Genomic DNA, 72089 nt, shown 5'->3' on the forward strand with positions numbered 1-72089 from the left:
CACTCTCTCATTAACATTCTGTCTTATTCTAAAAGATTCAAACTCTCTTTTTGACTTGAGCATTGGAGAGTCTTTTGTTGGTGGATCTTCCATTGTGTTCCAACCTATAAGAGCATACATCATGATTCTCCAATCCACTATGATCTTGTTACCTGTTCAAAGGTCCACACACCAGATCCCGGTACAAATATTTGGCACCCATCTTGGAGTCCCAAGTAAAACTTTATCCTACCTCCACATTTTATACAATCCTGACATGATGAGATAACTCTATTAAGATTAACGATGAAGATTGTCCATAACTATTCACAATTAGCTTCCATGAATATTTATGGTTAGAATTTTGCAATGTCTTGTAAGAATGCTATCTTGACACTCTATTTCTTTCATTAAATATGTTTTATTCAAATTTTATGAATAATTATTGTAAAAAAAAAGATTTTTCCCATTGCTTTGATAACACCTAACTCAACAAGCACTCCAAATTACAATGGAGGTCTCGTGAGATAAAAACAGAAAATAACATTTGATTTGCATAAAATGTTTTCTTGGATATTCTAATGTTTGTTGATGCAACTGATGTTACCTTAATCTCATATAAGATGTGAAAATAAAAAAATTACTAAACACCTTCAAAGTAAGACCAAATTCCAACGATGACCTTTTTTAAAGATAAAAACGCATCAAAAATAGCATTTGCGTTGCATAAAATATTTTCTTGGATATTCTAAAGTTTTTTGATATAATTAAAGTGATGTTAATTGAACATCCTAATTTTAGCAACTTAAAAACTAATTAAATAGAATGTTTCTGAAAGACATTAATAGTTATAATCCTAATATTAATTTTAACGATCAATCACAAATATTATCTCATACACATAAACATGTTGTAAATTGAATGCGAAAGCGTACCTGAATTTGGCATAATGATAATACTATTAGAGCACCATTGATCCTCTGATCTTCCTTTTGTAGAGCACATGTATTTCCTTATAGGTTTTCTCTTCTGATGGGGATAGAGAGAAAGGAACATGAATAAAAACTTATGTTATGTGTGTGTGCTCTCAGAAGGGGACCATGACCCTTTAAATAACCTAATTTGATTAATTACTTTAAGATTCAGTATTTGTAATTTGGCCCCTCATCAAATTAGAAATTACTTTATGGTCTCTATACAACTTTTATTTTCATGACATATGCCTTTAGCCAAAACTTTAATTTAGTCAGATGACTTTATTATTTGGCTTAATAAACAATGGCTCCAACACATTTAATTATGTATCATATATATGTATGACCCAAAATTACCAATAATCTCCCATTGGTCACAAATATATATGTTCTAACAACCTTATAAATGTGTTAGACTTTATGAGCTCAAAATTGCCATTATATTCCTTGAGCATACTCCAAAAGTCTCATCCATTGATTACATCAGAATATAGAACCAAATTGGTTTTTCATTGCATCAGTCGCAACTAAAACCAACAATGATCACTAATCCTGAAATAACCAAATGACATGGATTCATCATGAAATTTGTAGCATGAAAAATTACATGAAGGTAATTTGTACACGTCTATTTTCAACTAGCCCAAACTTTAACTTATCGAGATCGATATAATAATCTTAATGTACAAAGTGTATTAATTGAACACAACCATATATTTACAGATAAACAAATATGTCCAAAATCAATGTATGCATACATTAAATTAAACATAGAACATAAAACACATGAAAATGACTATCATGGAGGTTGTTCCTAAGTGTTCTATGGAAATCTGTCCACTATGTACTCTTTCTTGAACAACTAGGAACTTAATGTCGATGTGCTTTGACTTAGTCGAACTCTTATTGTTGTTGGAATATAATACAACTGATTTATTGTCACATTACAAATTGAGTGGTCTTTCGATGCCTTTCACAATATTTAGCCTTGTGACAAAATTTCTCAACCATATTCCATGATTTGATGCCTCACAGCATGCTACAAATTATGCTGCCATAGTGGATGAAGCTATAAGGGTTTGCTTGACACTGTGCCAAGAAACTGCACCACCTGCCAACATGAAAATGTAACCTGAAGTGGATTTCAAACTGTCTTGACATCCCGCAAAATCTGAGTCAGAAAACCCAGCGATCTCCAACTGGTCTAACCTATTGTATGTGAGCATGTAATCTTTTTATTCTCTTTAAATATCTCATGACCCTTTTGGCTGCTTTCCAATGGTCCATACCTGGATTGCTTAAATATCTGCCTAGAACCCCAATTATGTATGTTATGTCAGGACGCGTACACACTTGGGCATACATAAAACTCCATATAGCTGATGCATATGGAATCTTCTGCATTTCTTGAATTTCCAAATTCCCCTTTAGACACTGACTTATACTGAACTTGTCTCCCTTAGCAATTAGAGGAACCACTGCGAGTCGGCCGCTGCAAAATCTTCCCCTACGACTCCACCGTCGACCATTGGAGATCACCACCGCTGCAAAATGCACTTCTACAGACTTGCAGAAAACCAGAAATGGAGGTGCATTCGCAGAAGGGGAAAATATGCCGCTGGTGGAGGAAGAAGTCGCCGCTTGTGGGGGAAGACGAGGGCAGCGCTGAATTTGGGTTTTAAGAAACCCTAAAATTCTTAATTTGGGGTTTTTGTTTTTTTTAATTCCCCAAAATCAAAAATGGGATTAAGGGTTCTCTAAATAATTTGAATCCTTAAAAAATTTCCAAAGACAGATATGAATCAAGTATGGGTGGCTCCAGTGGCGGATCTTGACCAACATTGTTGGGGGAACCCAAATAATACATCCAAAATTTATACATTTCATTATTGTCACTAACACAATAAAAATGAATACATAACTTAGTATAACGATAACTAAAAAAGAAATCACAAATATCTAAAAGATTGCCCTTCGTTCCTTCAGATCCCTGAACTCATCAATAATTGAATCAGAACTAAAATTTTAGTTATTTCTTTTTCAATGTAAATAATCATATTGTCGAGAAGAAATTCATCTTCCATTTTATTTTGCAATCTCGTTTTAATAATCTTCATTGCAGAAAATGATCTTTCTGTTGTAGCTGTAGAGACACGAATAGTTAAAATAAGATGAATTAAACCATCAATCATGTAGAATGTCCTTGACTTTCCTGTTCTTGCCAAAGATTGACATAATTCAAGCATGATTGATAAATTTTTCAAATCTGGATGGTTAGGAGCATCAATAATAAAATGTTGAAGTTGAAATTTTAAACTAATCTTCTCTTGCTCACTAAAATCTAAAGGATAATATTTGTTCACAAGAGTGCATATATCCTCAATGTTAAAAGCTTTATAAGCATCCTTAAGAACTAAAGCATTGCTTAGAGTTAAAAGTTCCATTGTTTGCTCACTAAACCTGTCATTTAATTCTTGCAACTGCTTGTCCCCTGTAACAAGAAATATATTCACCCTAAAATGATGTTCAATAGTGACATGATCTTTTTGATGTCGAGAATGGCCATGACGTGCAACATAAGTAGAATTAAAATCAGGAATATCAATGTCATGTTGTTCACAAAAGAATACCATACCTTTCAATAGATTTTGCCAACCATCCTCCCTTAACTTTTGAATCAATGTCATCAACAATTATGCAAAATTTAGAATCTCCAATTTCTTCTCGAATGTGACTTCTTACTTTTCTAGAGAAAATGTGCAAGATTTCTTTCTGAATACGATGAGAAGTATACTTAGCATTATACGAAGCATTTTCTAACACAACTTGTGCCACTTTATCATTATATGATGCTAGAAGTTTAATCATTTCAAGAAAGTTACCTCTATTACTTGACTCCGGTGTTTCCTCGTGGCCTCTAAATGCACAAGCTTGAAATGCTAGCCAACAAATTGTGTCAATAGAGGTTTTGAGCTGTAAACGATTCTTGCAGACTTGTTTTGAACTTTGAATATTTATAATGTTATTAATGTGCATAGATTGATTCAACAAGTCTTTGTTGGTATCGCGCAGCGGAATGTTTAGGCGTATGGACAAAAACCAAGAGGGGGGTGAATTGGTTTTAAGTAATAAAATTAATACTTTAAAATTTTTCCAAAATTTATCAATTAAATCAGTGATTAATTTCTTTAAACACAATAATAGATGAAATAAAGAGATAGAGAATAAGATTGAACACAAGTATTTATACTGGTTCGGATCAAAAGACCCTACGTCTAGTTGTTAATCTCTCAAAAACGAGATTAACTAAATCACTAACAAGTAACAGATTTACAATCAGATATTAAGAGTGTAAGGAAAGAAAACACCTCTCTTGAATCACACAAGAGATGAACACCTTTCTCTGAATCACACAGAGAACCTTGACCTTAGCTTTCCTAGCAACAACAGCATCACTCAATCTCCTAGAACAACTCTCAAGAAAAGTTATCGCTCTACCCACACTAAATTTTTCAAAGCTTCTATTGATAACACTCAGAGAACTCTCTTGCAATCACAGCACTAACACTCTAGCTTCTCAAAAAGGTAAGTGAGAAGTAAATCTGAGGTTCCTTAAATAGGGGTTCCAGAAATTAGGTCAAAAAGCTGAACAGTCGCCCCCAACTGACCAGGATAATTGATTATCACTAGTGATAATTGATTATTCTAATGTGATTTATGAAAAACAAATTTTTGAACAGATAATCGATTATCAGAGGTGATAATCGATTATTCCAGTACTTTCTTGAAAAAATTGGTTCAGCTCAGGATAATCGATTATTCTAAGTGATAATCGATTATCACTTTGATTTTTCGAGAAATACCAAAATTTTCTTGTACAATACTGATTCTAACTAATCTAATTACATTTTACAAGATAACTTTAAACACAACAGCACATGGTCTTCATATTGACTTCCAGATGGCCTTTAGGCTTCTTTTATCATCATCAAAATTTTGCTTCAGCATTTAGACTTGTATTGCTTTTGCCAACAATCTCCCCCTTTTTGATGATGATCAAAACACTATGTTTAAAGTATCTGCAATCAAAATATCTTACAAGTAGATTTGTTAGTAGCACTGTTTGGTTTAAACTTTTAAACTTTTTCTCCCCCTGTTTTGATCATATGAAAAAAAAAGTTTCAATAGAGAAGCTCCCCCTCAATTAGACAATGGTAAAGAATAACAAGAAAAATATACTTTTATTGAAAAAATAATAAAACTGGAAAACATATTACAATTGCAAAAAATAAAAAATAACTATGATGTAGACTTTTAAAAGTCTTGACTCATGTCATCACCTTCCTCATATTTATCAAATTTATGTTCTAAGTTAGAGATCCTAGTGTTGGAAAAAAGAAGGAAGTCTAGTGATTTTCGAAAACCTACTGGAATAATCGATTATCCTTAGTGATAATCGATTATCGTTGGCAGTTGGAACATAACGATTCAATTTTTAACCTAATTTTCGAAAACTCTATTTAAAGAACTGCAGTTCAACTTCAAATGCACCTTTTTAGGATTCAGAGTTCTTTGGCTGTGCTTGCAAAGTATTGCTCTGTGAGATTCTTAAAGAAAGCTTTGAAAAACCTAGTGTGAGTGAGTGATAACTTTTTCTAAGTGAGTTCTTAGAAGATTGAGTGATGTGCTGTTGCTAGGAAAGCTGGTCATCCTCTGTGAGATTCAGGGGGAGTTTTGTTCATCTCTTGTGGTTGTTCAAGAGAGGTGTTTTCTAATCTTTATTGTTATATAATCTGTTGTAATTTGATTATTATAGTGATTGAGTTAATCTCTTTGTTTAAGAGATTAACAACTGGACGTAGGGTCTTTTGATCCGAACCAGTATAAATATCAGTGTGCATCTTCTTCCGTTAAACTCCTTATTTATTTGCACTTGCATTTAAAGTAACTATTATTTTAAGTTAATTAATTAAATTTTGAGAAAATTTTTAAAAATTGTCAAGATTTTTAAAAATCCAATTCACCCCCCTCTTGATTTTTGACCATTGTTTAGTCATTCCGCTACGCGATACCAACACCTAGAATCTAATCCTCTAATTAAGCCAGTGACTTCTTCATGTCTGTGAGTGGAGAGAAGAAAGAATTCTTCAAGTCTCGGGTTGAGGTTTAAAATGTGATCCTCTAAAGAAGAGGATGAGCCACCAACACCACTGGATGATCCAATATGTGTGTCAACAGGAGGAATAGGAGCAGTGGGAGGATTCTCTTCTTCTTCATTGTCCGAGGAAGGCATATCATCCTTGTGAATGTAGGTATTCCCAAAAGGAATAAATTTCATCTGCTTCAAGGAGTTTTCTGCAATTTTGTTTGCCTCAGTGGTTTTGTGAGATTGTTCATCAAAGACATTTACCCCTTTGTACTCACAAATACGAGAGATGAGTAAGGAATACGGGAGTGGATATTGAGGCAATCTCTTGGCTTTGAGCATGGTGTCAAGAATGATGCTTGGCCAATAGATAGGGATGCGGTTGAGCATGGCATAGATGATCATAAGATCTGCTTCACTGCACTGTGCGTGATTTGTTCCACGTGGACACAGAATCCAAACAATAAGATAGTGAAGTAGACGCTCATCTACTTTGAGAGGCCCTGCTAGCAATTGGCAGCTTATTTCTTGATCCGGGCGTCGCATAAAGGATCTGTAAGCAAATATTTTGTTGAACCCTTCAATGCCAGCAGTGAGGATTGGAGATGTGCCATCATGAATGGGAAATTATGCAACATTTTCCCAAATATCATCATCCAGAATGATGTCAACACCTTTCACCTTTGTAAACCCCACTCCATCTCTGAATTTATAATTGAAGTAGAAGGCTCGTACCAAATCAGGGTAGTAGGTGCCTCGCATCTCTGTGAAGAATTTTACCCCTTGTTCAGCAAGAAAATTAGGAATTGTGAAATGGCGATTTACAAACCATTGAGACTGGATGAATTTCAGAGTGATGAGGGGCTTGTCTTTCCACAATGTGATGAATTCAGATCTTCTGTCTTCATCGGAAATCCTTCATCCTTCAATGGAGGCAGTCCTGGGTGGAGTTGAGGGTTGAGAGGCACAAGATGCAGTCCTTCTGCGGGTAGGAATCTTCCTACGAGAGGGTTCAACCATGGTTGAGGTAAAGGAGAGGGAAGCTTTTGAGAGTTTTTGAGAAAATGAGAAAATGAGAGGTTCTTGAGTGTTGATGGAGAGAAAAGAGTGTTCTGGTGACAAAATGGCTAATATTTATAGAGAAGAGTCTCCAACGACCATATACACGCGATTTGATGCAAATCTAGCCGTTGCAACGTCTAGTTTTTGAATTTATTTGGTCCAACGACGTGTAATAATCGATTATCCTAAGGTGATAATCAATTGTTGGTTCATGAACTGGGCAAAATATGAATTCTGACGAGCTAATAATCGATTATCCTAAGTGATAATCGATTATTCTAGTGAGTTTTTGATTTTTGGCTCAGAATGAAGGATAATCGATTATTGCCACAAATAATCGATTATTACAGAACGTTTTTTGAATTTTAAGGCTGAGAATTTAAGGATAATTGATTATTGCCCCAAATAATCGATTATTCCAGAATGTTTTGGGAATTTTTAAGAGTGGTTGATAATCGATTATTGATACTTATAATCGATTATTGACGTTATTTTTCGGATTTTTAAGGAATTTAAGTTTTTGGCAATTTTAAGAGATCTCTAATATGCCTAAGTCTCTTCTTAGTTCATAAAATCTATCTTTAGCTAAAGGTTTGGTAAAGATATCTACTAATTGATGCTTTGTATCTACGTATTCTATCTCACAATTCCCTTTATTAATGTGATCTCTTAGGAAATGATGCCTTATTTCAATGTGCTTTGTCCTAGAGTGCATTATGGGATTTTTCTATCTATTTTACCACCACCATAATCAGCATCTGAATATCCTATCAAATTAGGAGATGCTCTTAAAGGATACCAAAGTCCAAAACATGCAATTCCTTTTAAGTATTTTAAAATTCTTTTTACTTCAGTAAGATGTGATTCTTTTGGATTGGCTTGAAAACGATCACACACACATACAGATTGCATAATATCAGGCCTACTTGTAGTAAGATACAACAAAGAACCTATCATGCCTCTAAACATAGTTTGATTTACCTCTATTCCTGATTCTTCTTTGTCTAAGTAGCAGGAGGTTCCCATAGGAGTACTTGCTTCCTTAGCAGTATCCATTCCAAATTTCTTAAGTACTTCTTTACAATACTTAGATTGAGAAATGAAAGTTCCATTTTCTATTTGCTTAATTTGAAGACACAAAAAGAATGTCAATTCTCCCATCATTGACATTTCAAACTCTCCCTGCATTATGCTTGCAAAGCCTTTACATAGTGAACTATCAGTAGACCCAAATATTATGTCATCTACATAAATCTGAACTAGCAAAATATGCTCATTTACTCTTTTAATAAATAAGGTTAAATCAATTTTACCTCTTTCAAAATCATTTTCTAACAAAAATGTACTTAATCGTTCATACCAAGATCTAGGTGCTTGTTTTAATCCATACAATGTCTTTTTTAATTTATAAATGTGATTAGGAAACTTATAGTCTTCAAATCCAGGTGGTTGTTCAACATACACATTTTCTTTTATAAATCCATTTAGGAAAGCACTTTTGACATCCATCTGATATAGTTTAAATTTCATGAGAGAAGCATAGGCAAGAAGTAAATGTATAGCTTCTAACCTGGCAACTGGAGCATATGTCTCATCATAGTCTATACCTTCTTCTTGTCTGTATCCCTTTGCTACAAGTCTGGCTTTGTTTTTAGCGATGTTTCCATCCTCATCCAGCTTGTTTCTGAACACCCATTTTGTTCCTATGACTTGGTGTGAATCATCCCTAGGAATGAGTTCCCAAACTTCATTCCTTTCAAATTGATTCAGCTCTTCTTGCATTGCTATACACCATTGATCATCTTGAAGAGCTTCTTCTACACTTTTGGGTTCTATCTGTGAAACAAAGGCAACAATCATACATAAGTTTGACATATTTCTAGTAACTACTCCCTTTGATATATCTCCAATGACATTTTCTAGACACAATCCTCTAAGTGATTTCCAGCTTTTGGCAAGATCTTCAGGTTCAGTCAGTGGATTTTCATTTAGATACATCTCATCAAGGGCTTCTTTGAAATATTCTTCATCACCTGCATTTGTTTTATTTGACTCAAGAGGGTTCTCCTCAAGGTCCACAATTTCATGAAAAATAACATGCACAGATTCTTCCACATTCAAGGTTCTTCTATTGAAAATTCTATAGGTTTTACTAGTTAATGAATATCCTAAGAAAATAGCTTCATCAGCCTTAGAATCAAATTTATCCAAATTTTCTTTTCCGTTATTTAGAACAAAGCATTTGCATCCAAATATTTTTAAGTGTGCTACATTAGGCTTTCTTCCTTTAAACAACTCATAGGGGGTAATTTTTAAAATTGGTCTAATGAGCATTCTATTTAATACATAACATGCTGTGCTCACAGCATCAACCCAAAAATATTTAGGCACATCATATTCGTTCAACATTGTACGAGCTAATTCTTCTAACGATCTATTTTTCCTTTCTACAACTCCATTTTGTTGAGGAGTTCTAGGTGCAGAAAAATTATGCATAATTCCGTTTTCTTCACAAAAATTTTCAAACAATTCATTTTGAAATTCTCCACCATGATCACTCCTTAAAACTTTAATTTTCAAATCTTTTTCATTTTGAACTACTTTTGCAAATTTCTTAAAAGCTTTAAATGCCTCACTTTTTAGTGTGAGAAAGAAGGTCCATGTATATCTTGAGTAATCATCAACAATAACAAGAGCATAATAATTTCCTCCAAAGCTTTTTGTCCTTGAAGGACCAAACAAATCCATATGCAAAAGTTCTAAAGGTTTTGATGTAGAAATCACATTTTTTGAATGAAATGAAGATTTTACTTGTTTTCCTTTTTGACATGCATCACATAGTTTATCTTTTTCAAACTTTATTTTTGGCAATCCAATTACTAATTCTTTAGAAATTAGTTTGTTTAATTGTTGCATGTTAATATGAGCAGCTCGTTTATGCCATAACCAAGGGTTTTCTTCTTTAACAACCAAACAAGTTATATCACTAGATGATGCATTATCAAGATTAATCAAGTAAATGTTATTGTGTCTCATACCTTTTAAGGTTACCTCTTTGGAGTCCTTTTGATGAATAGTGCAATAGTCACTCTCAAATATTACTTTGAGTCCTTTATCACATAATTGGCTTATACTGAGAAGATTGTGCTTTAGTCCTTCCACATACAGTACATCCTTGATCTCCAAAGTATTTCCTCCACCTACATCACCTGTTCCAAGTATTTTTCCTTTGTTGTTATCCCCATAAGTGACAAATCCTTGTTCCTTTCTTTTAAAGTTTTTAAACTTCTTTTTGTCTCCAATCATGTGTCTTGAACAACCACTGTCAAGATACCACATTGACCTTCTGGATTTAGAAGTCATCTGCAAAATAAGGAAACAATTCATTTAGGTCCCCAACAACTTGTTTGGGTCCTTGGGGTTAGAATAAAAATATCTACTTATGAACAAGAACCCAATGATACTTCTTATTAGGAACACCAAAATGTTTGATATTGCATTTGTTTGAAGTATGACCCTTTTTCATGCAATAAAAACATGTAGCAGTACATGCATATGTATTCATAGAATGATATGTTCCTTTTTCTACCCAAATTCTACGAATTCTATTAGTTTTATTTTTAAATTATGATTATGAGCATGCTTGGTCTTATTTGGGTTTTTCTTGAGATTAAACTTTTCACAGTTTTTATTTTCAAAGGCATCTTCAAGATGTTTTTACAAAATACATATATCAAACATATAGCTTTTATATGAAGCACATTCAACAATTTCTTTTTCTTTATTTTCTAATATCGAAATTTTATTTTTCAAAAATTCTTCTTCAAGAGAGATTTTTCAAATTTACTTTGCAAATCTTTAAAATCAGATTTTAACTTTTTATGAGCATTATCCAATTTACTAGATTTAATGAGTAATTATTGAAAGGCATCATACAAATCTTCATAGTCATTTTCATGGCAAGTAGAATTTACCTCACTGTCAGAATCATCATGATTAGCCATCAAACATAGATTTGCTTCTTCATTTTCAGAATCGCTAGAATTTGATGAGCTTGAGGCATTGTCTTCCCATGCTATGTATGCCTTCTTTTTAAAGAATTTTCTGCCCTTCTTTTCTTCACTTTTCTTTGAATTTGGGCAATCAGCTTTGACGTGTCCAGATTCTCCACATCCGTAGCATTTGAAATTTGAGGATGATCCTTGATTATCCTTCTTGTTGCTCTTGAATTGATTTTTACCTTTGGCCTTCATGAATTTTGTAAACTTCTTAATCATAAGGCTAAGATTTTCATCGTCATCCGAATCTTCTTCTTCCTTTTGCTTTTTACCTTTAACCACTTCAGTTTTAAAGGCTATGTTCTTCTTTCTTCCAATATCTTCTTCATCATTTAATCTGCCCAGTTCAAGCTCATGTTCTCTCAGCTTTCCAAACAGAGCTGTCATCGTCATTGTCGCAAGATTTTGTGACTCCGTGATAGCTGTCACCTTCGGCTGCCAAGTCCTGTTCAAGGATTTAAGAACTTTTATATTTAATTCATCAGTGTCAAAAGTTTTACCTAGACCTGTGAGATGATTGACGATATGTGTGAATCGTTTCTGTACATCGTAGATAGTTTCTCCTTGTTGCATCTGAAACATTTCGTATTCTTGGATCAAGGAGTTCTTGCGTGCTCTTTTCACATCGTTTGTTCCTTCATGGGTTACACACAATATGTCCCACATTTCTTGTGCACTGGTGCAGAATGAGATCCTGTAAAACTCATCTAGGGTTAAGGCAGATGAAATTATATTTCTAGCTTTTACATCATACTTGGCTCTTCTATTTTCGTCTGCTGTCCATTGCGAGAATGGCTTTGGTTCCTGTACCACACCTAGCCAAACTAGACCAAACAAGTAAACAATATGCATATCAAGGCAGCCAAGTATCCAACCTAGTCCGGCTTAGCCTAACCTACACCAACGTAAGCCATCAAGACAAATAGCCGGCCTAGACCGACCACTCCAGCATATCCGCTAAGTTTAGAACCTAGGCCGACCACTCTAACGAACTCAACATAATGGAGACGTCCACTTCTAATAAACCTTAAGGGCCTGGGTTTGGGCCCTGGCCCACTCGCAAGCCCCACCTAGAGCCCAAGTCAAGGCCCAACCCATGAAATTGTCAAACGTCATTAATACTCTATAAATACGCGTGGACCCCATCATTTAAAGGTACGCATTCATTAATCACTGATTTGACTTTAGGAGAACTTTGACTTACTTGAGCTTTAGAGACTCTTCTACAGGTAACCCCTCCTGGGTCCAAGCTAACATGTATCAACCGAGAAGAGGCCAACTGAGGAGATAGCGGACTACATGGTAAGGTGACGCTTGTGCCTGACCTATCTTATTTGTTCTCTGCAGGAACAATTGGCGCCCACCGTGGGGCACAAGACGAACACCTTTAGTACCCATTTTTTCTCTGAAGATGGTTTCTACCCGCAGCAGAGCAAGAGCGAACAAGCAAGCAGAAGCTGGTCCCTCTGTACCTCCCAGCATCACCCCTGACTTGGCCGCCATCCTAGGCGGCCAAGCAAAGATGCAACATGAACTCGCAGACCTGAAGAAGCGCAGTGCTGAAGAAATGGAGGCGTTGAGACAAGAGAACTCTCGCCTCAGGCGAAGGATCGAGGTGGATCCCAACCTGAAGGGAAAAGCCAAAGAAACCTCTGAAGCTGTGAAGTCTCCGGCTTTCCAGCCTATAGAGGAAGAAAGTGAATACAATCCCACCCCCCACACCTTCACCACCACCCAACAGACACCCGTTACCTCTACCTATCCCCATCACTTTCCATCCGGTCAACCGGGGCTCACTGCACCCCCAACTCCCTTCCCCACCCTCCCTACCACCCACATCCCCTACAACATACCCACCGCCCTCCATACCACACATATCCCACCCTACAACCCATAATATCTTCCCACAACCCACATTTCTCCTCACAACATCACCTCCACCTTTCCTGCTATGATCAACCACCCACCCCCACCTCACATGGCCCCCCCTCACCAGCCCAGACGCCACCACCCATTCACGGATTTCATCGCCAACACCTCTCTCCCGGCCAAGTGGGAACCATTCAACCTAGATCGCTATACCGGCGAAACCGACCGTGACGAACACCTGAAAGTCTGCATCACCCATGTCGCCCTGTACACATCCCAAGACGCAGTCTTTTGCAAAGCTTTCCCCACCACCCTCAAAGGCCCTGCCCTAGAATGGTTCACCACTCTCCCGCCCTACTCAATTGATAGTTTCGACATTCTCTCCCACATGTTTTCCACCCATTTCGCTGGAAGCCGCCCACATTAAACCACCACCACATCCCTACTAGGTGTCAGACAGGAACCTAATGAACCACTCAGAGCGTTCATCGATCGTTTTAGTAAAGCCGCCCTTCGTACACCGCACCTCAACCAGGAGATGATTCTCCAATGTATGACTCTTACCCTACAACCCGGCCCCTTCGCCAACAACGTCTACCTCCACCCACCTGCCTCCATGCACGAACTCAAACTACGTGCAGCCGATTACGTCCGCATGGAGGAAATGCAAACCCTCGACACCAAATTCTGCAATGACTACACCGCCAACACCTCCAACCCCACCTCCAACCCCACCCCACAACCTCACCCACGCCCTGATACCCGCCCACGTGAACCCCGCCAACCTCGCTTCACCAGATACGCCCCCCTCACAGTAGCTCGCTCCCGCATTCTAGACGAAGCCCTCCAAGCTGATCTCCTCCCCCCACCACGCAAGACAACCACACCTCCCAACACCGACATGACCAAATATTGCCGGTACCATCGCAACCATGGTCACACTACGGAAGAATGCAAAGCACTCCAGGATAAAATAGAAGAACTGGTCCGTGTTGGCCACTTTCGCCGCTTCATCCGTAGGGATGACCATTCCTCTTCATCTCGATCCCGCCACCCCCCGCGACCTGACCACAGACGCCAACCAAACGACGCCCATCACAATAGCCACCCCACCCAACCCAACAATCAACAGCTAGAGCCCGCCCGTACCGACATCACCCCTACCGACCCCCCCTTACGAGGCACCATTAACACCATCTCTGGTGGCTTCGCAAGTGGAGGCTCCACCTCGTTTGCCAGAAAGAGACACCTCCGCCATATACAATCCATCAACCATATCACCCATTCCCACCACAGACGCCGTATGCCCCCCATCGTATTCACAAATGACGACTTCCACGGCCTCGACCACCAACAGGATGACCCCATGGTCATCACCATTGAAATCGAAAATTATGTTGTTAAGAAAGTCCTTGTGGATTAAGGCAGCTCAGTTGACATCCTCTACTGGGCCACCTACCAAAACTTACAACTTCCTGACACCGCCATGATCCCATATGATGAGCCCATATACGGCTTTTCCGACGAACAAGTATCCACACGGGGCTACATAGACCTCCACACCGTCTTTCGGGAAGGAACCCAAACCAAAACCATCCCAATCCGCTTCCTTATAGTCGATGCGCCAACATATTACAACATACTCCTGGGTCGTCCTTCCCTCAATACACTTGGCGTAGTCGTCTCTACCCTTCACTTGGCCATGAAGTTCCCTGCCCCATCCGGCGACATCCTGACCATACACTGTGACCAGCGCTTGGCACGCGAGTGCTACATGGCAAGCTTACGACCACAACTCCCAATCCAACAAACCAACCATATCGAACGACCCCCTAGTTCCCGCATAGCCCTATCCGGCGAGGACCTTGACCCTAGAATAGGCCGGGATGTCCGCCTCGAACCAGTCGAGGACACCACTCCTCTGGAGCTCCCCAATGGCCACTCCATTAACTTAGGCACCGGTTTAAACTCTGATGAGCGTGCCACAATCACACCCATCCTCATCAACAACACAGATCTTTTCGCCTGGTCGGCCGCCGACCTCCCTGGAGTAGACCCCAGGTGGCATCCCACAAGCTGTCCATATATAAAGAAGCCCGCTACGAATCCCATAAAAAGCGCAAGCTTGGAGAAGAACGCCGACAAGCGACCAAGGTGGAGGCCGACAAGTTACTGAGCGCAGGATTTATAGAAGAAGCTCAATACACCACTTGGCTTTCTAACGTTGTCTTGGTAAAGAAAGCCAATGGCAAATGGCGGATGTGCGTAGACTACACAGACTTGAATAAGGCTTGCCCTCGCGATGCCTACCCCTTACCCAACATCGATCAACTCGTAGACGGCGTGGCATGAAACAAGGAGCTTAGCTTTTTAGATGCATATTCAGGTTATAACCAAATCCCCATGGCCATAGCAGATATGCACAAGACCGCCTTCATCACAGACGATGCCAACTACTTCTATAGGGTCATGCCCTTTGGCCTCAAAAACGCCGGGGCAACTTACCAGCGACTAATGGACAAAGTCTTCAGCCATCTAACAGGGCATTGTGTCGAAGTCTACGTCGATGACATGGTTGTCAAGTCCCCAAGCCATCATCAACATGCTGAAGACCTGGCGGCAGTGTTCTCCGCGCTACGCCAATATAACCTCCGCCTAAATCCCGACAAATGCGTATTTGGCGTCGACCGGGGTAAATTCCTTGGTTTCATGTTAACTCAACGCGGCATAGAGGCTAACCCTGAAAAATGCAAGGCTATCATCGAAATGCGCAGCCCCACTACCGTCAAAGAAGTCCAACACCTCATCGGCCGCCTCACAGCCATCTCTCGCTTCCTACCCAAACTAGCTGAACAAACTCAACCCATAATCCAGCTCCTAAAGAAATCCGTCTGGTTCACGTGGACGGATGATTGTGAACAGATCTTCCAAAAACTGAAAACAACCCTAACCTCACCCCCTATCCTCCATAAACCAGACACCAGCCAACCCCTGCTAGTATATATCACGGCCACCGACTATACCGTCAGCGTAGCGCTCGTTCAAGAAGTAGAAGGCACACAACATCCTGTGTATTTTGTGAGCAGAACACTTCAAGATCCTGAAACCAGGTATCAGATGGTAGAAAAACTAGCCCTATCCTTGGTCCACGCAGCATGCCGCCTCCGCCCATATTTCCAAAACCACACCATAACCGTCAAGACCGACTACCCAATCCAAAAAATATTACAAAAGCCGGATCTAGCCGGACGCATGTCATCATCGGCCGTGGAACTGTCAGAATTCAACATCCGCTATGAACCCAACGGCCCTATCAAAGCCCAGTGTCTCTTAGACTTCGTCAACGACCTACAACAAACAACCGTTGAGGACCAGCGGACGCTTCATGTAGATGGCTCCTCAAACCCAAGGGGTGCCGGCGTTGACATCGTCTTAGAAGGCCCCAACGACATCCTCATCGAGAAATCCCTTCACTTTGCTTTCAAAACGTCAAATAACCAAGCCGAGTATGAAGCCATCCTCGCCGACCTTTTCCTAGCCCGTGAAGTTGGCGTCAAGAAGTTAACATGCAAAACCGACTCCAAACTCACTGTAGGTCATCTAAACGATGAATTCCAAATCAAAGACCCCATCCTCCTACAGTATTACCATCTGGTCCGTGCGATTATTCAATCCGCTTTCAAACAAGTCCGTGTCGAACACATCCCGAGAACCGACAACGTCAAGGCCGACATCCTTTCCAAATTGGCCAGCACCAAACTCAGAAACCGTAATCGATCCCTACTACAACAAACACTCTCCACACCTTCCATCATACACACTTGCCAAACATTAACCCACACCCCAGCAAGCAACGTCACCCCCTCCCAAACCCAAAACTGGACCACCCCCTACATTCAATACCTCAAAACCGTCAACCCCCCTCGACGCAGACAAAACTTGGCTGGGTAAAGCCGCCAGGTACACTATGGTAGGTGATGACCTCTACAAACGCGGATACGGCCAACCCCTACTTAAATGTGTCACGGTAGAGCAAGCCCAATATATCATCAAAGAATTAAACGAAGAAATTTGTAGTTATCATTCAGGCACACGCACCATGGCTACAAGAGTTCTCAGAGCCGGATACTTCTGGCCCACTATAGAAGCAGACTGCCAGGATCATGTCAGGAAGTGCAAGCCATGCCAGAAGCACGGTAACCTTATTCATCAGAAACAGGAACAACTACACCACATACTGTCCCCATGGCCATTCGCTAAGTGGGGAATGGACATCCTCGGCCTCTTCTCACCCGGCAAGGGGCAAGTAAAATTCCTAATCGTAGCCATTGATTATTTTACCAAATGGATCGAGGCCAAGCCGCTAACCACCATCACGGCCCAGCAAGTCCAGCAGTTCGTGTGGAAGGACATTATATGCAGATATGGTGTACCACATACCATTATAACAAACAATGGCCGACAATTTATTGACAAGGAGTTAGCCAAATTCTACACCGGCCTAGGCATCAAACACATCACAAGCTCTGTAGAACATCCACAAACCAATGGGCAAGCAAAGGCAGCAAACAAAGTTATTCTCGTAGAGCTGCGCAAGAGGTTGGATACCGCCAAAGGCCGATGGCCTGAAGAGTTAATAGAAGTACTATGGGCTTACAGATGCACCCCTCAATCACCCCAACAGCCCCATCATACTTATCCTTCAAGTCCTCATAGTCTTCCTCCAACTCTCCTATACGCTTATTCAATTTATCCTCAGAATCCAAGCAACGCACCTTCCATGTTGCCAGCCTTTTCCTCTCCGCTTCCCAGCCTTCTTTCTCCTTTTCTAAGGCCGCCTTCTCCTCCTCCAGCCTATCCACCTTACCCTGCAACTCCCTAACCTCATTTACTTCCCTTCTGTAAAGAGACCCTACACGCCGGCTCAGGACTAAGGCCTTGCTCCCAAACTCTACCATGGTTCTCACAATATGATCCACGTCCATATTATCGATAGAGTTAACAATGGTATCTGGGAGGTCGATCGAGATATCCTTCCTAACGGATATCTCCGGCAACTCGATCAACCTGGCTTCAGGCCCCTTCTCCCCACTAGCCGACCCCGCCCCGCTAGCCGTTCCAAGAAGAGCTGCCCTTATCTTCTTCACATCTTTGCCCTTCTCGGGTCGAGGCGGAAGCTCAGCCTTCCTTTTCGTCCCGCCATGTACGTGCACCTCCACCACCGATTCCTGCAGGTTGGGAACATCAGATTTCCCAGCCGCCTTGGCCTTAGCGGCCATTTCTTTCCTCAATGATTGAAAGAGCGCCAGATTCTTCTTGCCAGATTACGCCATATGCCCTGCAATAACATATCACAACTCGGATCAAAACAACTTAGCATTATTAACACAACTTAAGTAATAAACAGATACCTTCAATATCTATTATCGGATGCACCGAATTATAAACCCTAACTAGGCTCTTAGTGGGCAACTTATCCACAAACTTCAACAACATCCCCACCACCTCCTTATCACCAGCCGACAACTCCTCCACTCCCATGTCTTTATATCGAGAATGATTGTTTGTCCAGCTAAAGGGAAACTTGGTACTCCCATTCGCATTCAAAAAATGAGATTTACCCCATTCCTTGACGAAGACTTTGAAGTACCCGTCCTTGAAATGCTTGAAAGACTGGGAGAAGGCATCCAGTCTGCTGATGCTAGGGCGACTTATCAAGGATAGCCAAGTAACCAGCTGCCGAGGTCTAGTATCGTGGAAATACAAAAAAGCGTAAGGAGTAGGCTCCAAGTATAAAGACTGGCACAGGATGCGAAAAGCCTGCAAATAAGCCCAACTGTTCGGATGCAGCTGTATGGGTGCCACATTCAACGCCCGCAACACGCCCATGGTAAAATCGTCTAGCGACAATCGTACATGAAGTTGAGAGAAGTGGCACATGTACATGTAGAAGAACTTTTCGGTAGCCCCTTCCTGCCCGTGGCATACCCGGTCGATAGCGCTGACCCTCTCCAAAGAAACAATACCCCTACTGACACCCTTGGAGATAACAGGTGTGCAATTCAACTAGGAGTTCAGTAAGCGGGACCACCTGAACAGAGACGACTGATCACGAACATCACCAGCCACCCACCCGTAGCCGCCTTTCACCGGCCAGTTGCTCTCCTCTAACTCTTTGGGGGGATCCTCCCGAACCTCCCTCACAACCTCCATTGGCATCCCACTAGTACCAGCCATAGAACTCGTACCCTCGTCACCAAGCAACCTATCTTTACTCCTCTCCGACTCAGTACTTTTGCTACTACTAAACGTAGACATGCTATCACTACTAGACATACCTGGTTTTGTTTTTTACGAGAAGATGTCGGTCGAAAGTGGGAACTAGTCAGACAGTATTACGTGCACAAGATCTCTGGATTCAGAATTCTCGCAAATGAAACAAGTAACCTCCTATCTGTTTTCAAATCCATATTTATGGTCCACAATCTCAAACGATGAAAATCGTCCCGCCAAAATGATACCCCAGACCAATCGACACCATCATTACGAAGGATATGACACTTCAAAACGACGGCGCCAAAACTTTTTCGATTTGACCAATTGACACCCCTTCACCTACCTTCTGACAATTACAAATTCTTAGCCTTAACATTGTTCACCACACTTAAAGGCTGGGGGACTGGTGTATCACACCTAGCCGGTTCCGCTAGCACATTAACACATATCACCCTTGGCCGACAACTCATATCGGACAAGGCTGGGGGACTAGTGTACCACACCTAGCCAAACTAGACCAAACAAGTAAACAATATGCATATCAAGGCAGCCAAGTTTCCAGCCTAGTCCGGCTTAGCCTAACCTACACCAACGTAAGCCATCAAGACAAATAGCCGGCCTAGACCGACCACTCCAGCATATCCGCTAAGTTTAGAACCTAGGCCGATCACTCTAACGAACTCAACATAATAGAGACGTCCACTTCCAATAAACCTTAAGGGCCTGGGTTTGGGCCCTGGCCCACTCGCAAGCCCCACCTAGAGCCCAAGTCAAGGCCCAGCCCATGAAATGGTCAAACGTCATTAATGCTCTATAAATACGCGTGGACCCCATCATTTAAAGGTACGCATTCATTAATCACTGATTTGACTTTAGGAGAACTTTGACTTACTTGAGCTTTAGAGACTCTTCTGCAGGTAACCCCTCCTGGGTCCAAGCTAACATGTATCAACCGAGAAGAGGCCAACTGAGGAGATAACGGACTATATGGTAAGGTGACGCTTGTGCCTGACCTATCTTATTTGTTCTCTGCAGGAACAGTTCCTGCACATCATTTACAATATTAACAGGAACAAACGGACCATTTAAAATAACATCCCAAATACCTCTATCAACAGATTCCAGAAAAATTTGCATCCTAACTTTCCAGAAAGGATAATTTTCACCAGTAAATAAAGGAGGTATGTTGATAGACGCACCCTCAGCAAATGTTTGATTTTGTCCAACCATTTTCGAAAATTTTGAAGAACTATCAAAGCAAGCTCTGATACCAATTGTTGGTATCGTGCAGCGGAATGTTTAGGCGTATGGACAAAAACCAAGAGGGGGTGAATTGATTTTAAGTAATAAAATTAATGCTTTAAAATTTTTCCAAAATTTATCAATTAAATCAGTGATTAATTTCTTTAAACACAATAATAGATGAAATAAAGAGATAGAGAAGAAGATTGAACACAAGTATTTATACTGGTTCGGATCAAAAGACCCTACGTCCAGTTGTTAATCTCTCAAAAAGGAGATTAACTAAATCACTAACAAGTAACAGATTTACAATCAGATATTAAGAGTGTAAGGAAAGAAAACACCTCCCTTGAATCACACAAGAGATGAACACCTTTCTCTGAATCACACAGAGAACCTTGACCTTAGCTTTCCTAGCAACATCAGCAACACTCAATCTCCTAGAACACCTCTCAGGAAAAGTTGTCGCTCTACCCACACTAGGTTTTTTAAAGCTTCTATTGATAACACTCAGAGAGCTCTCTTGCAATCACAACACTAGCACTCTAGCTTCTCAAAAGGGTAAGTGAGAAGTAACTCTGAGGTTCCTTAAATAGGGGTTCCAGAAATTAGGTCAAAAAGCTGAACAGTTGCGCCTAACTGACCAGGATAATCGATTATCAATAGTGATAATCGATTATTCCAGTGTGGTTTATGAAAAACAAAATTTTGAACATATAATTGATTATCAGAGGTGATAATCGATTATTCCAGTGCTTTCTTGTACAATACTGATTCTAACTAATCTAATTACATTTTACAAGATAGCTTTAAACACAACAGCACATGGTCTTCATATTGACTTCCAGATGGCCTTCAGGCTTCTTTTATCATCGTCAAAATCTTGCTTCAGTATTTAGACTTGTATTGCTTTTGCCAACAGTCTTCACAAGCTTTCATTGCATTGTTATGCGGTGAGCAAGGACTATCTCCAATGTAGTTGAGAAATGCACATCTTTTTCCTGCATTAACCTTTCACCATGATCTAAAACCTTGTTTAGTAAACACATATGATCCAAAACGACCATCTGGCTTTGAACTAAATAGATAACATGCAAAACAATAAGCTCCATCATTAGCCGGGGAATACTCTAGCCAATAAGGAAACATTTTAAACCAACTAGATTGAAATCTCCTTGGATGTTTTTCCTTAGAATAAGGATAGTTTTCAAGTTGCATTTGATATGGACCCCATTTTAAATAAGCTCTTCGAATCTCATCTCTTTGACTCATTGGATATTTCCATATTTGAAGATGTTTTCCTGGATCACGTTCCAAAGAATTAATATGAAACTCCTCACATATAATTTTTTGAACCTTAACTAATTGAACAATTGGAACATTAGTATCATGCTTCAGATATCTGGAAGAGTTGAATTTGTCCTGTTTTCATCTTCACGGGTAGCTTCCCTTTTATCACTTTTAAAAAATGAATCTATTCTTTTATTCTTCATCAATATACCTATTTAAAAAAAATAATACTAAAAAATGATTTATCATAATCTAATAAAAAATTGAGAGACATGAATACCAAAAGAAAATTCGATGATAATCAAATCACACTTAAAATTCAATTATAAAAAACACACGGTACAATCATTTTTTTCTTCTATGTTGATAAAATAAACAATTAATATAAAAGAGGCTCATTACATAAATTATTAAACTAATATTTCACTATCAAGTGAGACAAAAGAGAATTACCTTCTTTATTTCTTCGAGGATGGAAGAGAATAGTTGAGAGATGAAAACAAAAATAATTGATCTTTTTCTCTTTAGAAACAAAAGAAAATAGGTAAGAATGGAAGATGAGAACAATTTGTAAGAAATTCAAGGATAAACATATAAAAGATGCTCATTAAATAAATTATTGAATTAATATTTCACTATCAAGTGAGATGAAAGAATTACTTTCTTCTTTTCATCCTCAAGAATGGAAGAGAATAAATGAGAAATAAGAGAAAAAATAATAGATCTTTTTCTTTTCAAAAACAAAAGAAAACAGATGAGAATGAAATATGAGAACAATTTATGAAAAACACAATCTATAATGAAAATAAATAATAAAAAATATCTTGATAAATCTTTTTAATCTTGTACCGCACCTGGTCGACCTAAGCCGAGTAGTAGTAAGCACCATGAACACATTAAGACACCTGGATTAAAACCACTAAGAAGCGACAGTGACTTAACAAATCGAAAAAAAACTATAGCGGCCTAAGCCGTCAAGAGGTACTCGGTTCAGGCCGACAACTCTATACAGAACAATCAAGGACTTAGTGGAAAACAAGTCATCAATCTCCAGCAAGGGCCCAACCCATGACGTGTCCAGACATAATTAGTGATCTATAAATATGCATGGACCCCACGAATTAAAGATACGCATTCATTACTTCATTAATCACCTGATTTGACTTTTTAAGAGCCTTCGCTGACTTAAGCTTCAGACATGTGTCAACCGGGAAGAGGCTAGCTGAGGAGATAGCAGACTATGTGGGTAGGGTGACACTTGTGCCTAATGTATCTTATTTGTTCTCTGCAGGAACAAATCTTTATTCTTTATGATATTTGATTTTATATTTTATTATTTATTAGTATTAATTATTAATTTTATAAAAGAAATAAAATATTTGATTTAATATTTATAACAAAATAAAATCAAAATACCTAATATCTATAATAATAAAAAAATCAAAATATCTATTGTAAAAAAAATTTCAAAATTTTTGGGGGGCCAAGGTCCCCGCACGCATAATAATCCGCCGCTGGGTGGATCTGATACCAATTGAAAGATACTAATAGTTATAATCCTAATTCTTGATTTTAACAATCAATCACAAATATTATCACACCCATAAACATGTTGTAAATTGAATGTGAAAGTGTACCTAAATGGAACAAGTGTCAAAGATTGGTTCAAGATAGAGGAACTAGATTGATTCAAGATTTCCAAAAAAAAAACTAATTCCAATCTTCATTAAAAATATAAGGACCAAAAATATATTTAACCAATTTTTATAAAAAAACCACGCAATTTCTCATATTTAAAAATATCCCATGTGAAGAGTGGCGTTATCAGGAAAAAATAAAGCACAAAGGTTATTTAAAACTTAAATTTAAGAATGGTTTCAACGGGATAAATGTCAAAGTAAAATGGATAATATATTTAGTTATCTTTCATATAATAAATAAAATCGCAGATCAAACATAGTAAAAATAGCTTATGTTTCCACTAGTATTTACAAGCTTTGTTTATTCCCTTCACATTCATTCTTAAATGCATGCTTTATCATAACTCATTAAAAAAATTAAAACAACGTCTTCCTCCTATTTTTTATACTTTACTAATATTTTTAACTTTGAGAAAATATAATATTCTTTTATATACCAAACTAATTTTTTTCATAAAATTTTCTACATAAAAAGATAAAAAAATAAAATTAATGCAAACAAATCATTCCCAATAAAGTTTTCTACATTTATTGCTGTGACATTGCTATCAAGTGTTTTTACTAAACTTTGTTGACAATAGAAACTATCCAAAATTTCTTCCTTATTACAAACGTTCTTACGTTTAACAAGTAACTACCACAAATTTCATTGTTACAATAGCCACAATTTACAACATGTTTTAAAAAAATCGGTAATAATTAAAATGTATCGATGATACTAACTTAAAAGAATACAACTCAGACATATATAGAATAAACCATACGTAAAAGGACATGTGTATGTACATTAAAATCTCAAAGTATTAATCAACTTTAACAATGAATACATAACCATTCATGATTAAAACCAACAAAGAAACAAAAACGATGCTAATTATTCATACACAACATTTAAGTTAAATGATGTAAATTAAAATTTGCTTGTGAGTGAGCTAGACAGTGACCTAAATGACTTGATTTGGACAACATGAAGTTATACTATGAAATGTGATGAATCCAAATCAATTAGGTAATCATATAACCACAATGGTAATTGTTCATACACACAACATTTAATTTGAAGTAATTACTGGCTATATTGATTCAAGATCACATGTACAAATAACATATCACTTTAAAGTTTAAAAACTTGTCTTACCAACGTTCATAATTTAGACTCAATTTTATTCAAAATGGCTTTTAGTAACACAATGTATGTATAAATAAGCTCTTAATGGACTTAATTAAGGTTCTAATTTTGGAAGTGTTTATTTATAAGTTATAATTTACATTTTACTTCATGAAAATTAGTTCTATAAAAAATTGTAGAACTAGAAATGTTAGGTGAATATAAATATCAAATGCTAAGAAAAAGATAATAAATTGTTGACATGATAAAATGTATAAAAGTAAAAATAGAGAACTAAAAATTATACGTTTGAATCCAAAATTAACATCATTGAAACTAGAAATTGAATATAAAAAATTTGTACAAATAAGTAAAAATAAACACAAATTCAATAGGAATATCACATTTGTAGATTAGAAGCATCTTGTTTCGGGTGTAGGGACCAAGCACCTACTTCCAACACTCAAATTATCCTCGAGTCCTTTGTCCTTTGTCCTCCTTAGTGAGCTTATATAGTTCTTTCTCTTGCTTAGCGTCTTCTCTCCTCCCATTCGGCTGGTCGGGCGATCGGGGTACCTGTCTAAAAGGCTTTGATGCATAAGTCAGTTTTAAGACCGATCGGTAGGTAGCAGTAAATGCTGTAATAAAATGCGAGTTGAAGGTGCTTACCAACTTACCTTGGGCTTCTATTTATAGTTTTCGGTTTGGGCCTGTGATTAGGGTTTCTTAATCATGGCCCAATTGCGTTTTAAACCTGATTATTGATCCAGGTTTTGGTGTGGTCGCTCGACCGATGGGTCGTGCGTCCTGTCGGTTGTCTTCATAAATGAGGGTCCACCTAACCGATGATCCTTGGTCTACCTGACCGATGGTCCTTGGTCCGCCTGATCGATGGTCCGACGGTAGGCCATACTGTACACAAGGCCCCCAAGCCTTGAGCAATGTTAGAGATGAAGCGAAAAGGGTTTATCAAAAAGCCCGAACGGGGCACAATGAAATGATAGGATTCTTTGTTGATGACGATCAACTTACGTGCTTGCCTCACTTTAGTTATTTATTTGTTAATCAACTTGCGTAGGGGCATTCGTTTTGACAGCACGTGTCACTTATACCCTATCGGGCTTTCGTTTGACCGCTTGGTTCGGTGCTATTCAAATGGGGATTTCGAGAAAGCTCACCCATTGATCGAACAAGCTAGGTTCGGGTCCCGTAGGGAGCCTCGGTCGGTTGGCCATAATTGAAAAACTATTTTTAGCTAAGTTATTGTAAAGCCATGTAGGGGCGTTCCTTTTGACAGCGCGTGTCACTTATACCCTATCGGGGTTTCGTTTGACCGCTTCGATCGATGCTGTTCGAATGGGGCTTTCGAGAAAGCTCACCCCTTGATCGAACAAGCTTGGTTCGGGTCCCATAGGGAGCCTCAGTCGGCCTATCGGCCCATCGGCATTGAAAAGCTATTTAGCTAAGTTATTGTAAAGCCCTGTAGGGGCGTTTGTTTTGAAAGCGTGTGTCACTTATACCCTGTCAGGTTTCATTTGACCGTTTGGGACCGTGCTGTTCGAACGGGACTTTCGGGGAAGCTCGCCCTTTGATCGAACAGGCTTGGTTCGGGTCCCCTAGGGAGCCTCGGTCGGCCTATCGGCCCATCGACCTATCCGCATTGGAAAGCTATTATTAGCTAAGTTATTGTAAAGCATTGTAGCGGCGTTCCTTTTGACAATGTGTGTCACTTATACCCTATTAGAGTTTCATTTGACCGCTTGGGTCGGTGCTGTTCGAACGGGGCTTTCGAGGAAGCTCGCCCTTTGATCGAACAGGCTTGGTTCGGGTCCCGTACGGAGCCTCGGTCGGCCTATCGGCCTACCTTCCATCCTCTTCTACAAAGCGCTGATCATCGCCCTGGTGTCAACTTGATCGTCAGCCATCCTCCTTCGTCAACGTTACTGGTCCTGTTTCTTATGGTCACCATAAGGGTATAAGGTCTATAGATGACTGCTTGGCCTATCAGCCGATCGACCTATCTTCCATCCTCTATTGCAAAGCGCTGATCATCGCCCTAGTGCCAACTTGATCTTCGGCCATCCTCCTCCGTCAGCGTTACTGGTCCTATTTCTTGTGGTAACCATAAGGGTATAAGGCCTATAGAAGACTGCTCGGCCTATCGGTCGATCGGCCTATCGGCCTATCACTACTCGGCCCCACGGTGGGCGCCAAAATGTTTCGGGTATAGGGACCAAGCACCTACTTCCAATCCTTAAATTACCCTCGAGTCCTTTGTCCGACGTCCTCCTTAGTGAGCTTATATAGTTCTTTCTCTTGATTAGCGTATTCTCTCCTCCCGTTCGGCTGGTCGGGCGATCGGGGTACCTGTCTAAAAGGCTCCGATGCTTAAGTCAGTTTTAAGACCGATCAGTAGGTAGCAATAAATGTTGTAATAAAATGCTTATTGAAGGTGCTTTCCAACTTACATTGGACTTCTATTTATAGTTTTTGGTTTGGGCCTATGATTAGGGTTTCTTAATCATGGACAATTGCGTTTTAAACCTGATTATTGATCCAGGTTTTGGTGTGGCCGTCCGACCGATAGGTCGTGCGTCCTGTCGGTTGTCTTCATAAATGAGGGTCCACCTGACCGATGGTCCTTGGTGTTAGAAAATGATTACTCAAATAATACTAATAATAATTAAAATATGAAATAACATAATAATAATAATAATTATAGCAATATTAAAATGAATATTAATCAGATATCAACTATTATAATAACAATAATAAATAAAAGATAAAAGGTAAGGAGTAGAAATATCTTGGGTTGAGGCACGTAGAGCGCTATCCTTAGAGAGAAAACACCCCTATTGCACAGTGCTAAACAAATACACAATACACAATCATATGTGTTTCTTATCATATGCGTTTCTCTCCCAAAATACAACAACCCGTCAGATCGATCGAGTGCAGCGAAGGATCTTCGAACCTTATGAACACCACTGTCTTAAAGATAATATAGAGAAGAAAAGAAGAACATTTCAGAGAAAAACTTTAGAGTTTGTTGTCTTTATTATTGTGTCTTTCCCCATGCACCTGTATGGTATTTATAGGTAGAAAAGGCAGACAAAGAAGTAAAGTGTAATAAGAATATAGTCGTTAGCCATTAAAATCATTAACCCATAAATTAAAGGTATATAAAAACATGAGTAACAGTAGAATTTCTATTTTAATTATTTTATTTTTTAAATTATATTAAAATATTTCTAACAATCCTCCACATAATTTAAAAAAATAAAATAAAAAATATATTATCTTTTTAAGCAAAATATTGTAGTTCAGTGTAAGGAACCTTCCGGGTCTGACCCTTACACCTAGTGCTTATAAACTTCCACCCGAGAAAATGCAGAGACTTGATTGTCTTGAACTACATCCCCTGTGACCAGGTTTTAGTAAATAACACATACAATATCGGTGTTCATTATAGGTTCTAATTAGTGGGTGCACGTTACGACCTTGTGCATGTATCTTGTTTCATGAGTGTCACTTAGAGACTTGTCCATGTCTCACAATGGTGGCCCCACCATCACACTGACTAGGTAAACCCTGTTGGAAGGGGGATCTACTTCACCCATGAATGAAGAATAATTTTGATGATGTCTACTGGTCTAGGATAAAACATAGCTTGGTCCAGTTAGGATATGCATTAGGCAACTAGCTTCTCTTTATCAAATGTATCTCAGGCCTGCTGTGTAACCTTGCATATGATTAGTTTTTTACTAATGGATTAGCTGTGAGTATGGCACAAAGGAAGTGAAAATATACTCACAATAATCGATTAGGAAAATTGCTAATCAATTAGTGACAATAGAAAACTCTATATAAAAGCTGTTTTTAGAATCTGTTTTGGTCCTGGAGAAATTGGAGAGATCGTGCAGTTTTCCATCTGAAACAGAGCCACCTGAGAGTCACAAAGTTTCTGAATATTCTGGAAGATCACTCAAGTGCAGATCCAAGAAGAATTGATAGTTAATTCTACCATGATGGGTCTTGCTTGAATCAAGGAGCATCTTGTCAAATCTGCACCACATAGGTGTATTCGTTTCTTGTTTTTTATTTACTGTATTTCTGATTACTGTTGCTTCAGGGTGTGAAGTGTAGGCCTAGGTGCAATTGTGTGGATGCATTGCTCCTAGGGGAGTTATTGATTGGTGAATCAAGTTCTTGGGTTTTGAGGGTTTAGAATTATATAGGTGTGCTTGTAATTCTTGGATCCTATCTGTTTAGTGGAATCCTCCTAAGTGTGTTACTTAGGAGAAGACTGGATGTAGATTCGCCTTGAATCGAACCAGTATAAATTGTGTGTCTTGCTTCTTTCTTCTCTCTCATAATCTTTCTTGATTGAATTAAACAGTTCATTAACCCAAAACTGTGAAATTGATTAATTGAGCTTTAAAACCTAAAGATTCATTCAAGATTCATCTTAGATAAGATAAAAGCCTATTAATCAATTCAGATCCCTTTGTGGTTAAGATAATTAGACAGATCTGTTTTGAACAATTGGCACCAGAGTTGGTTAATCGCGCGCTAATCGATTAGAAAGATCCTGTTATGTCTAATACATCTCAAACCTTTGCTGAAGGGGCATCCATTAACAGGCCCCCTCTGTTTGCTGGGGAAAATTATCCTTTCTGGAAAATTCGAATGAAAATCTTTCTTGAATCAGTAGACAAAGGGGTGTGGGATGCAGTGGTTAATGGACCTTTTAAACCAATTAAAATAGTAAATGGAGAGACTTTTCCCAAAGAATTCTCACAATGGACCTCTGATGAGAATAAAAGGGCACATTATGATGTTAGAGCCGAGAATATTATATCTTCTGCACTAACATTGGATGAATTTTATAGGGTCTCTGTGTGTGAATCAGCCAAAGAGATGTGGGATGTTTTGGAAGTCACCCATGAGGGCACGAATGAGGTTAAAAGAGCTAGGAAAAAGTCTCTTATTCAAGAGTATGAAATGTTCAGAATGAAGACTGGGGAAAGCATATGTGATGTACAGAAGAGATTTACACATATAGTAAATCACCTCCTAGCTCTTGGCAAGACCTCTGACAAGGAAGAGCTCAACATCTAGATCTTGAAGAGTCTAAACAGGACATGGCAACCTAAAGTCACTGCTATTTCAGAATCCAAAGACCTCACTAGCATGAACATAGACACACTCTTTGGGAAGCTAAAAGAACATGAACTAGAACTTGGGAGACTCAAGGCAGAAGAGGATGGAGAAAAAAGGCACACAATAGCCTTGAAGAGTGCAGTAAAATCTGCAGCAAAACAGAAGAAAGCAGACTATGCAGATGACTCCAATGATGAAAACTCTGATAGTGAAGCCTTGAGCTTAATGGTGAAAAAGTTCTCAAAATTTCTGAAGTATAAGAACAAAGCTAACAACAGTTATGCAGGAAATAAGAGGCAGTCCAGATCTAGAACTTAAACCTGCTATGAGTGTGGCAAGACAGGACACATCAAAGTTGATTGTCTAGTGCTGAAGATGAAGCAGAAACTGGATGAGAAGAATGAGGCAGAGAAGCACCTGAAGAAGAAGAAAGCCTACATTGCCTAGGAAGAAAATGACTCCAGCACATCTAGTGAATCTGATGACAGCACTGAAGAGGAAAATAATCTGTGTCTGATGGCTAAAGCTGAAACATCCATTAAAGCATAATCATCCAAAAATAGTGTAAGTAGTTTCACATCTGAACATGAGGAAAATGACTACTATGAACTGCATAAGGAAGCTACAAAACTACAAAAATCAAATAGCAAACGTAAAGGGGAGATTAAGTGGCTGGAAGGTAGAATAAAACAGTTAGAAGAGGAAAATGAGAATCTAACAACTTGCTTGGAAAAATTAGAACAATCTGAAAAACATTCCAGGTCTAGATGTACGTACTGTCCAGGACAGCTAGAGAAGATAGAGCACTTAATGAAAACCCTATCAAAATTCACTCTAGGAAGATCCAACCTAGATGCTGTTTTAGGATCTCAAAGGAGTGTGCTGAATAAAGAGGGAATTGGTTATAGTGGCAACCCTAATCGATTATCGTGCAGAAATTTTCTCAACATCAGTAAACCATCCTCCATTATATGCACCTATTGTTATGAACCTGGTCATTTCTCCACTTCCTGCTACTTTAAAAACAGTGGGGTTCCTAGAGGAAAATTCAAATGGGTGCCTAAAAGAACTGTAACACAGTCTAACTCAAGAGGACCCAAGTTTGTTTGGGTACCTGCTTCATCAAAATAATCTATTTTGCAGGACAATGCTGAAGCTAAGGAGTCAATGTGGTATCTGGACAGTGGCTGCTCTAGACACATGACAGGTGACAGCTCGAAATTCAGCAAAATTTCATAAGAAGTAAGTGGACATGTCACTTACGGTGACAACAACAGAGGTAAGATTCTTGGATCTGGTAAGGTAAGGTCATCATCAACTGTGGAAATTGAGGATGTTTTGTTGGTGGATGGACTCAAGCACAATTTACTTAGCATTAGCCAACTGTGTGATAAAAATCTAAAAGTAACCTTTGAAGCCCATCATTGTTTAATCTGTCATGCATCCACAAATGAATTGGTTTTTGTAGGAAAAAGGATTCAGAACATATACATGGTGGACTTTGAAAACACTTCTTTTGATTCAATTGCTTGCCTTTTTGCTAAAAATGGTGAACCTTGGATTTGGCATAAAAGACTTGCACACATACATATGGGTCACCTAAATAAGCTTGTGTCAAAAAAGTTAGTCACTGGGTTGCCTGATATAAAGTTTAAGTCAGACAAGTTGTGTGATGCATGCCAAAAGGATAAACAAGTAAAAACATCTTTTAAGTCAAAACAGCATATCTCCACCTCTAATCCATTAGAACTGTTACATATGGACCTATTTGGACCTTCTAGAACCAGAAGCTTAGGAGGAAATTTTTATGCACTTGTTCTTGTAGATGACTATTCTCGCTTTACTTGGACATTTTTTATCTCATCTAAGAGTGACACCTTCTCAGTTTTTAGGAAATTTGCCAAAATTGTTCAAAATGAGAAAGACTTGAAAATCAAATCCATTCGAAGTGACCATGGGGGTGAGTTTCAAAATGAATCTTTTGAAAAGTTTTATGAAAATCATGGTATCTCACATAATTTCTCAGCCCCTAGAACGCCACAACAAAATGGTGTGGTTGAGAGAAAAAATCGATCTTTGGAAGAGTTGGCAAGGATAATGCTCAATGAGAACTCTTTACCAAAATACTTTTGGACAGATGTTGTAAGTACAGCTTGCCACGTGCTGAACAGGGTGTTAATCAGACCTGTTTTGAAACTTACACCCTATGAGATCTACAAAGGTAGAAAACCTAACATATCTTACTTCAAAGCTTTTGGTTGCAAGTGTTTCATACTAAATAATGAAAAATCAAATCTTGGCAAGTTTGATCCTAAGGCTAATGAAGGCATCTTCTTAGGTTATTCCTCCACTAGTAAAGCCTATTGTGTCCATAACAAAAGAACATTAACCATAGAGGAATCCATTCACGTTGCATTTGATGAGAATATTGATAATCACGCTGCTAATTCCTCTGGTTCAAGAAATAGTGCAGAATTAAATGACACAAGTGCAGATTTGACACAACCTGAGCCTGTAGCAATAGCAGATTCATCACCTAGAGTAGCTAGGACTTCGACCTCTGCAGCAGATTTACCCGCTGACTGGATAGTGCCTAAAAATATGTCTCTTGACAACATCATAGGGGATATTTCTAAAGGTGTTTCTAGACGCAGGCAGCTAGGCCAGTTTTATCTAAATGTAGCCTTTGTCTCCCAACTTGAGCCAAAATCAGTGAATGATGCTCTCAAGGATGAACACTGGTTTCTAGCAATGCAGGACGAATTGGATCAATTCAAGAGAAATGATGTTTGGGATCTTGTTCCAAGAACTCAATCTCAGCTAATCATAAGCACTAAGTGGGTCTTTCGCAACAAGCTGGATGATTCTGGTGTGATGATCAAGAATAAGGCTAGATTGGTAGCCAAAGGGTACTGTCAAGAAGAAGGGATTGATTATGATGAGACCTATGCTCCTGTAGCACGCCTTGAGGCCATCCGAATCCTCCTTGCCATCTCATCCTTACTCAAATTCAAGCTCTTCCAAATGGATGTGAAAAGCGCTTTCCTAAATGGCTTTATTAAGGAAGAAGTCTATGTGGCACAGCCCCCTGGATTCACAGACTATGAGTTTCCAGATCATGTGTATAAGTTGAAAAAGGCTCTCTATGGACTTAAGCAAGCCCCTCGCTCATGGTATGAAAGGTTAAGTGAATTCTTGATTCAAAACAGGTTTCGAAGAGGGCAGGTGGACTCTACTCTCTTCATTAAGAAGGCTCAAAATGATCTACTATTTGTTCAAATCTACGTGGATGACATCATTTTTGGTTCAACAAATCCTCTACTATGCAAAGAATTCTCCAAATACATGCAAGATGAGTTTGAAATGTCCATGATGGGGGAGCTGCACTTCTTTTTAGGGCTCCAAATTAAGCAAGGACGGCATGGACTCTTTATCCATCAATCTAAATACTGCACTAAGCTACTGAAAGAATTTCACATGGACGCTTGCAAGGAATCATCCATTCCTATGGCTACAAACTGCTATCTAGACATTGATGAAACAAGGCCTGCAGTGGATCAAACTAAATATCGTGGAATGATCGGATCGCTTCTCTATCTCACAGCTAGCCGTCTAGATATCATGCACAGTGTGTGTGTATACGCCAAATTCCAGTCCTGTCCCAAAGACTCTCACCTAATTGTTGTCAAACGCATCTTTAAATACCTAAAAGGCATTAGAAATCTGGGTATGTGGTATCCTCATGGCTCAAACATCTCCTTAGTAGGGTACAACGATTCAGATTTTGGTGGTTGCAAAACTGACAGGAAGAGCACCAGTGGAACCTGCCATCTCTTAGGTGGTTCTCTAATCTCTTGGCACTCAAAAAACAGGCCTGTGTTGCTCTGTCCACCACTGAAGCAGAGTATATAGCTGCTGGCAGCTACTGTGCCCAATCTATCTGGATTAAGAACCAACTTGAGGACTATGGCATCCACCTTGATCACATTCCTTTAAAATGTGACAACACTAGTGCAATTAATCTTACTAAAAATCCAGTTCTGCACTCTAAGACCAAGCATATTGAAATCCGGCACCATTTCATCCGAGATCATGTGTCCAAGGGAGAGTGCAAGGTTGAGTACATTGACACACAACATCAACTGGCAGACATCATACCTAGCTCGTTCTGGTTTCTACATCTGCTTGTGTGTATATTGTGTCCAGACTGTGTAGCTGCATGCCTACCCTTGGCCTTAATCCATTATCGTGCTTGGTTAAGCCCATTCTGTGTTAGTATTGCTTCACATAGTTGCCTTCTAATTTCTCAAAAAGAGCCCGCTAATCCATTAGGTAAGTAAATTCCCTACTCTTAATAGCAGTCTTAACTTCTGCACCTAGGATCCTGGTACTTCCTAATCTCTCAAAAACCCTAGGTCCTCCCTTTCCCTTTCCACCTCTGCTCCGCCGTCACCTAACACCCTACACCACTCCGCCATGGCATCCTCCTCTTCCTCTCGCAAACGTGTCAAGCGCATGGCCACTAAGCAACGGGATCCCGATATTGATGGCTGGATCAGTGATCGCGACGCTCAAGAAAATTTCAATGACTCCTTCCGCAATCGCAAAATCATCAACCACAAGAAAGTCGAACTGCCCTTCTTTCGCAATCACGACTTTACCTTCCCAAAGCTTATCTCCTCCCAACACCTGGAGACGTTCGTTCAACTCATAGGTGACATTTACCCCGATTTGGTTAGGGTTTTCTACGCAAACCTCGCGTGTGAAGATGATCTTCTCACCTCGCGCGTCAAAGGGGTAAACATTGTCCTCACCACAGATGTTTGGACCTCCATTGCTGGCTTCCGCATCTCTGGCATTCCAGCCCATCGAGGGTTTCCTGGGGCAAATCGCCTAGATATCTACCAGGGTTGCTTGAGGGATCCCAAAGCCAAACGCGACTACAGTATCTTCCGCACTGGTGGGATGAAGAAAGATGAGCGGGTGCTCGCATTCTTAACTGCCTGGATTCTAGTTCCCCGCAATGGCAACCATGCTCAACTCACAACAGAGGACGTCTTCCTTATCCATGCTTTCAAGTCAAACATTCTTGTAGAATGGTCTAAGGTTGTCTCTGATACTATGCAGAAAGCTATCAAGCTACCCAACTATCCTCTGCCTTATGTCGTATTCGTGTGCAAAGTTCTCGAGCACTACAAAGTGGACTTCTCTGGTGAGGCCTCCAACATTCCAAATCACACAAGCCTGATTGGGGCAAATGCCCTTCATCACATGGGAATGTCCTTTAGGGGCAACACCTGGTGCTTCAAGGATGAACCAGATAATGACCCTGTGGATGCTGCTGACGCCTCCTCTTCTGCCACCAGAACTCATTACGAGCAGGAAATGTTGCGCATGGTCACGACTCTTTTTGATCAGCATCAAACCTGGACGACAAAACTGGAGTCCATTGTGTGAGATCCAGGAAATTTATGAAAATTAATAAGTAATGGAATAAAGAAATGGGGGGTTGAGAATACCTTAAGGGAGTTCTTTGATAAACCTTAGACAAGAAACAATGATAACTTAAAGGGTGTAGAGTACTTGGTTATGTTGGGAGGACTTGGGTTCAAGTCTAGTGTGTGCCATTAGTGTGATTTTAATTGTGTTTTATATTACCAAAATATTATGAATGCGGAAACATGGTTTAACCTTATATGAATGTGTGAATTAACAAGAATAATGGGATGGTTTGTTGGTGTGCATGTGTTTGATGGATTGGGAGGTTGTGGGTTCGAATCTTGACTAGAGTAAGTAGGCTATTTATATTTTTATATTTTTGCTAAGTGATGGAAAAATCTAGAGACTGTAGAAATTCCCTGAGAAACCAGAGAGGTAGCAGTTGGGGTGCAGTAATCCAAAATAATGGTCATAAAACCTTGAATTTAAATAAATTTCGTTTTATTATGTGTATTATTTATTTTGGGCTGAAGTTGGGGGGAGAGAGAGAAGAGTGAGTGGGGAAAACAAAGAGTCATAGTGTGTGTGTCAAGTGAGGGCTGAGAATTGCAATCCAGAGAAGGGAATTGGAGTGGAGGCAAGGAGGGGAGCTTTGGGAACAAGGAAGAATTCATTGGAAATTGTTTGAAGCTAAGAAACCGGGTAAGGGGAGCTTATTGTGTTTCTTTCGTATGAATTTCTTTTATTATTAATGTATATTAGTAGCAGATTGTAATTGTGAGATTGGTGTTTTGTTATTTTTATGCTTTGATAAGGTTAAGAAATTAGTGGTTTATGATTTCGTGTACTGTATATGGGTAATATGCTATTTCCGATTGTACGATTTTTCGTTGATTGTCAAATGCAAAGATAAAGTATCTTTGTTTAATCGCTTCACGGCAATGGCACTGCAATAGATACCATACGGAAGTGGTGTGTGTAGAAAATCTTGGGATTGGTTATATTAGATTATTGGTTTATCTTATATTATTATATATGGTTGGATATCCTTTCAAAAGCATGCAGATTATAATGTATACTATAGCGTAAAAGTGGAAAGTTTGTAAAATATTATATTATATAATATATGGTATACATTGAATAACATATGAATGATACAGTGTTTTCTATTCAGTGGCATAATACAAATACTTTTAAAGTACATGACAACTTTGGGTTTTGATAATTTAGAGTGAGAATATTTGTATCAAATATATATATATATATATATATATATATATATATATATATATATATATATATATATATATATATATGTGTGTTACGGATGGCAATTGAGGTTTTGTTTTTATGTTATAACTTTTCAGAATAATAATAGTATATTGGGTAAATAGTATTGTTATTTTTAGTTAAAGTTAATACGGTGGAAAAAAAATGTATGTGTTATTTTTATGAGAATATAATGTTTTAGTGAAGCGATTGTGCAACTGCTTGTTTTACAGGGAGTAATCTATATATCATGTATTTTTGTGGTTAAAGTGCAGGTTGTCCTTTCTTTAATATAAAGCTATTAATGGTTGAAGGTATATGGTATGTAAATTTGTATGAGATATGTTTTTGGTAGTTTCTTTACATATAGGTATGAAAGTTAAGCCTTTTAGTCCTATAAAAATATTAACAGGATGCAGATGTATGGACCTTTGCATAGGAGAGTGGTATAATATATAAATATTATTAATTCTTTAATAAGAAAACAAAATTTTGGGTGGTTTTGATATTATATGTATATAAAAGGTAAAAGGTTTGATTTTATATTATTGTGATAAAAATTATATCATATTATATAACTTGTTGGAAGTTTGAATAACAGGTATTTATTTTACAATTCAGACGTTATACACGTTAATTTTCTTTTACATTAGGATAATGTATAATTTAATTAAATAATATTATTTTATTGCTAACATATAATTATATTATGTTAATTATTTAACGTTAAAACATGGATGTTATAATTGTGGTTTTGTGTATTAATATCTTGTTTAAGTCAAGTTGTTGTGAATTTATGTATGGATGCAGGATGAGGTAGAATGCTAAATATTGGTTTTGTTGTGTGCTTGTGATGATTATTGTGTTAGGATCAATTCTACAGTGCCTGAACCAATAGATTCATTTTACTAGTGTGGCGCCTGGCAGCGGATATGCTTCCGCTAGGTGATAAGCCACAAATATAGGGGCCACTAGCGCGTGGCGTTTGGCGAGTTAGGATTATTGTCAAGGGTCTGGAGTACCATTTCGCTTAGGCAACGCCAAGCGATAGTGTTGGGGCATGGGTCCATTGCAGATGGATGTGCATGGATGTGTTTGATGGCTTGGTCAGGGATATGCTGGATTAGTTACGAGTGGGGAGGTTCGTAACGGAGATTGAGATGCGTGATTGATGCGGGCGGGGAGGTCTGTATCTTTTGTACTCTTGTGTGGGGATACGAGCGGGGAGGTTCGTATGTTCCGTGCTCACACTTGAGGCTATTATGAGCGGGGAGGTTCATAGTAGGTGTTCACGCATGTTGGACTACGAGCGGGCAGGTTCGTAGAGTTGGACTACGGGCGGGGAGGTCCGTAGAGTTGGACCACGAGCGGGTAGGTTCGTGGGAGTATGATAATCCCTAGGACCAAGGTTGTGAATGGATCTTTCTCATATAGGTTATGAGATTGGGGTATAATGTTATAAAAAGGTCAATAAACTAAAATTGACTAAGTTAGATTGGGTGAGGGTCAATTCTTATTATCTTATTATTTGTATAATTTTTCTTTCTCAGCTCACCCTTGCTTGTTTGTGTGTTTGTGTTTGGCGATTATCACGTGACTTGTTACGTAGGAGCAGACGTGAATTCAGGTGATCATGCTGATGCTTAGCAACAGAGCGGGGCTACCGATGGGGGATTTTCTTTATGCTATGCTTTCCTACCTTTTTTAATAGACATTATGATGTTTTATCCATTATGAACTTGTAATAAAGATGAGACAGTACGAATGGATTATAGCGAGACAAGTTTGAAATTTCCCGCGCTTGGGAATTTATCGAAATGTCTGATTTTCTTAAAGAATATTTTGTGAAAAATCAGTTTTATCTAGTAATATCCATCTGGGGTGTTACACATTGAGCATCAACTAACCTCTGTTCAACAACAACTGGCTCAACTCAACACTGGTCGTGCTTCACATACTCCTGAAGCCGTTGTGGACACTGCAGAAGGTAATGAGAGTGAGCAATTTGAGGATGCCACTGACGAAGAATAGCTTAGCCCTCTACCCACACACACCCACTTTTTCAGTACCAACCTTCATAGCCTCAGTCTGTAGCCCTTGACCTTAGGATCCCAGTAGTCCTAGCGGTGTGTGTGTTTCCTTTTTGCGGTTATCCTAGCATAGCTTCCCTAGCCTAGGATTATTTTGGTTGGGATTGTAATGTGTTATATACTCTGATTACCCTGGTTGTTATGCACAGTTATTATCTTAGTTGTTATGCATTATCTCCTGCTGCATCTCTTACATTGTTGCGCTGTTTTTTTCTCTGTTGTACTGTATTGAATATGTCTTTTTGTTACTGTCCAAAAAGGGGGAGAATTCAGATATGGAATTTTGCTATTGTATTGATAGGCTATACTGATAGGGGGAGCATAAAATGAAAGTGATATCTGTTATATGCTTATGCTGTTGTTTGCCTTGTGTGCCTGTACTGTGTACTACTGTTGTTGTTTGCTTAATGTGCTGCAGGCAGGCTTATCATAGTCCATGTTTTGGACATCATCAAAAAGGGGGAGATTGTTGGAAGGGGGAGCTACTTCACCCATGAATGAAGAATAATTTTGATGATGTCTACTGGTCTAGGATAAAACATAGCTTGGTCCAGTTAGGATATGCATTAGGCAAATAGCTTCTCTTTATCAAATGTATCTCAGGCCTGTTGTGTAACCTTGCATATGATTAGTTTTTTAACTAATGGATTAGCTGTGAGTATGGCACAAAGGAAGTGAAAATATACTCATGATAATCGATTAGGAAAATTGCTAATCAATTAGTGACAGCAGAAAACTCTATATAAAAGCTATTTTTAGAATCTGTTTTCGTCCTGGAGAAATTGGAGAGATCGTGCAGTTTTCCATCTGAAATAGAGCCACCTGAGAGTCACAAAGTTTCTGAATATTCTGGAAGATCACTCAAGTGCAGATCCAAGAAGAATTGATAGTTAATTCTACCATGATGTGTCTTTCTTGAATCAAGGAGCATCTTGTCAAATCTGCACCACATAGGTGTATTCGTTTCTTGTTTTTTATTTACTGTATTTCTGATTACTGTTGCTTCAGGGTGTGAAGTGTAGGCCTAGGTGCAATTGTGTGGATGAATTGCTCCTAGGGGAGTTCTTGATTGGTGAATCAAGTTCTTGGGTTATGAGGGTTTAGAATTATATAGGTGTGCTTGTAATTCTTGGATCCTATCTGTTTAGTGGAATCCTCATAAGTGTGTTACTTAGGAGAAGACTGGATGTAGATTCGCCTTGAATCGAACCAGTATAAATTGTGTGTATTGCTTCTTTCTTCTCTCTCAAAATCTTTCTTGATTGAATTAAACAGTCCATTAACCCAAAACTGTGAAATTGATTAATTGAGCTTTAAAACCTAAAGATTCATTCAAGATTCATCTTAGATCAGATAAAAGCCTATTAATCAATTCAGATCCCTTTGTGGTTAAGATAATTAGACAGATATGTTTTTAACAAACCCTCAAGGGTGGTTTGTGACTCACACCCCTACAATAATTGTCATTGGGTTTATTAAGAGGTATTTTATAAAATAAGCATAATAATGCACATACCTCAACCATTAGGTTTATTAAGAGGTATTTTATAAAATACGCATAATAATGAACATACACAATTTATAGTACACATCGCCATAGGAATGAGACATAAAATTTAATCAAACTATTTGGTGTACTTTAGTCAACAACAACTTCGTTGTTACCCATTGAACTTCATTCCATGGGATCGCCATTCATGTGGAGATGGGTGTCCATTGTTGCAACTAATTTATGGGCTATAGTCTCATTCTCCTTGACGACTTAAATTCTTGTTGTTCATGCATCAACCCTTTGATAAGCAGATCTGCAATATTTCTTTCCGACCTGACAAAGTCAAGAGAGATAATATCATAAGTAATTAAATTTCTAATATATTTGTCTCTCATTCTCATATGTCAATTTCATTGACATTTTTTACTAAAAACTTTAAATATAACAATTTAATTGTCAGGATGCTTTGAACAAAGGAATAATTTATGCTTGCATAGTAGATCATGATAGAACAACAACTTTTTAACATATTTCCATGATAGTGCACCTCCATCCAAGGTTAAAACATAGCCATAACCAATAGGTGATTTGCGTCACCAAAATCAATATCCAATTTACATTAAAAATATCATTCAATAATCTCAAGAAATTGGACATATTGCCATAATATAAGAAACACAAATAATATTACACTAGATGGCAAAATAGGAAGGTATATATTCATTCACTTTATAATATATAACCAAGATTTTTTTTTTATTAACAAGTATGTTAACCATGGCAAGACACCCCCACACTTTGAAATATTTTAAATGTGGTTCTTTTTTCTTTCATAACTCATAATAAGTTTTTGTGTTCAAAATATGGTAAGCAAGATATAAAATTTCACTAATATAATGTTAGGCAAGCTAGAACTTGTAGAATAACATTTACCATATCAAAACATTTTTTTTCTTTCTTTCGCTGTACCATTATATTAACACCATACACTATATGAAGATGTTACATAACAAATAATACCATGAGTTTCACACAAAACACTCATTTATATATACATGTATTTTCATTTCTCTATTTAATTAATTTTGTACCTCAAAATTTTATAATTTGAATGGTCTCTAACCAAAATTTCTCAATATATAACATGATATATAACATCTTTATCAATGGTAAGAATAGACAATATTAAAGCATAAATTAATATAACAGCAAAAATATTAGCTTTAGTCATCACAAAAAATTATTCAATGAGCCAAAAATTTATTTATCCATAATTTCATTTATTGTTACCAATAGAAATAGAAAAATTATACACATCAATTTTTAGGCTTAGTTGAAACTGATTTAATTATAACCATAAGAAACACATTAGTTCACAAAAATGTGTTTTTATCTTCAGCTTTATATTTTTTTAATCTTAGAAATGAATGCAGATGAGTACTCAAAAATAGAAATAACAAGATAAAATTTTTTTCTCTCTAAGAATGTTAGAAAATGATTACTCAAATAATACTAATAATCATAAAAATATGAAATAACATAATAATAATAATTAGAGCAATAATAATACTAACATGTATATAAATAAATGAATATTAATCTGATATCAACTATTATAATAACAATAATAAATAAAAGATAAAAGGTAAGGAGTAGAAATATCTTAGGTTGAGGTACGCATAGCGCTATCCTTAGAGAGAAAACATCCCTACTGCACAGGGCTAAACAAATACACAATACACAATCATATGTGTTTCTTATCATATGCGTTTCTCTCCAAAGATACAACTCGTCAGATCGATCGAGTGCAGCGAAGGATCTCCAAACCTTATGAACACCATTATCTTAAAGATAATATAGAGAAGAAAAGAAGAACATTTCAGAGAAAAACTTTAGAGTTTGTTGTCTCTGTTATTGTGTCTTTTCCCATGCACTTATATGGTATTTATAGGTAGAAAAAGGAGACAAAGAAGTAAAGTGTAATAAGAATATAGCCATATAGCCGTTAGAGCATTAACCCATAAATTAAAGATATATAAAAACATAAGTAACAGTAGAATTTCTATTTTAATTATTTTATTTTTTAAATTATATTAAAATATTTCTAACAATTGATCTGTCTGACTAATGGTCCGACGATAGACTATATTGTACATATCTAATCTTGGATATTTACACCAGAACATCTAGTCTTGGTTGAGATATTAAAACCGTTTTTTAAGAACAATATATTTGTCGGTATACTTTGAATTTCAAAATATAAAACATGATTACTTTTATCTTTTAATAAATATACCGACATTCGAAATACATGTCTCACAATTTAAATGCTAACCATTCGTGTATATTATATGGATAATTGAAGTATGATTTTTTTTTCCCTAAACTCAAGCTTCAACGTACGTGATAATTGGCAAAATAATAAAATATTCAAAACTTTTCGATTGTTATGTTATCATTTGTATATTAGATTAGATACTAATATTTTAGATTTTTAACTGGTAGAATTGAAATATTTTTACATTACATCATTTTTTAAATAAAAATATATATTTTAAATTGAATAATTCAAAAATATATTTTAAAATATTGAATCACTAATATATTTCCGAAATTTTAAATTACGTAAATAAAAAATATAATTTAGATTATATTTTTGAATTTTTATTAAGTAATTTGAAAATATATTTTAAATTATATAATCTTAATTAAAAATATATTCTTAAATTTTCACATTAATCTATAACATATTGTTGAGTTGTGTAATATGTAATACATTGAAAATCTCAAATACAATTTTTACCTTTAAATTACATAATTTAAAATAAATTTTTAAACTATAGAATTTTAAATGTTTTCAACTTATGATAATTTCCCTTTTTTACATGGATACAAGGTACCATACTTTGTCAAAAAGATCAAGCAAAACGTTGTTGGGTACTTATTACATTTAAACTAAAGTCGAACGATTTCAGGAGCAAAGCTCAACAACTATTATTAACCATGTTAAACTTAGAACCAAATTGTTTAAGATATTAATCGCCGGAAGCAAGAGCTTTGTTTGGTTGTTTATGTCCCCAACTATAAATTTGGATGATAATTTTCAATCAAATTATTCATTTTTAAATGCGTAGTTTGAAAATCAAAGTTATTAATTTTTAAGTATATTGATTAAAAGTAAATAATTAAAACTATGAGAACATTTAGTAAATTAGAAGGACAAGTGTAACTAAACAAATTTTTCATTTTTTTATATTTACTAAAGATATTGGGTTGGAAGGAGGGATGTTAAGAAAATCCATATCTGCGGGTAAATCTCGTAATGAGTAGGAAATTAGTATTGTAAATGGATATTCACGAGTAACGAGTTCGAGTATTTCTTATACCAGCATATTAACAGGGTGGGTACGAGTATCATAATATCCGTACTCGTGGATACCAGTACCCGCACCTGTGCATACCCGAACCCTCACCCGTGGATACCCGTACCCGCTATACTATAATTTAAATTAAAAAAAATAAAATATAATTAAAATATTAACATATTAATTTTGAATGAGTTATTTTTTATCAATTGGTTTTTAAAAATCTTCATTTATTTGTAAACTATCACCCAACGCTATTTAAATGAGTTATTTGAACTTTATTTGAAATTTATGAATATTATATATTCTAATTTAGTTGAATTAATAGTTAAAATATGTTATTAAATATTTTAAACCATTTTTTATAAATACCTGTGGGTACCCGTGAATATCCGTGGATATTAAAAAAATATGCGGGTACGGATACCCACACAGTTATGAGAACAAATATGAAGCAAATATTTATCCAGCAAATGGGTATAGAGAGAACTATTATCCATGCCCTACCAACCCATTGATATTCATAATTGATAGATTCTATTGAATTGCATCCTGATGCAAAGAACACCTTTTGGAATTAAGAGCATAAGACGAATTGAATACAGGTGAATGCCACCAAAAATCACACATAAGAAGCATACTACTGAAATTAAACAGTAACAAAAGACATAATTTCTATAGTTTTATATCTCCATATCCATTTTGAACAAATTTTTGGTACACAGTACCCAAGAAGAAAAACTTAAAGGGAAATTAGTACATGAAAGGAGCAAAAGAAAAAAAAGAAGGAAATTGTAAACATAGTGATGATGATTTGTGGTGAAGTTGGATTGATCAATTGATGTGTATGTGAATGCCTATTGCTACAATCAAGATGGTAAGTATGCAGAAAAATATGATGGCATGAACCAAAATTGCAATCCCACTAGTGCTCATGTTCCCAAACTCAACCACTCTATACCTTGCTGGAAATTGGAACAACAAACCAGGAGATAAGAGTATGAACAAAGCCACTGCCACAATAACTGGTCCCCAATCAGCTCCCATTTTCCCTTCACTCTTCACTCTTCACTTCTCAGTTTCTGCTAGATTCTGCTTCTGCTTCTGCTTCTGTGTTCTTCCTTGATTCAGAAAACAAGCCAAATATGGAGCATGTGGTAAAGTGGGGGCTTTCTCAATAAGTAGAAGACTTCCTTGGTGGTTAAGGAGAAGGGGATGCCAAACTTGGAGGGAAAAAAAGACAAGGCCTAAGGAGAGAAGAAAGGTATGTTATTTGTTGTGGCCAGTGGGACTTGCTTTATGTGCCAGCCAAAAGAACTACCTTTTTTTTTTTTATTTTAGTTTTCCTCAAGCTTCCGATAATGTTTCATCTCACTGTCTTTTTCTCTTATTGCTTTACTGTTTGATTTTAAAGTGGGTGTAATTTGTTGATTAAACTATGTTCATTTTTTAAAAGCGGAAAGAAACGCGTGTGAAAAGATTGAGTTGTTGCATGAGACGACACTCTGGGAGGTTCCTTAGTTTATGTGTGCGAAGCCAAAGGTTACATGAATGTTGAAAAGAAGGCATGCATGCTCATAAAAGGAGAAATGAAAGGTATATCTCCATTAAGCTTGGTCAGATATGACATGACATGTAAAATATTTATTATTTATTTAGGGATTAAAATTAAGAACAATATAATTATTTATAAATCTGATGCAAAAGCAAAATTTTTGAAAGATTAAGGGACTAAACATGAAATTCAAATATACCTACCACAATTTACACAGTAATCTATACCTATTTTATTCGTCTCTTTTAGTGATTACTGGGACCATATGAAATAGTTTGTGGCCCGATAAGATAGGCCCAGTCTCCAACTCCAGTTTCATGTAATAAATATGACTTAAACCATTGGAAGATTCATTGGGGAATTTGGAAGATTCATGATATTGGAAAGAGAGAGAGTACACAGATAAAAGAAAGGGAGAAAAAGTGAGAAGCAAATGAACTCTTTGCATGTATATATAGGCAGGGTTAGAATGTTATCATGGGGAACATCTTTTGAAGATATTGTTAAATTAATTTTGTCCTACAAGTTACCTGTAATGTTATGCCATGTACATGTTCCCACCCTAAGAATGGAATCTTATTCTATCCATGCCTGTCTAAATAATTAAAAGGAAAAATATATTTTTATTCTTTAAATTTTGGCTTTCAACATTATATTTAAAAGTTACTTGTTAATGTTTTTTTCTAAGAGTTTAGGTGTGTATTCTACGGTATTGATTGCAAAATTGAAATTTGGTATAGTGGAAAATAAGGATATAAATTAACTTTGTTTCATCGTTCCTTCAAATCTTAAATTTGTAATTCTTGCTTTTGTAAAGTTGGCAATTGCCCCTCTCAGGCTCTAGGAAACAATTAAATCTATTCTCCATACTCATTGAATGGATTAACAATGTTTTATTTTATTATTTATTTTATGAGAAGAATAAGCCCTCAATAAACATAAAGTCTTTTATGCCCAACATTTGTACTATTTCTGCGAAAATAATTTAAGTACTTATATTTGAACTATTGGACTATTTGAATATGAATTTTGTTTAGGTTGAATTAGAAATTTCATGATTCTTTTGTATTTTCAATATCGGAAGCATTTCAAACAATGGCTTCTTAAATAATTTTCTCAATAATCCTTATAAAAAATGAAAAACTTAAAATTAATTAATTATTTATTTTATATAATAAGTTAATTTATCTTAGACTTTATGAATTTAACTTATTACTTGTATTCCATTGAAAATTTATATCTTGAATCGTTACAAGGAGGAATATTTACACTTGAACACAAATTAAGAGATGAGTTGATTTCTTAATAAAAATTTATGCTTTCAAAATTTTCTTTTTAAGATTAGTTACAATAAAATGTTTTTCTTTATAATAACATCAGTTAAATAAAAAAAAGTAAGAAAAGTGAAAGTTTGCATAAGATATTTTATACGGGTTCTTCACCTGATGTAGATTCTTGTTATAGTTTTTCAAATATGGTGTGATGTTCATTAAGAAAACTAAGTAAAAATTCTCATTGGACATTAAGATAACAAGCTATTTAGATGTGAATGTGCACTTCAAGAAGCTCTAGAGTAGGAGAGAGTTCATTTAAGCAATAAAATAAAAAAATGGAAACATAAACATAAAAATCGAATTGATTTAGGAAAGAAGATGAATAAAAGATGGAAAGACATGAAAGGAGAATGGGAAGAAGTGAGGAGATGTTGTAACACCAAATAATAAAAGAAAATTCATAATTTAAAATAATTCATTGTGGATACGAGTAATTGGAGGTCTTCTAGTGCCCTACAATGCATGTTTATGTTTGGAATGAAATTAGGTTTGGAGTATATGGACCAATAATCTGTATTCTTAACCAAATGAAACTGAAGTTCATATACTTTGTTGATGGTGTAGAGGCTATAAACTAGATGAATGTATATGGTCAAATCTATATGGGAGAAAAAGCATACAATTATTAAGTGATGACAAGGAAGTCGAAGATCTTGGAAATGACTACAATCCTACAACCAATCATTTAATTTAACCATGAAAGAAATTGGTTGGTGATGATCATGTGGAGACATCTCTTGATCCTCAAATTCAAAATTTTGTCTTTATTATCTACGCACTTTACACATTCCCGATTTTTGTTGAATTTTTCTAATAATAGCATTTATGTCTTTAGGATATTGGTGTCTTGCTCATAACATTGATTCTTCCTTATTGTGTCACTCAACAAACCCTGTTGCAGTCATTTCCATTGTTGCCCTAATTAGAGAACAAATTCATAATGAAGGAGGTCATTTTAGAATAGAGTTCATACATTCAACCCGGTTTGTTGTCATGTGTCGAATCTACTGCCCTCGTCGTACGCTTGAGTCCACTTTTGTAATGGTATCCTGTCGATTTAAGAATACAAATTAGATTGTAATGGTATGCTTGAGTCCACTTGGGATGAATGGGATCTCAATGCCAAAACTTGTTGAATTTTACATGGATTGTGTGATACCGAGCTTGTCCATAAAATTTGCATTCAAGCAATGATGGATCATTTTTGCCATTGTCATAAAAAAGCATACACCCTTTAACACAAAAATCAATCTTCTTAGACTTCAAACCTAACTTTGAAACTAATCTCTTGGCTTCATAATAATTCTTTGGAAAAGAATTATTTAGTGGTGTTAGATCTAAATAGATTTTTGCCATACTGTCTAATGTTCCAATTAGATTTGCAAGCTAAAAGTCTAATGCATACTGATAGTTTCGACTCTATTACCCCTCCAAATACAGGTTGATTTGCCTCTGCCAATAAATTTTAAATACTCTAAGTGGCTTCATTTGGAGACTCTTCTAAACGACTATTTTCTTATTAATCAAATGAACCATGTCGATTAAGAGCAGCATTCACCATTTCTTGGATATACATAAATTGATCCATCTTAGAGGTGTGTGCAATAGTGCTTGAACTATGAAGGCGATTTTCTTGTGCAGTCCAATCAACAGAGGGCATTTATTCACCATGAAATGTCCAAATCTTGTAATTTGGCATGTATCCTTTTTGGTATAGATGAACTTTAACCACCTCGTCTTTCAAAATTTTAGTGTATTCGCACCATCAAGAGCATAATATTTATATTGTCGAGCTGTTCGAACAAAGTCTTCAACTCCTTTGAGAAAAGTTTCCTTCAAACCTCTTCCAAGATAACAATGTTCATACATCCAACCAAGGTGGATGGGAACTTCCGCCATGTCCTAGGGTAAGCCCAAGGAGGAAAATGTTATGTTACATTATGCTAGTGCAACAAAGGATAATTATCAAACATGTGTCTTAAGTAATAAACCTATTACTACCTAAGCCCATACATGTGGAAGGCAAAGATAGAGGGTGCGCGAATAATTTCATCATTCTAGCACACTTCTAGTTTACTTGATTTCAATTTTTGCACCAATTTTATAGTATTCTTTTAGTCTAGTTGCAATTTACATATACAAATCATGATCAAGGTACCAATTATATAAAGCAATTGGTATTAACTATAATCATATATATTCAAACAACATAAGCAACCATGGTGGATGGGAAATTCGGCCATGTCCTAGGACAACCTAAAGGAGGAATATGTTATGTTACACTACATAAGTGCAAAACAAGACAATTATCGAACATTGGACTTAAGTAATAAACCTATTACTACTTAAGCTCATCCATGTATAAGACATTTGATTTCAAGGTAGTTTACTTGATTTCAAGGTAGCAATTATATAAAGAAATTGGTATTTGCTATAATCATACTTCAATCATATATATTCAAACAACAAAAACAAATTACAATGAACGCTAGATACCAAAAACACTAGAGAAGGGTTGAGGTTGAGTCAAAGAAGAAGGAACTACAAAAGAAGCTAGTTAATGTACCTGCAAAATAAAAAGCCATTTAGAAGTAGATATAAGAGTTTTATGTGTACAAGAACTTTGTGGTTGATAGTTAGAGTTATGGTTCAAATTGATGATTCAAGAGTTGGACACCCTTAAAATAGTAAAAATGGAGTTGTACGAAGTTGATTCAACATGAAGTAACCACCAAATCAAGCAAATGTAGAATTTGAACCAGTGAAGCCAAATGCGCATGCTCAAAGTTGAGTAAACTTTGACTTTTTTTATTTGATGCTTAAATGCAAGTGCAAACTGATGGAGAATGTTTAAGGTGCTTTAACACACATGTTAAATGCAAAAGAAAGAACTAAATATTGAAATCCTACTTAAAACCCAAAAATCACAACCTAAAGCAAGAGTAGTCTACCAAATTAATCATTTTCTATATACATGTACTAAGAAAACCTATGGAACTGTAATCTAACTATCCACACAAGTTTCTAATGTCAAAATATGACTAAAAAATAGCTCATACGACTAAAAATAACTACAACTCCAAATTTAAGTACCTAAGACCTAAAACACCACTAAATTATGCTAAAACTGCAAAAAATTAGAAATTAAGTAAAATAGTGCATATAATGCTTATAAAACAACTTGGACAAGTTCTAATTAATAAAAGAAAGGTGAAGAACATATCACAACTTAGAATTAACAAACTAATTTGAGTTTTCCTAGTCAAAACCCAAAAAATGAACTAGAAATGAGCTAAGACTAACCAAATTAGCAAAGAAAATGTTGAGAAATGATGCAAACAATCTAATTAGTATAAGAATATTGAAAACTAAGGTCAAACTGAGGAATAACTTGGAAAACGAAAATTGATATGTAGAGGCTAACTTGTGTGACTTAGTTTATGCATAACTAGTCTAGACTCATAACTTAGTTTATATTTTTTTCATTGAATTAGAGTGACATACTTGTGTGGCTTATTTTGATTTTGAAATAGTGAACCAAGGGCAGAAAAACCAGCTGAAACAATGGCAAAATATGCACTAAATTGGGTGAAAAGTTGCTAAGTTGACCATGAGTTGACTTTTTGCATTTTTGCTCTAATATGAAATCTATGAAAACTGGTAAAAACAGCACCAAGAACCTACTCAAAAAACTTAAAATGACTAAAGGAACCTAAGAAATAACTCAAACCTGAAATCCTACCTAAAACTCAAAGTTTCACTACCTAAAACTTGTAAAAACCTTAAAACTAGGCTAAAACTAAGGTTATGCTAAAGCTTGGGTAGAAGTGGAGAGAAACTACCTAGACAAAGTTAAAATGACATAAGAAAACTTAATCCTAACTCACAAAATATCTCCAAAAAGATATACCAAAAATAACTACCCAGACTAGTCTACCAAATCAACCCTTTTCTATATGCATATACTAACCTAACCAATGGAATTGTAATCTAACTATCCTAACAAGTTTCTAATGGAAAAATATGATTTAGAAAGTGTTCCTAATGTGTTAATTTGTCTTGCAGTGAAAGTTCATTACAAAACATGGCATGTTTCAAAACAATTACTCACACCAAGTTACCCAAAGGTTCACGGATGTGGTAAAAAAATTTTCCTACAACAATTTTGTTTTAGACGCCACCTATTAAGCAACAATCTACTATACCAACCTACAACTCAAACTGAATCCACACCAAGCTTAGCAATGTTGGCACTGTTGTGGTTAAATTTTCTCTTTAACTAATAAAAATCAACACGTGCACACGTGTATACCCTAGGGATTACAAGCTGTTGTGCACACAAGCAAAATTATCTTGTTTCACCAAAAGGCCACAATTGTTTTCTGCCATAATAAGATGATAAAGGCTGCTACAAAATTTACACTACACCAATTAAGCAATTAATGGTGTTGCTGCTACCATTTGAACTGTATAAGCTAATCCACGTTAGTCAATTTTATGCAGAACTTCATGATCCAAATGTTGCACCATTTACATAAGCAATATGACACTTATAGGGGGTGTTTCCTTGCACTGTCTACTGCCAAAATTGGCTGCAAATGTTGTTGGATGAAAATTTGCTATGGAAAGGACCAGCTCGCTTCACCAAGCTTCTTGTTGCACTGCCACCAAGTTAGAAATGGTGTTGCACAACACAGAAAAAAAGGCCAGTCGCTTGGACTAGAAAGCTTGATGCCTCAGCTTTGTACAAAAATATTAGTTTATTCTAACTAATTGATTCAGCCAACAACTTCACACAACCATTTTAATGTACTAAATTGGACAAAAGAGTTAAGTTCCTTCGCAGTAGAACTTTTACATACATGAAGGTTCTAACTTGATAGTACTCTGGACATAATTAAACTCAATGCTACCGTGCATATAACTACTAAAACTTCCACATCATGGCAGTATTATGAAAACAACTTTGTGATTTAAGGATAAAAAACTGCACAATTCTACAATTAGGGTTCTGCCCTCAAACTTGGACTTGACACAATGATCAAATAATGTGTGTTAACTTTCTCCAAACACTAGACTTTAGCAGACTCACAATTACTATTGAAAATAGGAAATGACAACACCTTCCCTACACAGTAACCCCTTCTCCACAAAAAGCCCCCTCGACTCACGCGGATGCCCACTTCGAATTTCCTCTCACCCACAAAAATGGAAGCAACTATCAACACAAAAAAGAATATTAAGGATGAATTAATATGTTGGATTGGTACAACAATTGCTTGAACAAAAAACGTGCTTACCCTACTTCTCTATCGGCCTCAAAATGGGATGTCGAACTCACAAGCCAGTGTCAGCGTTACCAGAAGGAGGCAGTCACTGTAGCGATTGGTAGTGGCACAGCAGCGGTAGTGGCCGATAATGGCAGCGACGAGTTAAGTGATGGTATTTAGGGGAGAAGAGGTGACGCACATTTTTCCAACGTTGGGGGGAATGTGTTTAATATGATATTTTTTAAGTTTAATTTCACGCACTTACCAACGGATTAATCCGTCGGTCCTTTGTTTGCAATTTCTTGGTCACATTACCAAAGAATAATTTTGTCCCCATATATCTCTTGTGTTATTATCGAAAATATCTATCCGTACGTTTCTCGCTTTAAGTTCGTCGCTAAATTTGTTGATAAGTATAATTTACCAATGAATTTTAATTTGTTGGTAATTTACAAATTTCTTGTAGTGAGAAGAATTTCAATCATAATAAGTTGATTCATGGTGGAGAAAACTAATAAATCTAATCATGAAAATAATGAGTAATTAGTCTTAAACGTTTTCTTAAACGCAAAAAAAAAAGATTATAAGTTTAGAGTGATAGAATGATAAAATAAATAAAAATAATTATTTTAAAGCTATTTACAATCTTTTAAATTATATTCTAATTATTTATTTAATTTAAAGTCATATATTTTAACCTAATTGAAAACACCAAGTCATTGTGGTCATATTTATCAAAAATAAATTTTAAACTTTTATAACATCTATCTTTGAAATCATTAATAAGATATTGAATTTTAATCTAATAAAGGTATAAGTATTTTTTTATCTGGAAGAGGAAGCACGCCGAATGAACTTAAAATAAAATAAAAGCAAAGTGTGAAAGAAAGAAACATTCTTTTCAAACTTATTTGGAAGCCGTCGACTCCAATAATAGTGTGATGCCATGAAGCCGCGAAGTAACTTTCAAGGAATCGTTGCATTATGTTATGCCTATGCCGATCCCTTTGTCTCATCTTTCAACCTCAATACCTCTCACTTCCCTTCCTTGAACTTTATGTTGTTTCTTGTTAGCAAAAACCCTTCAAACATTACAATATAAATAAATTGACCTAGTGCCATTTCCTCCATGTGTTCATACATTTTGATCTCCCAAATAAAAAAGCTTGAGAGAAATATTAATGGGTGATTGGGCTGGGGTGGTGATAGGGTTGGTCCTGTTTGTGGTGCTTTCACCAGGATTACTCTTCCAGGTTCCCGGCAAAGGAAGAGCAGTGGATTTCTGCAATTTCCAAACAAGTGCCATCTCCATCTTTGTTCATTCCCTTCTCTTCTTTGGCTTCATGGCCATCTTCCTTATTGCCATTAATGTTCACATTGGTAGTGGATAAATCAATACAATATGGAACATCTCTTTTGTTCTGTTATATCTTATACCTTCCTCTTTATCCCATTCCATTTAGGGTATGGAATAGGACTTCTTGTTTACTTTCATCCATGAACAGTGAAAAGATAATTTTATTTCACTTCACCCTTTTTAATTTATTCCGTTTATTGTTATTGTTATATATTCAAATATCTGTTGAAAGTTTTATACGAATGAAAAAGTTGAATTACATTACATATAAAAAGAAATTCACATTTGTTGAACTTTAAGATCTTTTGTAAAGGAAATGTCAAGGATAACAAATACTTTTTTACCGATGGATCTCTTGAATTGAAATTAACTGAAAAGACACACTATCAATAAAACATCATACCAATTTGTACGAAAAATTGATCTCTCCTCTAAACAAAAATCTTAAAAATATGAGTATATTTTTTCTGTTTTTATGATGCTTAACACTTTTCCATAAATAAATGTTGAATTGTATAGGTTTAAGATTATTTTCTTGGTGTAATTAGTAACTCTAATTGGACTGGCAATTAGGCTCGTATTTTTATTGTTGTTTACAATTTTATTTGTAGTTAGTTTGCTCTTTTCTTTGGACCTGCTTCAAGAACCGTGCACCACCATGAACTAGATGCAAGTCCATTGGGGGCTTCTTTCTGTACTTTCAACCATTTTTGTATCTCCAAAACTTTTTAAAATTCTTATCTTATTCTTTTATTAAAAGTAACTACATATTTACTCTAGTGTAACTCACCCACCTCCAAATGTTTTTTTAACCGATGTCGACATCTAATACCTTATTTTGTTTCATGGATGTCAACATCCGATATTATATATTTTTCCAATTATGGATGTCAACATCTAGTATGTAATTTTATTTTTTTCATTTACGAGTATCGAGATCCAATTAACATATATTTAAAAAAATTTATACATTGGATGTTGACATCCACTACATATATAAAAACTGATTTTGAAATTCGTTTCTATATATACTGGATGTCCACATTCGGTAACGAAAACAAAAAAGTTCTGGATGTCGACTTCTGTAGAACAAAATTAAATACTGGATGTTGATCTTTGTAGATAAAATAAATTATAACACTGAATGTCGACATTTGTAACGGATAAAAACTGAAAAAAAATATTAAGTATCGGATATCGACATCCGTAAAAACAAAACAAGGTATTGAATGTTGACATCCGTTGGAAAAAAACAATTCGGGGTCAATCAATGAGAGAGATAAAAAGGTAGTGACTTTTACTGAGGGGCAAAGTGGAAATTTAAAATTTTTTTGTGGTGCAGAAGAAGTGTTTAGAAGTGCAGGGAGAAGCCCCTAGTCCATTTTATCCACTTGCTTTCATCATGGGCCGTGTAAGAATCCAACGTTTAGCTCAAAATGATTGCTTAGTGAATGAGGTTTCTTCATGCTCTTCCAAAATTTCTTTGGCACCCAAAAAAAAATCAAATTTTCAAAAATATTCTTCAACCATTTAGACAGAATAACACAAAACAGAGTAACACAACCCCTTAAGTTGCTTCCGAAAGTTGACTTCTGAATGTCAACATCAGATGAAGATTTTGAACTTCCGAATGCCAATATATATATATATATATATATATATATATAATATTCCTTTTCACTTTTTTCTTAATCTAAAGTTTAGTTTATTTTTTAATTTTATTTATTTTTTAACACATTATATTAAAGTAATTTCAAATTAAAATGAAATATCAAAAATAAAAAAATTAAGAAAAAAAACTTAAAATAAAAAAAAAAAATTTAAAAACAAATAAACAAGTTAAATAATTAAACTATTTCAGCATTAAGTTTGTATCCTCGCAATCAAACTCATCATCTTATACTTATTCTTTACCTTCAAAATTTTCAAATTTAAAAGCAATATTATTTTTCTTTCTTACTTCCTCTTATGCATTTAATCACCCAAGTTCAAGTTCTTAACTCAGCAAAGAGAGTCTTCATGGGCATTGTTGCAAGATTTTAAGATTCAGTGATCGTCGTAACCTTTGGTTGCCATGTTTTGTTCAAAGATTTCAAAATTTTAACATTTAATCACTAGTGCAGGAAGGGCTTTTGGCAGCGATTATTTTTGTTATTTTGCCTCGGTTCTAGAACCGAGGCATATTAGGACGAGGCTAAAAATGTTAGCTTTTTGCCTCGGGTCTCAACCAAAGCAGAAGCTCCATATTCTGCCTCGGTTCTGCTGAGAACCGAGGCCATATGTGCTTCTCTGCATTTTCAACATCCCATCTTCTCCACCAGAAACCATAGGTAGTCACCATGGTTACACCACAACTCCGTCAACCACCGCCAGATTTGAAACTCAAAACGAAAGATCCGTAGCCACTACAGTCCTCTCCTTCATCGTAAGAGCAATTTTTGAATCGTGCAACCACCATGGAACCTCCATGTTCTTCATACACAAAAATGTGAACATCACACTTGCATAAATGCAAACAAAAATCAACCATCTACAACAAATCACAATGTCGCGTCTCCTCCTCCAAATCGTGAAACCACCTCCTTCGCAATGACAAGTTTCTTCACGCTGCCGCCACCTACACGTCTCGCCACCATCAACGACAGATCTCCATCCACGTACAACACCAATCTACCACGCACCTGTAACACAACGAACTGATGCCCACTTCGCGAGCCCCAAATCGCACTTCGCCAAGCCATAACACGAATGAGCCAAACATCTAGTAGTTGTGAGTGGTCGGAGTGCAACATCAGCAGTGTAGGTGGGTGGCTGAGAGAGAGAACGCACACGCGAGGAAGAAGAGGAAAAAAAGTGATTCGCGATATTTGAACCCTAATGAACCTTTTGGCCTCAGTTCAATTTTTAACCGAGGCAGAAAACTGGTTTTTGGCAGCGGTTCAATTCCACCCGAGGCAGAAAATACTTTTTGGCCTCAGTTCAATTTTAATCGAGGAAAAAACAGTTTTTGGCAGCGGTTCAATTCCAACCGAGGCCAAATATCACTGCTATAATGGCATTTTTGAAATAATACCCAACTTTTAGTCTTCGAGTCTTCAAAACCGAGAAATATTAGACCTTTTGGCACCGGTTTTCTAATAAACTGAGGCATAAAAGTTGAAAAAAATTACAAAATTGCCACCGCGCCATTTTATGCTTCGGTTAAGCAACAACCGAAGCCTATAACGCGAGTTAAAAGGCCAAAACTGCACTAGTGAATTCATCTGTGTCAATATATATATATATATATATATATATATATATATATATATATATATATATATATATATATATATATATATATATATATATATATATATATATATATATATATATATAACATATAAGTGTGTACACTATAAATTTATATAAATATGTGTTTATATGTATATTGTTATAAAATAAAGCTAATAATGGGGAGAAGAAAGAAGGAAGAAGAGAGAATGGAGAACAATTTTTGTGTGTGTCTTATTGTCTTATTACCGATAGGAAGAGTCGTATTTATAGATACAAAATGTAACTCATAAAGGATACTAATCAAATAGTTGATACAAATATTTAAGCCTTATAAAGAGAAATTAATCATATGAGTCTAGCAAATCAATCAAGCATATAAGTAATTGTATCAAATCAATGGATGACCATTAATTCATAAAATTCCCCCTTGGGTGTCCATTAATTAGAGAATATGCCTCGTTAAAGCCTTACAAGGAAAAATCCTTTGGGAAAAAAATCTAATGAGGGAAAAATAGTACATCATTCTATATTTTTCAATATCATTACATCCTCTATTTCTCCCCCTCATGTAAACTTATAACATTAAGATGACGGAGTCCAATTTTGTGATTCAATTGCTTAAAAGTCCTCCTTAGCAAAAACTTTGTAAATAAATTTGCTAGATTTTCATATGAACGAATCTTTTAGATCTCTTCATCACCATTTCTTTCAAGATCATGAGTGAAAAAGAATTTTGGAAGAATATGTTTTGTTTTGTCTCCTTTAATATATCCTTCTTTCAATTGAGCCATGTATGCACTATTGTCTTCATATATGATTGCTGATTTCATTTTTTTTCCCGAGGATAAACCACAAGTTTGTCACACATTTTGAATTATAGACTTAACCAAATACATTCACTACTTGCCTTGTATAATGCTAAAATTTCCGCATGATTTGACGATGTTGCTATTATTGTTTGTTTCACAGACTGCCATGAAATAGATGTGCCACCACATGTGAACAAATATCCTATTTGTGATAGATCATTATAAGGATCTAATACATAACCTACATTTAGATAACCCATTAGATATGATTTTGAATAATTTGGGTAGAATAAGCCCATATTCATCATGCCCTTAAGATAAGGAAGTATTTATTTTACTCCAATCCAGTGTCTTCTTGTAGGTGATGAACTATATCTTGCTAACAAATTTACAACAAATGTTATATCGAGACCAGTATAATTAGTAAGATACATTAGTGCTCCTATAGCACTAAGATATGGTACTTCAGGACCAATAAGTTTTTTATCTTTTTCTTGAGGTATAAAAGGGTCTTTATCAACATGACCTCACCACCATTGGAGTGGATAATGAATGTGATTTGTCCATATATAACCTTTTAATCACTTTCATTATATAAGCTTCTTGATGTACAAAAACACCTTTGTTTAATACTCAATTTGTAATCCTAAATAAAACTTTATCCTTCCAAGATCCTTCATCTCAAATTCTTTCTTTAAACAATCAATTGCTTTTGTGAGCTCATTAGGAGTTCCAACTATGTTTATGTCATCTATATAAACAACAATTATGGCAAATTCATTTTCTGATATTTTCATATAGATACAAGGACAAATAGGGTCATTTTTATACCCTTCCTTTAATAAGTACTCACTAAGACGATTATACCACATACGTCCTTATTGATTTAATCCATAAAGGGACTTATTCACCTTTACTGAATAATGCTCTTTAGAATTTTCTTTGCTGGGCAAATTTAATCTTTTAGGGAGTTTTATTTAAATATCATTCTCAAGAGAACCATACAAATAGGCTGTAATAACTAGACTAAGTAAATATGTAAATTCAGACCTTCTTATGTAACTATTAGGCTAATTAAATATGTAAATATTGTTGCATCCAATATTGGTGAATCTGTGTCTTCAAAATCAATATCAGGTCTTTGTGAAAAACCTTGAGCAACTAATTATGCTTTGTATCTAACAATTTCACCATTCTCATTTCATTTTTCTACAAAAATTCATCTATACCCAACAGGTTTTACACTTTCAGGTGTCCGAACTACAGGTCCAAAAACCTTTCATTTAGCAATCAAATCTAATTCTGCGATTGCATCTTTTCATTTTGGCCAGTCGTTTCTTTGTCAACAATCTTCAATTGTCATTGGCTCTTAATCCTCATTGTCACTTGTAGTATTCATTATTATATTATATACAAAAGCCTTGTCAACGTTGACTTTATGTCGGTTCCATATCATCTTATTCATGATATAATTTATTGAGATCTCATCATTTTCAACAATTTCAAGTACTGGAGGTTCTTCTAAAACCAAATCATTAATTATGTCAAAAGAATCTTTTGGAATTTCTACACCATTGATTAGGTCATCTTACCTTTTTGCTCCTTCTCTCATTTGAGGGTTTTCATCTTTGGAATTGATAGGCTTACCACTCTTCGGGTTGCAGATAGGTGATAACGTTGTTGACATGATCAAATTAATACTACTTATCTATAACAACTTGGGTATTGTTAAGAAAGTAGTCTACAAAATAGAAAGGGTAAAGTAACCCAAAGTCGTCTATTAATGAACATGGAATTGATTTATAACAAATTAGTTCTTATAAAATCTATACAAAAGGGTTAGTTAAACAAAATAAGAAATAAAGAAATAAAATTGGAAAAAGATAAAGAGAAATAAAAAGAATTATAAAGAAAATCGATTGATTCCACTACTTTTTCAAAATAGAATTCTTCACTAGTTATCTAAGGATTATCGTTCAATTAATTATTTTCATAGATTTTCAAATTAACCAATTTAAATTCTCAATTAATTTATTGCCGTTCTGACAATTAATCAAAGTACATTCTCAATTAAAAGCAAGAACTTTGTAGACTAATCATAGCAAATTTAACCAAAGTACATTCTCAATTAAATATTACTATGCCTAATCATGTCTATTCTTTTACCTTTAATATCAAGTAAAAAGCTAATTAACCAAAGTACATTCTTGATTAATTTTAGTTAAAGTTTTCACCTCTACTCAAAGTACTTTCTCAATCATTGGCAAAAACTCATTCAATCACATGAAAGTTTCTAAATTTAATAAAAATACACCCTCAATTAAAATTGAAAACCCTTGAACTCATATGATTGATATGTTGTGTAGATTTAACACCGTGCTAACTTTCTAAAATGTAAAAATCATTACTTTTACTTGATTCAAATATAAAAGACATAAAAATATGTATCATAACAATAATCAAATGAACAAACCAATTATTGCATTCTAACATTAGAATCCATAATGAAATTGTAGTGGAACCAACCCTTGAAGCTTAGCACTCTATGAAATCAAAATAAAATAAAAAATAGGAAAGGAATGAAGAGAGAGAACGAAATTAGATCCTGTAAAGGGTTTTTAAACTCTAAATTTTTGAGCTTGTCTTTTCTACTTCCTTCATCTTTTTATATATAGGACTTGGATTGGGCTTTTCTAGTGCGAAAATCTCTCGAATATTTGTAAAAGAATCATAATATCATTTATGTTCATAGTTGTTATGAATATCAAAAAATATTTGGAGAGATATAAACTATTTGACAAATATAATTAGTTGATAATTTCGGATATAATTAAATTAATTAATTAATTAAAAGTATCTAATAAATTATCACCAAATAATATTTGCATTAATTTTCTAAATCAGCCATTTGCAATCTGTAGTCCAAATTTGTAGAGAAAACCTAATTTGGTCTCAAATTTGAGAGGGACCAAATTGCTTCATTTTAAGAAAAAAGACAACCAAATTGGATCTAAATTATAAATAAGGGGAAAAAATTGAAAACAAGCACTATCAAGTGACAATAAGATGACATGTGACACTATACAGACACGGCGTTAACATCAATTTAAAGAAAGGACTAAATTGAACATTTTGAAGAAATTGAAAGACTAAATTAAACAAATGAAAAATTAGGAGTCTTTTTAAAATTTTGAATAAAATTAGAGGACCAAATTAGGCATTAAACCAATATATTAATATTTTCACTTTAATGTTTATTGTTTGACCAATTTAAAGATTGGACTTGTTGGCTGGTCAATAAGAGTTTGACATGTGGCAGATTTCTTTCTCTCCCAATCAGATCTCTTGCTCCTCGATTAGAGTTTTATGCTGCGTGATTCATTCTTGGAGGTGCTTTTCCATCATGGGGTAGAACATGTAGGTTTGTGGTTGATGGCAACGTTGAGGTTGAATGTGGCTGCGTTTAGGATTTGGATGGCTTCTCGATGAGTTCCTAGGTGGTTGCAACGTTGTTGGGTTTTGACTCTACGTTGATGGTTTCGCGATGGTGGTACGTTGACAAAGGTCCAAGAGTGGGGGAACGAAACTGGCAGCGTCGCAGGTGAGGGTTTTGTTTCAGCAATGTTGAATTCCGGGGAGGAGGCTGTTGCGTTAATTGTGGCTTGCTTTGCTAGCTGAGTTCTACTAAGAGGCATGGTGCAGGTCTAATCTGACGGTTTTTGTGGTTCTGGATCAAAGGAAGTTTGTACTGTAATGGTTTATGTGATGGAGTGACTCACGGTGTAGGTGAAAGTGTTGTTTGAGACCTAGGTTGAAGATGACGATGACATGTTATCAACTGATTGGCCCGATTTTGAATGTTATGATATGGGACACGTCTCAAGCTCTTATTGGTTAGATTATGTGTGCGAGGACTTTGCTACTTGGCAACAAATGGTTAGGTTTCTTTTATAAGTGGCATGATGGATGAAAGTTAGTAATTTAGAGGTTCAAAATAGGTTTTTGGGTGACCCATGTAAAGATGGTCGAGTGGATGACCAATGGAAGGGGTGTCACGGCATTTTTTTTTGTTTCAAGAACAGCCATACATCCTGTCACGACAAAGTAAAATATGAAAGTTTATAATGAACTCAACGAGTGGTTTTCAACCCCAACAAAACAACAAACAACTAAAGCATGAAGCTGACATTTTACTTTTAAAAACATGCAACTAGAATATTACATATAACCAAGCAAAAGACATATTATTGACATTGCAACTATGGATATATAACTCGCGTTCAAAAAAATAACCATCACATGATATAAGGCAAAAAGTAAAGTCAAAGAACACACTCATCCCATCAATGACCACCAACACATTAAAATATAAGACAATTAACACTACCAGAAAAACGCTAAATATCGACAGAGATGTTCCGACGGATTACAATTCGTCGGTCATTGATCATTACTGACAGAGTTACCGACGGATGCATATGTTGAATTTACCGACGGACAATATCTGTGTGTAACGTACATGGAGAAATTGTTGGATGTGTTTACTGTTGGATTTACCGACAGATGTTTACCTCTTCATTTACTGACAAATATGGGTCGTCGGTAATGTCTTTCATTTAGTACTCTGACGGATGTACCAACGGATCTACGCCGTTGGTAATGTCGTTGTTGAAATCAAAATTAAGAATTGAGATTCCCTCTTTCGATGGTAATGATGGTTGTTATTGTGCTTGTCAAGACACTTATTATTGGACTATCATCAGTGTCCAATCTTGCAAACCACAATTTTAGATGTGTATTTCTGGATGCAAGGAAGTGTTTTAGAAATATAGCCAAAGTAGTCCCAAATAAGTGCATCAGCTGTGGTGCTTCCAAATGTTACGTTTTAGGCCCCTCTCAAGTGCAAGCCAATTGTCTTAGATGCTAAGTCATCTTGTGACTATTGGAGATCCTCACTTTCCAACTTTCAATGTCCATTCAGCATCCAATTCACCTATTATCACTCCAATATGGCTGGTGCTTCATATGGCAGCAACAAGCAAGGTTCCAGCAACAACATTAGGTCCTTCATATAGCTAGTCCTCTTAATTCAACCTCTCATTCTCCAACACAACACCTTAAAAGGGTAGAAGATTTTTAAAAACTAAGAATTAGTAGTCTAAAAACCACAAAAAACATGCAAATTGCTTGGAAAATTATAAGATTTTGAGTGTTATCATATAGTTGTGCTGTTTGTAGTAGCTTTTTTATTTTTATTTTGATGCAATAATGAAAATTTATTGGTTATTCTAACCAATGTATTATTGTTATTCTTTCTATATATACACTTGCATTTGTGCTCACTTTTCCTTCCACTAGATGAACTAGATGCTCACTTTTCAAATGCCGTAAATATCTTGAACACGTTTCAATATGATGAAATGTGTAGAATAAATAGTGAGGAAAGCTAAGTCAATCATTCACATGCTTGTGTGATCAAGGATCAAAACGTGTAGCAGTGTGCAAATGCATAATTTTACCATCAAGACATGGTTAATATGATGCTAATGAGTTACTAGAACTATTGGAGAATAAAAATCCTAATTCTAGGTAGTCCAAAAACCTAAAATGAGCATATCACACTCAAAACCTAAAATCTAGTTCATGATTTCACTTCCCACCATCTGTGATGTTTCTCTACCTCAACACAAGTTGCATTTAATGCCACATTGAGTCTCCAATAGCTAGTACAAGCTTTAGGACTAAATATGAAAAAGTCAACTCATGGTCAACTTACAAATTTTTTAACCAATTTAGAGCATCTTTTTTGCCATTGTTATTGTAAGTTGTTTTGCCCTTGGTTCACTATTTTTGCATCAAAATATGCCACACAAGTTAGTCACTCTAATTCAATAAAAAAAACATAAACGAAGTTCTTTAACTAGACTAGTTATGCATAAACTAAGTCACACAAGTTAGCTTCCACATATCAATTTTCGTTTTCCGTGTTATTCCTAACTTTTAGCTTAGTTTTCATCATTCTTATACTAATTAAATTGTTTTTGCATCATTGCTTAACATTTCCTTTGCTAATTTGGTAGTCTTAGCTCATTTTGACTAATTTCTAGTTCATTTTTTGGGTTTTTACTAGGCAAATTCGAATTATCTTGTTAATTATGTGTTGTGATATGTTCTCAACCTTTCTTTTGATATTTAGAAGTTTTCCAAGTAGTTCTATAAGAGTTATGTGTGCTAGTTTACTTAATTTCTAAATTGTTGGAGTTTTAGCATAGTTTAGTGGTAGTTTTAAGTCTTAGGTAGCTAGATTTTGAGTTGTAGTCAGGTTTAGCAGTGTGAGCTGTTTTCTATTTATATTTTGCCATTACAAACATGTTAGGATAGTTAGATTAAACTTCCATAGGTTAGCTTAGTACATGCATACAAAAAAGTGTCAATTTTGTAGACTAGTCTTGGTTTTAGGTAGTGAATTGCAGAATTCGCCTGGCGCACCCCTCCTTACCACCAGGCGCTACACCAGTACTTGCGCAATATTGGTTTTAGTTCAGGTTCAAGCACACTCCACACAGGTTGCTCTCAGTTGCTCTCATTTTCTCTCATTCTAGAGTACCCTTAATGAAAAGCATTATCATCTATAATGTTCCAGGCCTTATAGCACCTCACATGTGCATTCATCCCCTAGTCATATAGACCATCCCAAGCATGCTCAAACAAAATGTAAGCAGCAACACTCTAACAATTTTAAGCACATGATCTTATCCACCAATGCAAGTTAATATTGACACCCATGCCTTCACCAAACCAATTCTCCATATGTGACTAATCCAAAGGAACATTCAAATTGATAGAGACTTACCACATAACCCAATCATGCTTTATTAAAAGTTACTAGTAATTATCAAGAGGTTATTCATGCATTTTAAAGACTCCAAAATCAGAAATATTGCGTAACGCCAGGCGGTGCATACTGTTCTAAGCAGTTTTTCCCTGATTTTCAGCACCAGCACATCTCTTCTCTCCAACAATTTCTCCAATTCAATTTTGCCCACACTTTCCGTTATTTAACAATCCAATTATACTACTATTTCCATTTGATAAAAGCAAATTACCCAAATTCAATTTTCGCTAATTGATTCCCTAAGCAACAATTCGCAATTCATGAATCCTAGAGCCTCCTTACACTATTTCATCCAATTTCATGGTCAATTACACTACAAATCAGTGAAGTCCAACACCAGATCGTCTCCTAAGACCCAACCCTTGCTTTCCCACGAACAAACTCATGTAAAAACTCAGAAAAACACAAATCGAGCCACAATTCCAGAAATGCAAATTTCAATGCAAACAGAAAATGGCATATCATATACATGCTATAAATCATACAATTATGCATAAAACATAAAAAAAATGTGGTTCAGCTCCCCTAACCTGGTTTCCTTGGCTTAAATTTTGGAATTGTTGTGAATTCTCTCTTGATCCTCAATGATCTCCCTTTGGCTTTCTCTCCAATTCAGCTTCAAAGTTTCACTCCAACCGTACTACTCTCAAAATTCGTGTTCTATTTTTTTGAGTACACTCACAGCTTGCCAAAACCCTTCTTCTTACCTCACATTGGCCTTTTAAAGGTTCCTTAAAGCTAGATAATTACCAAAAACGAATTTAAGGTTTAATGGCAATGTTTATTATCATTCATTGATTCTTTATGGTCTGTTTTTCAGCCTCCCTTGGCTGCCCATGCATCTAGGTTTCCCTTAACCCTTCAAATTCAAGCCAAAACCCAAAATAGCAAAAATAAAGTTTAATTTGGGTTCTCCAAGGCTTGAACCCATAACCATACAAATGCCAAATCAATGTTCAACCATTTAACCAATTCATGTTTCATGATGACTAATATAATTAAATGATTATATCATTTCATAATCATGCTCAACATATATTTAAAAATAAAAACAAATAAATAACACACAATTGGCATATATAGGACTCAAACCCAAGTCCTCTCACATAATAAAGTACTCTCAACCACTTGAGCAATACTTTTCCACGTCATTGCAATCCGCATTAAATGCTTCGCCACACCAGTACCTTCGCAGTACAGATTCTGGCTTGGTTTCAGGCACTGGTTTCTACCTTCTTACTCACATATTCACTCGACAAGTTAATTAGTATCCCTTCTTAGATTAGTAACAGGGTCCCCTATTTTACTACTCTCACACCCACCACCTCCAGAACTTCTCCATCGAATTTAGAACTCCCATAATATCATTGCAGCAATTAGGTCACTGAATTATTTCACTCCTATAACTACCACTACCCGATAACAGCCATATACTTTTCCAAACTAGTGACTATATGTTTTCTATATATGATTCTGATGATACCTTAATCCAACAACCATACCATACCCCTTATGTTACTCATTCCCTTCCATTACCACATTTCACCAGCCTACATCAACCGGATTATAAAGTAAGACTGGGAACATTGCTACCTTACCTATAATCCCTTAAATCAGTCCCTACACCAGCTATTTTCATTCATCTATCCAGTTGCATATTCAAGACCTTTTCTTCCTATTAGCAAACCTCAATTATCATATTTATAACTACATTTCTTATACCAAAGCTCTTCACGAACTATTATTCCCACTTCGCATTTAGCCATAACCTGGTTGACCCAAACATTCTCAGATCAACCCGCAGTGCCCAAAATCACCCTCTACATGAATGCTTCTCCGCTGGCGCTTGGCGGCAAGCTCTGCGCCGCCAAGCGGTGCATAACATCTGGCATTTCCAGATTTTTCCCCAGCCCACGTGTCTTCAAACCTTTACCATTCCCCTTGCTTTGCAATTTCTATCAATTCTTACCCGAATGCATTCACATCCATGACAATCCACAACCTAATCTCATTAAATCAATAATTTCCCATGCCTATTCATGATATTCGTCCTCAAATCATAAAAACAAGACATCATGCAACCCACAAGGCGTTCATAGTAATTTATCCAATTAAACTTCCAACCATACATAATTCAACAATGAAACACCTCACATCATCATTAATTGAGTAGAACTTCATTTTTCCTCCGATCAAAATCACCCAGGGTACCTAGAACATCAAAACCGAGTCAATTAAACTCGCGTCGCTTAGCGGTTGTTCATCACTATCGGGCAGTTCATCAACAAAACCCAGAAATTGGGCTATAGGTGTACGACGCCTGGCGGTACAAGGACTTACTGCCAGGCGGTTCCTCAAGGGAACCCAAGAATACCTTAAATTGGCATGTGCCGCTTGGTGGCTATGAGCAGCCCGCCAGGCGGTTTCTGGAAAAATCCCCGAAACGCAGATTTCAATGCAATTATAAAAAGAAACCAAACATATACGTTCTATAATCATAACATTACACATAAAACACAGATAGAACGTGGTTCAGCTCCTCTAACCTAGTTTCCTTCGCTTAAGCCTTTGACACTTGAAAATTCTCCCTTGATCACCAAACCCTCCTTGGTTCTTCTCTTTTTCAACCCCAACACCTCACTCAACCTCACAAATCTCAATTATTTTCGTGCTCTAAGTCTGAGTATAGTTCCAGCCTTGCAAAACCCTCTCACTTAACCAACTTTTTCTTTTTAAAGGTGCCTAAAAACTATGTCATTTACCTAACACGAAAATGAGACTTAATTGAGTTGTTTAATGACATTCATTTTAAAGGTGCCTAAAAACTATGTCATTTACCTAACACGAAAATGAGACTTAATTGAGTTGTTTAATGACATTCATTGTCTCCTTATGGCTGTTTTTCAGCCACCACCAAGCTCTGCCCTTCAACTAGGGTTTCTCTCAACTTTTCATATTCACGCCAAAGTCAAAAATATATCGAAAACTTAAAGTTTAATTCAGGTTCTCCAAGGTTTGAACCCACAACCATGCACATGCCAAATCAATGCTAAACCATCAATCCAATTCATATTTTATGCTAATGAATACAATTCAACCATCATATTATTTCTCGGCATAATTAACATATATTTAAAATAATAACAAACAATAACACAAAAATAGCATACATAGGATTCGAACCCAAGTCCAATCACACAATCAAAGTACTCTCAACCACTTAAGCTAGTACTTTTCCACATCATACTAATCATAATTTAATGTCATAAATGATCTTCACACCCGCATTTATTAATTATTTATTTATTTAATTAATTAAATTCCACGGATCTTACATCACGTACTTCCTTAAGAGTTGAAAAAACTAGATTAAGGCCTCATTTGTTTCTCCTTCCACTATCGTTAAGGCCAAAGGGAATATATTACGTGACCAATCTTGAATGAACGTTGTTAGCAATGTCCCTTGATATCTTCCTGTGAGAAATGTCCCATATACTTAGACAATAGGCTTGGAATAATTAAACCCTTGGATGCATGGTCTAAAATACCAAAATACTTGTTTCATAATATAGCAAGAAGGGTCAGGTTGACCATTGACAACTACGGGAGGTCTCGTGCATTGAATTATTGTGTCGAGGTTACTTTCTTGTACAACTTGATACCACCATGGAAGTTCATTATAAGAGTCTTCCCAATCTCCAAACTCCTTAGCAAGTGCCTTTAAGGCTTTAAGGCCTTTAATGCGGGTAATAGAAGCCTTTAAGGCCTTTAATGCGGAGTACTATGATGTGAAAAAGTACTAGCTCAAGTGGTTGAGAGTACTTAGTATTGTGAAAGGACTTGGGTTCAAGCCCTATGTATGCCAATTGTGTGTTATTTTAATTTGTGCATTATTTGGTGTATATATTTTAATGTGAGTAGTGATAATGTAATCCTAAAATTATGATTGGTTGAATTGGTTGAGTGCTTGCTTTGTGATTGAGGGGTTATAGGTTCAAACCCTGCTAAAAACAAAACTAAACTTTTTTTTTTGCCAAACTTCCTTTTTAGCATGGATATGAAAGGGTTTAGGAACCCTAGCAGCTAGTAGAGAGGCAACATAGGGGCTGGAAAACACTAGGTTAATACTCATTGAATGGCCTTAATCATCATTTTTATTTAAAATTTGTTTTAATGAGTTAAAGGGTAATTAAGAGAGGATTAATCTTGAGAGAGGGAGAGGAATTAGAGAGAGAGAGAGAGAAAGAAGTCTAGAATTGTGGTGTGAGTGTTTGGGCAGAGAAGTTCTGGCATATTGGCTTGGACTGCAAAGAAAATAGGAAGTGGAAGCCATTATTGGTGACAAATCAAAGGATAAGGGTACTTTTGGGTTAGAAACACATCAAATCCGAATTTGGAGCAAGGAATCCAAGTAAGGGGAGTTGTTTTTAATGGTTTTGATTCGTAAATAATGTATTGTGAATTGGATGAACTGAGTTGCATGAAACCCTTGCTAAATTAGGTTGTTTTCGCCCAGAAACCGCCTGGGAGGCATGCAGGTGCCGCCAGGCGGCGCATCAGAGTTTACCTAAATGCTAGTTTGTTGTTTTGGTGAATTTTTGTGATATGTTGATATCCCAGTTCGTCTTTGTTTCATTTGTTTAATTGATTCATGTTATGATATTGTATATATGGTGTGACTGTGATTAACATTGGAGAATGGAACATGAAGGGTTCATGTTAAAAATTGGTAATCTTTCTATCGAGTAGAATTAATGATCCTTCAAGTTGTGATTGGAAGAACTTGACTTCAGAATTATTTCATTGATCAATTGGGTTGTAGTGCTCGAGACAACAAAACCATGAGAACGGGAATGGGTTTACGCGGGTGTAGAAAACTTGGGTCTTTACCCATATTCTGGTATGCCGCTTGGCGGCATCTCATTGGCCGCCAGGCGATAGCAACGTAACAGGGCTGCTGGGAAAATTGGTTAATCAGCCTTGGGGAGAAACTAACTGTGATTGAGTTGCGAATGAATTAGGCATGAAAAGATGATTATAATAGGGGAATAAAGGGTAGTTCAATGAAGACAACATATTAGTGGTAAGGATGCACTTAGGATGAAAATAAGTTAAATAGGTAAAGATTTTTTGTTGTGAGGATTAGTATTCATATATACTGAAACAGTGGAAAGAGAATAACTAAATGGTATTGGTAAAATTTGTGATTTGGGAAATTTGGAATATTGATTAATAATAAATGGTTGAGGTAAGAATATATTGGTTGGTTAATTATAAGAGTTGGGAACGATTGTGACTTATTGATAACAGAGGTAAGAGAGGCTTTGATGCGAGCCTGAAGTAGTCTAAGTGGGGACTGGATTCTATTACTTTCAACTGAAGTAAGTTACTTGGATGGAGAGATTGGAGTATGAAAGGTATCAATAGATTGGTATACTGAAATACTAGGATTGAGATAAGTGTATACTGTCATAAAGTGATGCTAACAGTAGGGTAAGAGGGAATCTTAGAATGAAGGATATAACCTTAAATCTGACTAAGATAATTGGTAAGTTAGAGTGATTAATGAGTAGTAGAGGTCCAAATAGGAATGGGATAAGAAAGCAAAGAAACAAAAGTATTGCAAAGAGACACTTTAACTGGAGTAAGAACCAATCTTAGGAAAAAAGGGAGCAAGAGTGAGGACGTTTCATGAGAAGTTAGGGGTTGTTTCAGGTGCCAAACACCAGTAGAGGTGCTTCTGGTCTGGCGCCTAGCGGCAATGGGAATGTCTGCTAAGCGATAGGACCTCTAGGGGATTCCCAGCATCGCGTGGCGCCTGGCGGTCGAGTGTAAACCACTAGGCGATAGACCCTGCAATAGTGGGTCTAAAGGTAGCTGTCACAACCGAAATCGCGACGGGATGACGAACCAAAAAAACAACATATTTGTAAAAAAGAGTTTGAAGTCGCCACCATAGTTATTATAGGAAACTATGGAAAACCATAAAAAAGAGCAAGGTCTACAAAAACAAAGATTGGGGGTACGGGAGTTAATTACGCGTAGGGAAGGTATTAGCACCCTACAACGCCCATCCTAAGACGGTACCTTTAACTAAAATACAAATTGATGTGGTCTCCTTTAAATACTTATTTTTAAAAAAAAGAAATAAAATAAAATAAATAAATTAATAAATTAATAAATTAATAAATAAAAATAAAATAAAAGATGACAAAGATGATAAATAAAAACAAAGGAAACAAAAAAAGATTTTTTTGTTTTTTGGGCCCGACAAGGATTACTCCTTGCTCCTACGTATCTCCATTGATAATGGAGAATCAGGGTCACGTAGTTCTTTATGAAAAAACTTTTTGAAAACAATTTGTTTGAAGATGTTGATATTATTCTTTTTTAATATTTGAAAATTTTGTATTTGTTATAGTAATCTTATAGAGAAGCGAAGGTATTAAGTACTAAGATGACGCGAGCGGTCACACGAGCACCTATACATTATAAAAGTTAAAAGGGTATTTAAATTATTTATTTGTTATTACTTCCTTTAAAAAAACTTCCAAAATAAAACATTGATACCGAACAAAATGTGACTATTATATATCCACAATTTATGAAAACATTAGGAAAATAAATAAATAAAAGATTAGGAAATAACATTTAGGATTAGTCATATTATTTTAATATGAAAATTTTTTACAACCCTTAACCTGAAAAAATATGGCACAACATATTCATACAATGTCAAAACATGATATCTCTCACCTATTCACGCAACAATGTTCACAACCCAAAGCAATCAACAAAACCTTAATTATAAAACTAATGAACCCAAAGAGCATGACAATAATGTTTTTTTTTGATATGAAAAGAAATAGTGAAAACATCAAATTCAACCAAGATAAAAAACACATCTCGAGAAATACTGCATGACACAATAAAAAAATAATTTTGCGAACCTGAACGGAAGATCAGACTTACAATAGTTGCGTTGGAACACTAAGAAGCACGTGGGGGTGGCGATTGATGGTGAGTGGGTTTTTTTTATGTGCGAGGGTTAAAAGAGAATGTGTGCTTAGAGTGAGAGAGGGCTCTAGAAATTTTTGAGAGAGAAAACCCATTTTCTTCTCTTTCTGATGGGTTTATATACACAACATTATAAATCTAATGTAATCTTGTAATAAATGTCTGCTTTAACTACAACGAGTTTTAAAAGGCAAGAACTGGTCTTAAAATTATTACAAAATGAGAATCAAATCATATAAAAAACAGAGCACAAAATCAAACGTGATCAGCAAAATTAATTTTAATTAGTAAAAGAGATATTGTTTTGAATTATATTAATATTTCTCTATCTAGAAAAAAGGTGTCATAAAATCAGAGCACAAAATCAGAGTAAATAATTCTAAATATTAGAACATATTTTGTTTATAATTATTAGACTAACTTCTTAATCTGGAGCAGAAACGACAAAGCATAGAGTGGGGGTGTGAAAATTAAATTTTGGGCTACCATTAGTTGCAAGAAAAACGGTGTGGGTGTATAGAGTATTTAGGGCTAAAATAGAAACAAAGCCTCAAAAGAAAATACATACAAGATTAAAACAAAGTTTTTTTTTTCTTTTTATTTATTTATTTATTATTATTATTATTATCCTGTTATTGTTATTATTTAGACAAAGCAATAAAAACCAAAGAGAAAACTTTTTTATTTTTTTATTTTTTTATATTTTTTTATGCCTTCTTTGGAAAAAACAAATTATTATTATTATTTATTCTATTATTTATTTAGCCGGACGAAATTGGGTGTTAACAGCTGCCCCTCTTTACTTAGATTTCGCTTGATAATATGAGAATTTTACATTTTCATATTCTCAAAGAAATATAAGTAAAGATAAAGACACTAATTTCGTCCGGTTTCAAAAGAAACATAGGTGAAACATGAAATCAAAGGTCACAAATCGACAACCACACTTCCAAAGGATTCAATGACCATTACCACGTAGAGGGCCTTGATCCAGAAAGTAAAAAACTTTTTGTAAACTAAAACCTTTTGAGAAAGATTAGACCAATCCCGAGTA

The 72089-nt window shown here is 36.0% G+C and overlaps 3 protein-coding genes and 2 pseudogenes across 3 annotated transcripts; 2 read left to right on the forward strand and 3 right to left on the reverse strand.

Annotated features, from left to right (window-relative positions):
• Positions 1-2912: 2912 nt before the first annotated feature.
• On the reverse strand, positions 2913-3640 carry LOC146888790 (uncharacterized; annotated as a pseudogene).
• LOC114189239 (uncharacterized) lies at positions 3639-25886 on the reverse strand (annotated as a pseudogene).
• A 3507-nt stretch (positions 25887-29393) lies between these two features.
• On the forward strand, positions 29394-29825 carry LOC146888791 (uncharacterized). Its single transcript, XM_085666271.1, has one exon. It carries the CDS (start codon positions 29394-29396, stop codon positions 29823-29825), a length of 432 nt encoding a protein of 143 aa, XP_085522397.1.
• Positions 29826-44171: 14346 nt separating this feature from the next.
• On the reverse strand, positions 44172-44794 carry LOC114182528 (uncharacterized). Its single transcript, XM_028069418.2, has one exon. The coding sequence runs from the start codon at positions 44567-44569 to the stop codon at positions 44357-44359; it is 213 nt and encodes a 70-aa protein (XP_027925219.1). The 5' UTR covers positions 44570-44794; the 3' UTR covers positions 44172-44356.
• Positions 44795-52786: 7992 nt separating this feature from the next.
• On the forward strand, positions 52787-53207 carry LOC114173826 (uncharacterized). Its single transcript, XM_028058495.2, has one exon. It carries the CDS (start codon positions 52863-52865, stop codon positions 53070-53072), a length of 210 nt encoding a protein of 69 aa, XP_027914296.1. The 5' UTR covers positions 52787-52862; the 3' UTR covers positions 53073-53207.
• The last annotated feature ends 18882 nt before the right edge of the window (positions 53208-72089 follow it).

This window comes from Vigna unguiculata, chromosome 1, assembly GCF_037176805.1.
Source record: "Vigna unguiculata cultivar grain cowpea cultivar isolate G323 ecotype 2 chromosome 1, ASM3717680v1, whole genome shotgun sequence".
NCBI lineage: Eukaryota > Viridiplantae > Streptophyta > Magnoliopsida > Fabales > Fabaceae > Vigna > Vigna unguiculata.

Bases quoted from the DNA above. Each gene is read 5' to 3' on its own strand.
- LOC146888791 (XM_085666271.1), top strand. From the start codon at position 29,394: ATGAAAATCTTTCTTGAATCAGTAGACAAAGGGGTGTGGGATGCAGTG.
- LOC114182528 (XM_028069418.2), bottom strand. From the start codon at position 44,569: ATGGGAGCTGATTGGGGACCAGTTATTGTGGCAGTGGCTTTGTTCATA.
- LOC114173826 (XM_028058495.2), top strand. From the start codon at position 52,863: ATGGGTGATTGGGCTGGGGTGGTGATAGGGTTGGTCCTGTTTGTGGTG.